Here is a 71,467-nt window from a genome sequence, read left to right as displayed (position 1 = left end):
CGTCCCTCAGTCTGGGTGTGAGTCAGTCATGCCACCTGCATCCACGCTGACCCCCAGGCCAACAGCTCTGCGTCTCACCACTGAGGCCTCAGAGGCCCAGGAAGGTCAGAGCCAGGGTCCCCGATGGAGGGGCAAGGACTTGGCCTCCTTTGCCAGCAGGGGCCCTTCCTCTCCCCAAGCTCCCTTGCAGAGCTCCTCTGGGGCATTTCCTCGAGGGGTTGCTGTTCTATGTCCATTGCTCTGGTGTCTTTACCTGATCTCAGCCAGATCAAAAGCCATGTGAGGCCGGGGACAGAACTTACATCTGTCTATACCCCCCGCCCAGGAGCTGGAGGTGGGGACGCTGGAAGTGCCTGGTGGGAAGTGGGGTTCAGTCCTTTCTTTTCTGAAGTCCTAAGAGCTCTCTCTTCTTTCAGTCTCTCTGTCTCTCTCTGTCTCTCCCTCTCGTGTCTCTCTCTCTCTCTTCCCACACCCACTGAGCTCCGAGGCCCTCCTCCAGCCTGTTCCTTCTCCAGGGCACTTCCCTCACTGCCCGAAGCTCTCTGAGGTCCGTGGAGGGACTCCGGCATCGCCCCAAGGGTTCTCAGGCCAGAGGCGGTGGGGAGAAGGAAGGACCTCCGTATGAGAACGCCCAGGGCATTAGCGGGCGGGAGATGCTGAGTCATGTGGCCACAGGGTCACTCGTCCTGGGTGTCAGGTATTGGGGAGGTGGAAAAGATCACTGCTTCGCCTCAGCGGGTGGCCCCAGGCCAGCTGTGGGGACTGCGAGGCCAGAGGCCACCGGGAGGATGGGCTGGCCAGTGACCCGGGCAAGGCAGGCCCATCCCGGCCTCGGTTTCCTGGTCAGGAAAGAAGGGGGTGGGCACAAAGTCTCCAGAGACCCTCCAGCTACACACTCTCCAGCCCATCCTGGGCTGGTTTCGGGCAGCCTGGGCGCTCCGAGCTTGGCCCTTCCTTTGCTCTGCTGGTCCCCATGCTCCAGAGCGGGGAGGATGCCGGGGGAAGTCTCAGATGCCAGGCTGAGTGGGTCTCTGACAGTGGTTGTTGGACAGCCCTGTGGCAGGTCAGGGTGCCCTAAGCTGTCCCCCACCGGGACCTGCTTCCCACCCCAGCTGGCTCACCCCTTGGTCTCAAGAGGAATTCATCTGGGGAGAGACTGAGCTGGGAGCAGCCTGAATCCAACCTCTGCTGGCAAAGCAGACCCCAGCCCATCCTCCCACTTCAGGACACTCTCAGAAGGTGGTGGCCGCGGAGCTGCAGGAGTGACCCACCCCTGGGTCACCTTCGCCAAAAATCCCCTGCAAAGAGATCCCTTCGGGGCGTCCTGATGCCAAACTTGGCTCAGAACAGCTCGGGAACTTCTCTTTTAAAATTGTTTAGGGATGCTAGAAAGTCATTCCGTGACTTTATTATCACCTGTTGTTATTGATGACAAGCTGTCAAGCCACCCAGGCTGATAGCCCACCTCTGAATGAGAGCTGGCAGCCCCCTTCGGATCTGTCCTCAGAGCAGCAGCCACCTCCAGAGGGTCCCCAATACTCTGTACACCCCGAGATAAGGCTGAGTCATTTCCCCAGAATCCTCCTTCCGGAAACAGAAACTAAACCTTATGCCGTGGTCCTTACCAAATCTCCCACATTGACGGCCTCTCGCTCAGTGATTTCTTTTATAATTAACGGACTTTAGTTTTGAGCAGTTTTAGGTTTAGAGGAAAATTGAGCGGGAGGTACAGAAAGTTCCCATGCATTCCCTCATCCTCCCCTCCCCCAGTTTCCCCTTTATTATCATCTCCCATTAGTGGGACACATTTATTAAAGCTGATGAGTCGGGCTTCCCTGGTGGCGCAGTGGCTGAGAGTCCGCCTGCCGATGCAGGGGACACGGGTTCGTGCCCCTGTCCGGGAAGATCCCACAGGCTGCGGAGGGGCTGGGCCCGTGAGCCATGGCCGCTGAGCCTGCGCGTCCAGAGTCTGTGCTCTGCAACGGGAGAGGCCACAACAGTGAGAGGCCTGCATACCGCAAAAAAAAATAATAATAAATAAAAATTAAAAAGATAAAAAAATAAAGCTGATGAGCCAATATTGAACCATTATTATTATTTTTTTTTTTTTTTTTTTTTTGCAGTACGTGGGCCTCTCACTGTTGTGGCCTCTCCCGTTGCGGAGCACAGGCTCCGGATGCGCAGGCTCAGCGGCCATGGCTCATGGGCCCAGCCGCTCCACGGCATGTGGGATCTTCCCGGACCGGGGCACGAACTCGTGTCCCCTGCATCGGCAGGCGAACTCTCAACCACTGCGCCACCAGGGAAGCCCTGAAGCATTATTATTAAGACAAGTCCATAGCTCACCTTAGGGTTCACTCTCAGTGTTATACATTCTATGTGTTTGGACAAACGTATAATGACACATATCCATCATTATAGTCTCATGCGGAGTAGTTTCACTGCCCTAAAAATCCTCGGTGCTCTGCCTGTTCACCCCTCCCTTTTCATTAACCTCTGGAAACTGCTGGTATTTTGATCATCTCCATAGTTTTTCCAGAATGTCGTAGACTTGGGATCTTCCAGTATGGAGCCTTTTCAGGTGGGTTCTTTCCCTTAGCGATACACATTTGTTTCCCCCACGTCTCTTTGTGGCTTGAGAGCTCATTTCTTTTTAACGCTGAATAAGAGTCCGTCGTCTGGATGAACCACGGTTTATTTATCCATCCAGGTTTTGGCCATTATGCATAAAGTTGCTATAAACGTTTCTGTGCAGGATTTTGTGTGCACATAAGTACTCCTCTGGGTAAATACCAAGATCACGACGACTGGATCATATGGTAACAGTATGTTTAGTTTTGCAAGAAACTGCCAAACTGTCTACCAAGTGGCTGTACCATTTCGCATCCCCACCAGCAATGAATGACAGTTCCTGTCATTATTTATTCCACATACTCCCCAGCACTTGGTGATGTCAGTGTCTTGGATTTTGGCTGTTCTCATTGGTGTGTAGTGATATCTCACTGAAGTTTTAATTTGCATGTTCCTGATGACATGTGATATGGAGCATCTTTTCATATGTTTACTTGCCATTTGTATACCTTCTTTGGTGAGAGTCAATTATTAATTTGATTTTTTTTTTTTTTTTTTTTTTAGCAAAGAAGCACTGTCTGAAGAAGATACTTGGACAAAGATATCAGTCATCTGCCAGGTTCTATTATTTCCTAATTCTTTAGTAAGAATGACTAAGAAGTGCTGGGTGAGATTCCAGGGATACTCTTTAAAGGCAACTGACTCAGCTGGGAGATGTGCTCTTCCTACCCTCCACCTTTCTTTTTTGTGCTGCCTAGAACTTGGATGTGATGGCTGAGCTCCAGCAGCTATATTAGACCATGAGGTATCTTTGAGGATGAAAACCGTACACTAGGACAGTAGAGCAGATGGACTGAAGAAGGATCAGAGTCCCTGGTGAAGCCCCATAGTAGCCGTGGACTGCTTACTGCTAGACTTCTTTTATGAGAAAGAGAAACAGATACCTGTGTTGTATAAGACATACTTACTTTGGATATTTTATTTTGTGCAATCGTACTCCTGACTGAAAGAGATACAGTAGCAGAGACACCCTCAACCTCTGGTGACTTCCATACCTATAAAAGATTCCATCACAGGAGGGCAAGGGCACATAACATGGATTTAGAAGTCTTCCTGGGACTGCGGCCTCATAGTATAGACCTACAAAAGGAATGAGAAAGCACCCGTCCTACCTGTATGTGACTGGCCCCTTGATGGGCCAACAGGTGCCACACTCTGGAAAACCTAAGGGGAGCTGTAAGAAAATTATGTCATAAGATGTGAGACTAAAAAACAAGCAATACTTCTACATAGAGACGTTTTCTAAAATAAGTAATTTTAAATATATGTATTGTGCTCTTGTGTGCATGCAACTAGATCAATGAATTAAATAAGTAGAGTTTTGCAATTCCATCTCTATCCCTAAAAGTCAGTCTAGTCAAGCGAATCAAAAGTAATTCTTTCTTAATCTTCTCTTCAGGGAAATAGGGGCCCACCACCATCTCTTTGGGATCATTAGGCGTATTCAGTAATGACTGTCTTGTGGGGTAGGAAAGGAAACTGCAGACTCGTTTTGTTGGATAGACTGATATACTTGTTTAAAAAAGGAATCATGTTATTTTATAGTTAGTAATATTTGATATATTCTAATTATGCAGACCCTAATGATATCCTAATGATATTCTAATGGTGTTTCTAATAATGTTTTCTAATCGTGTAGATGTCATGTTAAATCTGCCCAGAGTGTGAGATGCCCTATGGAAGTGTCATCGATTGCCCTTCCTGTCCCTGGATATTAACTTGGGTCACTCATGGGTCTTCAATAGAATGGCCACCACCAGAGCAGCCGTGAACCAGGCTTAGACAACTCAGACCCAACGCTCGGGCATCTTAAGCCACATCCTTCCCCAGGAATTATATTAACAACATGTGCTCTCAGCACTGACCCCGAACCCCAGTATGATGTCTGGACCTCTTGGGGATGGGGCATTGGGCCACCCTTAATCAAGAGAAGACCTGGCCCCATTGAGCTTCCTCTGGGTTTCTACTCCCGGACAGTGAAGGATGGGCTGCCCATTGTTCCTCTAAATCACTCTCTCCTGGACCGTGACCACTGAATGTTCATCCACATAGTCATGAGATCTCAGGGCTGCTGGAGACCCTACAAGACCATTTCTATCATCAAGCCCTCTCCAAAGGAAGGCGGTGGCTTCAGTAACAACCTACATGCCATCCACACAATAGCAACCAAACTTACTAGATGTGAAAAAGTAAGCAAATAAGCTCTTTGCTGTTGAGATGGAGTTGTGGGTTTTGTGTCCCCAAAAAGGTGTGGTGAAGTCCTAACCCCTGGTACCCGTGGATATGGCCTTACTTGGAGATAGGGTCTTTGCAGATGGAATTAGTTAAGATAAGGCCAGAGTGGAGTAAGGGGGGCCCCAATTCAAGAACTGGTGTCTTTATAAGAGGAGAAAACAGTGACACACAGGGAGAAGGCCGTGTGAAGACAGAGGCAGAGGTTGGAGGGGTGCGGTCACAAGCCAAGAACACCAAGGGTTGCCAGCAACCACCAGAAGCTGCAAGAGACAAAGAAGCCTCCTCCTCCGGGACCTTCAGAGAGAGCCGAGCCCTACTAACACCTTGATTTCAGACTTCTCATCTCCAGAAGTAGTGAGAGGATACTACATTTCTATTGGTTTAAGCCACCACGTTTGTGGTCGTTTGTTACAGCAGTCCTAGGAAACTAACGCAGATAGCTAAGGCATTTTGAACAACTTGAGTCTAAGTTTTGAGAATACAAATGACACAGGGATACAGTCAGATGTCCCTTTGTAATGTTTCATTGCTTTGCTTAATTACACATAACTCACCTCTTTTGTTTCTCTTTCCATTAAAAACAGACTTTAGTTTAGGCACACTTGAATCAAGTTGGTTTAACCATTTGGGGCTGCTGTGTTTCAGACAAGCACCTGGATGAAATAACGTCAAACTTTATTACAAAATGTTCCCTGTTTTCATTACTTTTTAAAGGGTTTTTTTTGGGGGGGGGTATAAGTAGAGAATTTAGGGCAAGTCTTAAAGATGACAACCTGTAAAATTTGTTGGGCATTGCAAAGATCATAGAATTAACTGTAGGTGCATTTAGATGCCGGAAAGAGACATATCTCCTTTTAAAAAGATAATGGACAATAACTGCCTTCATCCATGAGGCACCAAGTCAGCTGGCTGTAATCCCACTGTTTCCTGGTTGTTGCAAAGAAAAAGTGAAGTAGACAGATGCACAACCATGTTATCTGGTGAGGAGCTGGAGGGAAAACCAGATCCCCCCCGAAACAATTCCGTCCCCACCAGGAAAACAGACCAAAGCACTACTTCTCTGGGAGGCAACCGACCACACAATAAAGATTCCCACTACGCTAGAAAGATGCGAGGACAACCCTGAGCTGGCTTAAGCTGTGCCTGGTGATGAGTAAGGATGGATGCAAAAGGGGCCACATGTGTCTGGGGTATTTATTGCCCCAGACACATGTTTTCCAGAAATTGATGGCTCCACTGTTTAATGGTTGATATATTTAGGCAATTTTTTAAAAACAAAGTTTCTTCTTACAAAACCAACGTACATTCACTCTAGAACAACAAGAAAATATGAGAAGAATAATAACACCATTATCACCAACTCTTGTGTATAATTGCAGGTCTATTTCAGAACACGCATGTTTTTAAAAGGGGTCAGATCATATAGAGTGCTATATTAATTTAATGTCTGTATCGGGAACTGTGATGGGTTGTGATTAATTCTGATTAAGCTACACATACGGTTAAGCTATACGTTTTAGTTTTTTTAACTTAATAATTTAACTTAATTTTAGTTGAGCACCTACTACATCCCAGCCACTGTGCTGGGCCGGGAGAAGCCTCATGGCTTCCCTGCCTTTGTGAGGCTCACAGTCAGCAGGGGAGGCAGCCGTAACTGTTACACAAATAGATGCTCTAAACCGCCCTCGACATGAAAGCTACCACAGACTAGATTAGGAGAACAGATGGCGAAACTTGGAGCTGAGATGACAGGAAAAATAACTACACCCCTCTCTACCAAGGGCCAGACACAGTTTTAAGTGTCTTTACACTGTCAGTTAGGAAAGGTGGTCTCACTCCAAGATGCCCTAACATATTCACCGAACATTTTCCTGTACAGTTTTCCTGGTTTGGGTTTTTGTTCCTTTTGTTTTTTCACTCAGTGATTTTCAGTCATCTGGAATTTATTTTGGTGTAGGGTATGAGTATGGATCTAAGTTTATATTTTTTCCATCCACACTCTATTGATTTAAATACAAACTATATTCTACATCCTTTAGGCCTGTTACTGAATTTCCTGTTCCATTCCATCAATTTGTAAGTCTCTTCCTATACTGTATCATGTACCATTCCTACATCTGTACTGTGCTTTCATGGATATTTTCTTCACTTTTCCTGAACATTTATTCTTCTAGATGGCTTTTAAATTCTCTTTGTCAGCTCCTTCTAAATATCCTAGGGGCATATTATTTGAACTGTGTTAAATACGTAGATTATTTGCGGGGAGAATTGACATCTTTAAAGTGACAGGCGTTCTATCTATTAATAGAAAAGTGATCTGTTACTCAAATCTTCTTTTATGTCCCTCAGTAAAGTTCTATAGTTTTCTTTGTTTATAGTGTTCTTCCTCACATTTCTTGTTTAATTTATTACTAGAGCTTTCATAAATTGAGTTGCTATCGTGAATAAATTATTTACTTGGCTTTATATTTCCTACCTGGCTACTGCCCATATGTAAGACAGCTATTGATTTTTGTATAATTAGTTTCTAACCAGCCACCTTCCAAATTCTCCTGCATTCATTTATCACGAATATGTTAGGATTTGTAGGTAGACAATTGGATTATACAAAGTAGGTGTATTTTATCTTATGTTTTTTCTTATTCTTACCAAAACTACACTCCTGCAGGGACCTTTGGAAAAATATTGAAGAATAGCAGCAATAATGAGCATTCTGCTCTGTCCCGGATTTAAGTGGAAATGTGTCTAGTGCTTAGTCATTGAGTATAAAGGTGGGTGCTGGAAATTATCTGGATGATTATAGCGATTTTTCTTGCTTTTGACTCATTAATGTGGAGAACTATGTTAGCAGATTTTCAAATACTGACTGAGCTCTTCTTCCTTCTTTGAATAAACCTGCCTGACTAGGCTATATGCTTTTAGAAGTTCGATTGGACTAAATTTGCCATTATTTTTATTTGGAATCTTACTTTATGAATTTCTGAATCTTTGTTGAGAATTTAGGTTTGTTAGTAGTTTTGTTTTGTGTAAATAGGAAGACTTCTCATCCTTTTTTTAATTAGTAAGAATAGTCTAAATTGGATAGGGATGACCATTGAGGGTTTGAAGGAGCACAACCTTTTTAGAAGACAATTCCTTGATAACTTTTCAATTTCTCCTATGGGTGTTTGTCTTTTCAGGCTGTCAACCACTTCTTAATTCAATCATTGTGCCATTTGCACTTTTCTAGGCAGTAGCAGACACGTCATAATCTCCCAGGGAACAGGAGTGATTTATTAGCAGCGAGGCACACACAGCCCTCTCCGTAACTGTGTGGATGATCCCCATCTCTGTGGCTACAACCCATTCTCATTCTTATTTTTTCTCCTTTTTATACCTTACTGATGAAAGCATTTAATCTGTCTCTAAAAGCAACCTTGACCACATCCCATAAATGTCAGTATGGCTGTAATTTCAATTTTACCTTCTGCTTTGACCTAATTTAGAAGAGTCTTTTAAAAAATCATGTGGCTTGGTTATAAATTTCCAATTTTATTGCTTTGTAATCACAGCATATGATTTATGTAAACATAAGAGCCAGAAAATATTTTTTCTCTATTTGTATTTTATGTATACATATGTAGACTCAGACATATATAACTAAAAATGTTTATTATTTGTAATTATATTTTGTAATTAATTATAATTTGTAATTATATTTTGCCTCTATGTTTTGCTTATTTCATAGATTTCCTTACTATAGGTCCATAAACATTTATCCAAGTCCACTGGATTAGGCTAGGATTCAGAATTCAGAATTTTTTAGTTTTAAAAAGATAATACATGGTATTTTATCCAAAACCCTGAGAGATTGGCTCCAATAATATTCCTTCGGTGAAATACACAAATATTCACAGTGAGTAAGATAAAACTGTACATAACCTCAAGTGAGTTCAGGTCCAGTTTGGCTGCCCATATGGCCTCAGGTTTATGAAGAAGATTGGCCTTTTAGACTTTTGGGAGGATTGAAAATATGCAAAAAAGATGGTGGACCTTGGTGGATTTCTGTCCTTTTCTCCTTATATTTCTAACAATTTTTGCATTTTATATATATATATATATATATATATATATATATATTTTTTTTTTTTTTTTTGTGGTACACGGGCCTCTAACTGCTGTGACCTCTCCCGTTGCAGAGCACAGGCTCCGGACGTGCAGGCTCAGCGGCCACGGCCCACGGGCCCAGCCGCTCCGCGCCACATGGGATCCCCCCGGACCGGGGCACGAACCCGCATCCCCTGCATCGGCAGGCGGACTCTCAACCACTGAGCCGCCAGGGAAGCCCACATTATATATTTTAGAGAATAGTTATCTATCACCAAAAGGGTCAAGTCAGTATGTCTTTATTGTGAGTTATACCATTTATCAAAATAAAATTACCTTCTTTGATCTGCTTATGCTTTTGCTGTTGAATTTTACTTGAGCCAATTTTATTGTTGTGACCCCAGCTTTCTTTATTTATTTGCACTTATTTAGTATATATTCATCTGTACATTTTCCTTCTACCTTTTGAAAACTATTTTTAAGTGCATCACCCAGAAATAGCATATATTTGAATTATTTTATCCAATTTTAGTCTCTTCTTAATAAGAGAATCTATTACATTTACACTTATTATTATAGTCAAGATATTCAGTCCTATTTCTGTCACCATTTTCTATGATTGAGTGCACAAGTTGCTTGTCATTTATTTTGTTTCTGTCTCGGTATACACAATACATACTAAGTTGAACACTGTGTAATTGCCTATAATCAGATATGGGAATTTTATAGGGTTTTATAGTGTTCAATCTGATATACAACCATTTTCTTCTCTCTTACTGCTTTGCCAATGTTGATCTGTTTCTTGGCTTTTTTTTTTCTTCTGGATTCTGTAGCACGTCATTTTCAGGATACTTCATCCTCTGGATACTGTCCCATTTCTCCTGGTTTGTCCCATATAGGTGAGTTTGTTCTTTTTGGCTTGTTTGTTTGCTTGCTTTTTAAAACTCTGAACAAGGCAAGATTTGTTCAGGTGCTATGTTTGTAAATGTATGGGCAAATTAGTCATGCTGGTTGGATTCCCTTTCTGAGATCCCAACAGGAGAGCAAATGAAGTGCTCAATTCCCGATCTGACTCCCAGTTTCTTCAGCAGTTCTTTGCCCAGGACATCATTCTCTGCTCTGCAGGGTTGGATTTTTGTCTGTTCTTCTCCAGTTTTGACATGAGGCTTCCTCTCTCTGCTTTCTGTGGCATCACACATTTGCTTGTTTTCAGTGTCTTTCGAGGCATCTTACTAGAACTTAGAAGAGAATTATCTCTGGTTTCCATCTATCTGCACCAGCTAGCTAGCTCATCTCCCACCAACTCAGGCCATCATGTCCCATGTAAAGTTTGGTTCTTCTGAGTCATACATTGAGTGTCTTGAAATTTCAACATAAACTTATAAATATAAAATGATGATGTTGAATGAGGCAGGAACGAATCATTAACCAAAGCTTAAGACAGATAACTTTATCTAGACACATATAACATTTGCTCGCTCAGCCTCATAATGATGAAACTTCCCTTGCAGCAATCAGGGTGATGGACCCAGCAAATACTCTGATAATCATGACATCAGTTTTTTGTTTTTGGTTTTTTTTTTTTTTTTTTTTTTTTTTGCAGTACGCGGGCCTCTCACTGCTGTGGCCTCTCCCGTTGCGGAGCACAGGCTCCGGACGCGCAGGCTCAGCGGCCATGGCTCACGGGCCCAGCCGCTCCACGGCATGTGGGATCCTCCCGGACCGGGGCACGAACCCGTATCCCCTGCATCGGCAGGCGGACTCTCAACCACTGCGCCACCAGGGAGGCCCATGACATCAGTTTTTAGCCTTAAAAATAATGTTCCTATATCAAAAGTCCAATGTCCTGAGACAGATGAGATGCTCAATAGCATTCTTTGTTGAGGGAAGCTCGGCTACCCAGCTCTCTGACAGCTGACATTGGTCGTCACCATACACTAGGGCTGGTGCCAGCCCCCACATCTACACCATTGTGACAATGCTGCCACTAAGCCTTATTTGTTCAGCAGACGTGTACACCGTTGCACCAGTAACTCTCCCAGCCCAGACTTTTCCAAATGGGGTGCCAGGTGGTGGGTTACATGGAGGGCACTGAGGACCCCCCTTTTCTTCCTGGTGGCTGTCATCACGGGCTTTCTAACACATGAATCTAATCAAGCTTCTCCCCACTTAAGAAACTGCAATGTTTCCCACTGCTGGGCACCGAGGCCAGACTCTATAGGGTAGCCCTGGGAGACCCTTCGAGGCATAGCCCCCCAGCCTCTGCAGGCTCCCCACTGAGGCCAGCTTCATTATACCCACCAGCCTCCTCCCCATCCCTGGATATCATTTGTCCTTTCAATGGCTCTGCTCCATCCCTCAGGCTGGCCCATCCACCTGGAAGGCCCGCCCTCCTTCCACCCTCCTTCTCCTCTTTCTGGCAAAATCCAGATCATCCCTCAGGACCCATGGTCTTCCCTGACACTCCCCAACAGCCTTAGTCAGTGTCTCTGGGCCACATCAGGGTCTGTTCTCTGTCCTGGCAGGTGCCTTAAGCTGTCACCTCATGTTCTCACAGCATCACAGCCCTGAGACTTTGGAGGATGTGCCCATGGGCTGTCCTGGGGTGTGTGCGGCAGACAACACGGGTTTGGGCTCAGGCCTCCTGGACACACAGCCCTGGGAAGGTCACTCGCCCTCTTCACCCCACATTCCTTGTCCAAAGTGGAGTGACCATCCGCAACATCTGCCTTGTTCTTGGGACCAGAGGAGAGTGTTTGTCACGAGCCTCCCCACAGAGCCCATAACAGAAAATGAACGTCTGCTTTTTGTTGTCACAGTGATTGAACCATTATCCTCATCACCTTTGTCCTCTGGAGTCACAGACGTGCCCCACCCAGGGTCAATGTCCGGAGAACAAAGGAACACCTGTCCTCGGGAGCAGAACCACGCTGTCCCCGTATCGTGGTACCTGACACTTTCCTTTGACTCGTCATTACACTCCTTCCTGCCGGGACCAAAGTCTGAGGTAAAAGATGTAGCTTCCAAAGAGATGGGTCTGCAACGGCCATGGCCCGATGGTTTGCTTTGTCTGAAAAGCTGTTTTGCAGACCACACCAACCTGTTTATGGCCGATCCCACATCAGATGGTTCGCCATCCACCCCACCCCTGGTGGTTATCATCCAGGAGTTGGCACCCGTTATGATTCCTGGCCACACCCTGGGGAGAAAGCCAACAGGCAACAACATGAACATTCTTTTGCATCTTAATCATGTGTTTATGTTTTCCTCCAGAAAATCTACAGGGCGTCAGTAAACAGAGCTCAATAGAAAACCTGCTGAATTTTGACTTTCAAAACTTGTCAATGGCTCCTTCCCCTTCTTGGAATAATGAACCAGGGACAGACCCATGCTTCCTCTGACCTTATTCAGGAAATGAATTTTGATGACCAGGATTACGTGTGTCTGTGGTATGTTTCCGATCAAAGGGAGTTCTCTAGCAGCTGGTGTTTTTTTTTGTTTTTTTAGATTTTTTTTCCAGTCCTGTAGGAGCTTATTGGAACTGGACACAGAAGAGTTGAGTCAAGTTCCTCAAGTTAGTTCTGGATGTTCAATCAACAAGTTCAAGTTCTCTGCATGACCTGAGGCTGAATCACCCGCACTCTGGCCTCTGCCCAGGAGAGTTAATTTAGATGTTGTAGAGTCACTACACGGTTTTTATAACAAAGTCCATTCACCAGGAAGACTGATGGTTGACCTAGGATAACATAAGCCCTGGGAGAGTTAAAGATCCTTCATATATAAAGAGCTCTTAAAAATCAATGAGAAAAAGCAGGTAAGCTTATTGGGAAATGTAGAAAAGATATGAGCAAGCAATTCACAGAAAAAACCATCCAATTACCAGCACAAATATGAAAAATGTCAAACCTCACTATTAGTTAAAGCAGTGGAAATTGAAATAAGATAAGGGCTTTTGCTTTTGTTTTGTTTCTATCAAATTGGCAAAGATGAGCAACGTTGACAGCACCAGTATCACTCGTTGGTGGGAGCATAAATTGGCCCAGGTGGGGACTACGTGGACCTACTGATCAAACCTTGAACTCGATACTCTTTGATGGCAATTACACATCTAGGAATTAATCTAACCTTAAAACATATATAAGTGTACAAAGGTAGATATAAAAGGATATTCACTATGGCATTCTTCTTTAAAGCAAATTTTATAAACACCTCCTCTCCCCCCAAAAAAGGATCAAGCCCATATGCTTTCACAGGGAAACACTCCTGAACCTTTCCTGCCAATGCTGTTTAAAACTCTCTCAAGAAGAGAACAAGAGGAAAAACTTTCCAATTATTTTCACAAAGCGAGCATAGCATTGATTCCAAAACTTGATGAAAGCTTTAGATAAATATCTCTTATAAATACCATGGGGAAAATCCAAAATAAAATAGGAACAAACAGAATTTAGAAGTACATTTTAAAAATACTACATTAAGACCAAGCCTAGGACAATACTAGGAAATGTGTTAATATACTTACTTGATCATGTTAATTGACCTGGGAGAAAATTAAATAATTGTTTCCATAGTTGGAAAAGCATTTGACAAAATTCGCTAGTTGGAAAAGCATTTGACAAAACTCAATAAAATAAGAATAGATGGAAATGTCCCTAATATGACAAAATATATCCATTTCAGCCAGCCTCAGGCTTAACAGGGAAACTCAAAATGTATCCCCACTGAAGTAGGCAACAAGCATTACCTCCATTGCTATGTATTTGTTCCAGAATTACTGGCAAATACAATTAGAAAAGAAACTAGAAGTATAAAAATTGAAAAGGAGACAAAGTCTTACTATTTACAGATAATATGATTTTATTCCTGGAAAACCCCAAATGATTCATTAAAAAGCTATTACAAGCAATTTAAAAAAAAAGAGTAAGGGAACAGACCATTAAAAAATCAATAGCTTTCACACACACACACACACACACACACACACACACACACACAACCGAAGCTGTATTGGAAGAAAAAAATCTGATTCTCAGTTACTTTTTGTAAAAAGATAAAATACTAGAAATGAGCATGATAAAAATTTAAAGATCTATATGAAAAAGAAAAATTTGTAACTATTGAAGAATGCAAAAGAAGACAATTGGGAAGACAAGACAAGTTCTAGAGGCCAATGTCCCCTAAGCTAATTTATAAGGTTAACTTGATGCCAATGAAAATACAAACAGCTTCTGTTCCTTTGACTAGATAAGGTGATGCTACAATTCATGTGGAAAAATAAATAAGATAGCCAGGAAAACCCTGAAAAAGTAGAGGAACAAAGAGAGGGATTCTCCTTGGTGAATATTAAAACATATTATAAAGCATCGGTTATTAAAACAGTGTGGGACCAGAAATGAAATAGATTGGACTAAGCCACAGTGACAGAAGGTCCAGATAGACTCAGGGTACACGTGGGACTTCAGTACAGGAAAGAGGGCATCTCAAAACAGCCAGGAGAAGATGGCCAACCAATGGGCCACTCACTGCATGTGCCAGAATAAATTACAAATGGATCAAAAACTCAAATAAGAAAAGAAAAAAATCATCCAACATATATAAACAGCTCATACAACTCAACACCAAAAAAACGAACAACCCAATTAAAAACTGGGCAGAAGAACTGAATAGACATTGTTCCAAAGAAGACATACAGATGGCCAACAGGCACATGAAAAGATGCTCAACGTCACTAATCATCAGGGAAATGCAAATCAAAACCACCATGAGATATCACCTCACACCTGTCAGAATGGCCATCATCAAAAAGAACACAAATAACAGATGTTGGTGAGGATGTGGAGAAAAGGGAACCCTTGGGCACCATTGGTGAGAATGTTAACTGGTGCAGCCACTGTGGAAAACAGTCTGGAGGTTTCTCAAAAAACTAAAAATAGAACTACCATACGACCCAGCAATTCCACTCCTGGGTATATATCCGAAAAAACAAAAACACTAATTCAAAAAGGTACATGCACCCCAATGTTCATTGCAGCATTATTTACAATAGCCAAGATATGGAAGCAATGTAAGAGTCCATTGTTAGACGAATGGATAAAGAAGATGTGGTACATATATAGAGTGGAATATTGCTCAGCCATAAAAAAGAATAAAATAATGCCATTTGCAGCAACGTGGATGGACTTGGAGGGTGTTATGCTAAGTGAAATAAGTCAGACAGAGAAAGACAAATATTGTATGTTTTCACTTATATGTGGAATCTCAAAAATACAACAAATTAGTGAATAAAACAGAGAGGGGGCTTCCCTGGTGGTGCAGTGGTTGAGAGTCCGCCTGCTGATGTAGGGGACACGGGTTCGTGCCCCGGTCCAGGAAGATCCCACATGCCGCGGAGTGGCTATGCCTGTGAGCCATGGCCGCTGAGCCTGGGTGTCTGGAGCCTGTGCTCCGCAACGGGAGAGGCCACAACAGTGAGAGGCCCACGTACCGCAAAAAAAAAAAAAAAAAAAAAAAAAAAAAAAAAAAAGCCAGAAAAGAAGCAGACTCACAGATATAGAGAACAAACTAGTGGTTACCAGAGGGGAGAGGGTTGTGGGGAGGGCAAAGGCAGAGGTAGGGAAAAAAGGGTTATTATGGGATTATATGAAATCCTGTGTGTGAAAAAAAATCAGGAAAGTGCTAGAAAAAAACATGGAAGGATTCCTTGATAACTATACAATGGGGAAGGCCTTTTCATTATTTTGATTTATATCAAAAAAATCTTAAAAGGCTTAAAAAAATTCAACTGCGTTAAATGTACTACATGAATATAGACTTCTCACAAAATGATGAGTGGGAAGACGCTGCCAGCCTTGTTTTGTCATGTTGAGACAGAATTTCTTGCTCTGATACATGAAGACAGAGTTCACTCACAGTATCTCCCCCCCACCTCCTCACACAGTAAAATTAGAATTTCTTTTCCTCTGTGAGATACATTTTTTTAATGTGCATGTATGTTTGTATGTGTGGGGTTTTTTTAAAACTGAAGTACAGTTGATTTACAATGTTGTGTTAATTACTGCTGTACTACAAAACTGATTCAGTTATACATATACATACATTCTTTTTTATATTCTTTTCCATTTGGGTGTATCACAGGATATTGAATGTAGTTCTCTGTGCTATACAGTAGGACCGTTGTTTATCCATTCTATATATAATAGCTTACATCTGCTAACCCCAAACTCCCACTCCGACCCTCCCCCACCCCCTCCCCCTTGGCAACCACCCGTGTATTCTCTACGTCTGTGAGTCTGTTTCTGTTTCATAGATAGGTTCATTTGTGTCATAGTTTAGATTCCACATATAAGTGATATGATAACATGGTATTTGTCTTTCTCTTTCTGACTTAGTATGATAATCTCTAGTTGCATCCATGTTGCTGCAAATGGCATTATTTTGTACTTTTTTATGGCTGAGTAGTATTCCATTGTATATATGTATGACATCTTCTTTATCCATTCATCTGTTGATGGACATTTAGGTTGTTTCCATGTCTTGGCTATTGTGAATAGTGCTGCTGCTATGGACATAGGGGTGCATGCATGTATCTTTTTTAATTATAGTTTTGTCCACATATATGCCCAGGAGTGGGATTGTGACAGGCTCTGGAAATTTTAGAACTAGAAGCAACATTAAATTTCATCTGAGACAACCCCATCAAATTGCACTGACGGGAAGTATTATGGGCTGAATTGTGCACGCCACCCACCGACCAAATTTCGTATTTTGAGGTGCTGACCCCCAGTGCCTCAGAATGTAGCTGTATTTGGAGATGGGGTCTTTAAAGAGGTGATTAAGGTAAAATGAGGTCACCAGGATGGGCCCTAATCCACTAGAGAACGGTGCTTCTCGCAGGCACCATCTTGTTACCCCAGACATTAGGAAACAAAAAAGGACCCATTTTCCAGGTGCTTTAACTAGCTGCATTTTTCCCCCTGAAAAATTCCCCAAAAGCAGTCATGTTCGTTACAATGCGGCTTCTTCTTTGCACCATTTTAGATGCTCAAGTATTTTGAGAGAAATTTAATCCTTATGTGCCAGATTCATTTATACTGAAATCATCAAAATGCTTTGTGTCTGTCTAAGGGGATTGTGGTGTTCCTTTTATAGACCCATCTCAGCCACTTTTGCTTTGAATCACGTTTTGGCAGCTATAAATGAATTCAGACAATCTCCTGCCCCCTGCTTCCCATTCTGTTTCATTGTCAGGACACTCAAAATCGAGAAAAGTGCTACATTTGGCCAAATGATTTTTCCTCTCTTTGCATACTGAGATTGATTGCGCTGTGTACCAAAGGGGCTCCAGGGGGGCCTGCCTGTTTCTGGGGCCTAGGGGAGCTTAACTAGCCTGCTGTTGCTTCCTTGTGGTGCCTTGACCATGAGGTCCCCTCGTCTGGATTACAAACAAGGCAGGGACCTCAGCATCTCCCCAGGGCAGCAGGACCCTTCACTCAGGGGGCTCACCCTCCACACTCCTAGTTCGAGAAACCCTACCTGGTGTCTGGCCCAGTGCTTCTCAAACGTGGCTGCACCTCTGAACCACCTGGAAGCTTTAAACAAACCCAGATGGATTCAGCCAGCAGGCCAGTAGGTGGCCTGGCATCTTCTCTCAAAGCTGCCCCAGGTGCACCTACCTTGCAGCCAGATGAGAGGTGCCGGCATAGCCCAGTGCCATGCACACACGGAGTGCCGGATGGAGACTTGGGCAGGAGTGCTTCAATGCATGAGGCTCGGGCAGCCGTGGGAAAATGCCAAGGGCACCGGCCTCCAGGCCGCCCCTGCCCCACGCTCTCCCCAAGGTCCCCCCACCCCAGGGAGGCCATAGGACCAATAGGAGGGAAATGGGGAGCCTCCTCTTGCTCCGGGGGTACCTCCCTGGCTCTACACTCCTGCCCAGCCTACGAGGAGGCCACTGGGCACCCCTTTAAGTTTCTTCTTCCCAGCTGGACTTTTAACCCTTTGTCTCCCTAGCTGGATGTGAACTCCCAAAGGCAGGGACCATGTCTCCAAGCTGTTGGTCCTCCTGGGGCCCATCCAGGGGCCGCACCAGGGGACTGCATGGTCCCCAGAGCAGGAATGAGGACAGAGGGCTCTGCCAGTCCCAGAGACCTTGGAGAGTCATGAAAAGAAGGGTGACATCACTGCAGGGGACTGTCAAGGGGTGAGTGGGAGAATGTGGGCAAAACTTAGCCTGGGGCAGGCAAACCACCACGGTCACCTGCGATCATTAGACCGTCGCCGTGCAACCTGTCCTGGCCAATGACCCAACTACCGAGGAGATGGGTGATCGATTCACTATCATCAGAACCTAAAGGCTTTTCCCTTCACTGCACCGGGCCGGCACCTCCACCCCCGGGATGCGGTGACCAGCGGAGGAGCGGCCGGCACCTGCCGAGTCCCACCTGAGATTCTGGGACCCTGGGGTCATCCTCACGTCTCCCGCCAGCCCCGGGCCCAGCCAGGTTCACGCCACGGCGCAGTCTGGCCACCGCATGGGGCCCCTTGGGACCTCTGACTCAGTTCTTAACTGGTTTCATCGCCGATTTTCCCTTTCAACAACAGCAGGTGGACCCTAATACGGCCCAGACCCAGGTACCACCGGCTCCTGGGGAGGCAGATGGGGGATGGGGGCCCAGAGCCAGCCCTGCCCAGTGGCCCCCCGACTTGGGACCACCAGGGTGCGGGATGCTGTGAGGCAGCTGGGCCCTCTCCAGTGCTCTGTTTTGTTTTTTTTTTTTTTTTTTTTTTTTTTGTGGTACGCGGGCCTCTCACCGTTGTGGCCTCTCCCGCTGCGGAGCACAGGCTCCGGATGCGCAGGCTCAGCAGCCATGGCTCACGGGCCCAGCCGCTCCGCGGCATATGGGATCCTCCCAGACCGGGGCACGAACCCGTATCCCCTGCATCGGCAGGCGGACTCCCAACCACTGCGCCACCAGGGAGGCCCCAGTGCTCTGTTTTTAAACGCTGTGCCCAGAGGCCGGCCCTGGTTCAGCCCAGTGGTCCAGCTTCCATGTCCCCTCCTCTGGAGCCACGGCAGGAAGAGGCTGAGTGGCAGTGAGGACCTGTCAGGTTGTGCCTGAACTTGGCCCCCAGGTGATGATATGCCGGGGGAGGGGATGATACCTGTGAGGCTGCCCAGTCCCCCTGATTTCTGCTGCAGCCTCAGCTTCAGGCTGGGGCAGCCCAGCCCAGCCCCAGCCTCCAGCCTGTGACTCTGAGCCACCTCCAGGATTGGGTTTGGCTTCCATGGAAATCAAGGCACATAGAGAGCCTGCAGGGGAAGGAGACCACCCCACCTCCGAGCCCTGAAGCCCTGGAGATGGGGGAGGGGAGGGGAGGCCCAGGAGCATTGTGCCTTCTCTGCCGGCTCAGGCTGATCACTCCGTCCTCGGTCCCCAGGGGCAGCATCCTTCCAAAGGGCAGCTCTAGCCCGCAGCCTCCATGAGCAAGACAAAGACTGATTCACAGGACACATCAGTCTGCTTGGCTGCAGCAACAAAGTCCCACAGATAGGGCGGCCTTAACAACAGCATTTATTTCTCCCAGTCCTGGAGGCTGGAATCTGAGGTCCAGGTGTGGGCAGGGCCGGTCCCTCCTGAGGCCTCTCTCCTCGGCGTGTAGACGGCCGTCTTCTCCCTGTGTCCTAACGTGGTCATCCCTCTGTGTGTGTCTGTGTCCTGACCTCCTCTTCTTATAAGGAAACCAGTCCTATAGGATCAGGACCCACCCTAGTGACCTCATCTAACTTGATCATCTGCCAAGACTGAGTTTCCAATTAAGGTCACACCCACAGGTCCTGGGGTCTAAGACTGCAACATCTTTTGGGGGGACACAATTCGGTCCACAGCACAGGATAAAGGATACGGACTCTATGTGTCCCTCCCTCCAGGCCAAGCGATGCATCAGCCCCGCTCCCCACCAGGGAAACCAGGCAGGAAGCAAACCCTTCAGAGTATCCTCTCCCGGGATCTGAGCTCTCCTGGGCTCGTGCACTTGGGGGTGAGCGAACCACGTGGAATTCTTCCTCTCATCTTGTGGTCGCTCCTGGCAGACAGAACAGGGTGCCAAGTGTGTGGGGCTGACAACACTGTGCCAGCCTTTTAAATGACTGTTACTGTTGTTATCGTCATCGTGATGCAGCCACGGCTCTCTTTAGAAAAGGAACAGCCATGAGCCACTGCAACTTCCGAGGCCTGACATACATACGGGTGCCCCCCAGGTGAGAGGGCCTGGCGCCTGCCCCCTGATGCCATGTGCACATGCCCACTGAGTCCTGGTTTGATGGAGGACTTCCCCAGGAACGCAACCAGGGAGACGGGACCCCCTTCTACAGGTCACTCGAATTCCACAGTCCTGACACTCAGCTTGGATAACCCCCGCCCCCGGCAAGGAGCTGCAGAAAGGGGAACTGTGCCTCCAGCAGCTCAGCCCTCTTCGTTCCCGCGTTAGGCTGGGGAACCAGTGCGCTCCGGTCAGCGGCCCCAACAGCAAGCCTGGGAAGCTCTGGCCAGTGGTTAGTCATCCTCTGGCCCAAGGGCCAGTGGCCGGCCAGTGAGGTGTTCACAGGTGGGGTGTGTCCCTGTGGTTCAGCCCCTCCACATGGAGGGGAAGGAGCAGGTATTGGAAACCGTGAGAGAGGGGCTTAGAGAAGACACCTGCACCCACCTGGTCAAAGCCTGCAGGTGACACTCTGCACCCCTGGACTCTCCTAATCCAGAAAGGTAAAAGGGGAGCACATTGCCCCTCTGCCCACAGAGGCATCCGGGACTCCAGACCCAGGAGCCAGAGGCCTTCAGGACTGGCTGGTCGTGAAGTGGCCCCAGGGCATTCCTACCCCAGGTTTGGTTAGGCTGCTGTGTTCTCCCTTAGGAGGAAAAGGACCAAGGAGTTGGTCTCCTGCAGCCAGAGAAGAGGAAGCCCCTGGCATGGTGGAGAAGGCAGGGTGGAAGCCAGCCTCCAGATGGCCCAGTGGCCTCCTGGTCACTTGGTATTTGTGCCTTTGTGCAGGTCCCTCCCATGCTGAGAGGGACGTGGTGGAGATGCTGGGTCATAAAAGGCCATCCTCCCTCAGACCCTTGCCCTGGGGCATCCAGCCACCATGTTGTGAGGATGCTCAAGCAGCCTGTGGAGAGGTCCTCGTGGTGAGCACCTGAGGCTCTTAGAAGTGGATCCTCCAGCCCCAGTCAAGTCTTCAGATGAGGAATCTCCAGCCAACACCTCGACTACAACCTCACGAGAGACCTTAAGCCAGGGCCGCTCATCTTGAGCTACTCCCCAATCCCTAACCCTCAGAAACTTAGTGAGATAATGAATGTTTACTCTTGCCTTCAGACACTAAGTTTGAGGGGTCATTTGTTATGTGGCACTAGGTAACTGATACATGCAGCAAGGTTTATGACCTTGGGATCAGGGGTGAAGTCTGGAGGCTTGATCCTGCCAGGCTTGGCGGCTCTGGCAAATTCAAGTGTACAGCCCGGGGTGCTAGCCAGGAGGTGGGCACCAACAGCCAAGGTCCCCAACAGAAGCCAGAGGTTAGGAAGCAGGGTCCCAAGCAGGGCAAAATGGCCAGTGGGACAGAGAGAGCAGTGGCTGGACCATCTATGTTCCTCCTTCACTGCCTGCTGGTGTGGACAATTCCGGTGAGGCTGACCAGGCCAGGACCCAGGTCTCGGACCCCTGGCTTAGTGCTACTTCCCATACAAATTTTACAGCCAGCTGTCACCAAGTCGCTGGCTCACTCCAGCTGGGCATCTGAGAGCAAATCCCATTTTCCAGAGTTGAAAACTGAGAACAGAACAGTTAAATGAGTGCCTAGAAATCAGGGGCAGAGAACCCACAGGTATTCCTGGTGGTCTTGGCTCAGTGGGAAGTGTGGCAGGGTGCGAGGAACAGAACTTCTTTTACCCCAACCAGGCACATCATTCCCCGGTTATACAGGACTTTGGCACGCCTGCTTGGCCTCAGTTTCCCTCAAATGTAGGTCCCATGAGAGAACAACCTGGTCAGTCCCAGGTACCACATCCTCAGCATCTGGCTCCAGGCATCTACGCAAAGCAAAAAGGAACAGCTGACCAAACACTAAGAAACGGATTAAAGAAGCTGGAGATGCAAAGAGGGTTGGGTTCCAGCTCATTCTGCAGGTTTCTGAGCAGCCTTGCAGAGGTGGTCTCTGGCGGCTGCGATGCCCAGGCTATAAGTGGCAGTGGATGGATATCTCCCTCGGAGTTCCCAGCCCTCCACATACCTCTGCCTCGTGAAACTGGATCCCACAGGATGGCTAAGCCTTCAGATGCCTGTAATTCCTTGGCTAATGCTTGGCTTAATTAAGACATTGACTTTAATGGCATTCTCACCGATTACTTTACGAAATGGCAGGTCTGTAAGAGGATATTTCCTGGTGAGCGAGGATATCAGGACGAAATCTCCAAGTCATCGTTTCAACACAGGAAGTTATCGGCTACCTGGGGCAGCGCCGGCCCTACCGCACAATTGGCCCGCTGTTCCGAACGATATTTAAGAGGCCAAGGCATCCACGTCCCCCAGCAGTCAGTGAGGGGAAAAAAGGGATCAATTGAGTAGGTTAGCTCTGCCTACGGGCCTTCTCGATGTTTGGTTTGCTTTGATGCAAAGGAAAAGTAAGCTCTATACATGTGAACTTGTGGCTTTATCTTTTCCAGACTTCTGTAGTGCCTTCTAGTCGACTTAAAAAAAAAAAAATAGTCAGCTCGGATTCAATTAGCATTTCTCCCTTTCCTTCTTTGTCTGTCTTTATGCCCCTCAGTTTTTAAAAGTAAACAGCATACTTTCATAAAAGTTAGAGACCAGAATGTTGGCAGTTCAGTGGTCCCTCGGGGACAAGGCCACCAAGCACTTGCTCACCCAGGGCAATCAGGACGCTGCATTCCACTAACATCTACAGGCTCACCGGCCATCCACCTGGTAGTCAGGGTCGTGGGGTAAGGGGAAAGGAAAGCCTATTCTGTAAGGAATAGAATACATAGTTTCTCAGATGACTCTTTTTTTCTAACATGAGGGGGTCTACCCCTTTGTAAGATATCATCCTTTTTTTTTTTTTTTTTTTTTTGTTGGCCATGCCATGCAGCATGTGGGATCTTAGTTCCCGGATCAGGGGTCGAACCCACACCCCCTGCAGTGGAAGCACGGAGTCTTAACTACTGGACGGCTTGGGAAGTCCCTCATCCTTTCTTTTCACGTGTGGCTCTGTTTCCGAAAGGAACTGTCTGATGTACACGCTGCTATATTTAAAATGGACAACCAACACACAGGGAACGCTGCTCCATGTTTTGTGGCAGCCTGGATGGGAAGGGAGTTTGGGGGAGAATGGATACATGTATATGTATGGCTGAGTCCCTTTGCTGTGCACCTGAAACTATCACAACATTGTTAATTAGCTATACTCCAATATAAAATAAAAAGTTAACAAAACAAACAGAAAAGCAAAAGGAACTGTCTGATATGAGCAAGAAGTGAATCCGTCCCTAAGCTGACCTATGGGTGTGGTGTGTGAAAGGGGGCTTTTCTGCGCTCCTTCTCCATCATTGAAACAGAGTCAAATCAGGGGCACTACTGGAGCTGGGCTAGCAGCCCCGACTCGCTCTCCATCCCTGAAGCCCTGGATGGATTCCGTGGGATGATGCGTTGGTGGCTCGTTTCCTTTGTTACCCAGCCAGCCACTCGGGGTCCACGGCAGGAGGAAGCAATGGTGAGTGGGCTCGGGACCCTGCACGTGCATTTCACACGAAGCGTTGAGTGAGGTCAACCTTGGAGAGGATAGTTCCCAAGGCGGATCTCAGCACACGAACCTCTCCCCACCTGCGCTTGGTGCCACATTCGGACCTGGCAAGATTCCTGGGCGCTTGGGAAATTCGAACGCATTACCATCCTCCAACAGGCAGTGATGATGGTGAGGAAACCAGGAAGGCTTCCCTCAAACCAACAGTGGATGGAGCTGACCATGCAGGTGAGGACAGGGCCACCACTGACAAACTGGGGGAGGAAACAAACCCCACCGATATCTATCACCCCTCCTCGCTCTGAATACCACTGAGCTCTGTGCCCCACGGGGCCCTCCCCCGTCGTCCTGTTCCCTCCCCCAGGGCTGAGGCCGTCCGTCTTCTCCCTGCCTTGGCCACTGGGCAGCAGGCTCCTCTGCAGAGATGCATGGATCCGCTTATTTATCCAATCCACTCTGATTTATTCGTATGGTTGAAATCACCTCTTTTTAATAAGAGCCCAAAGAGTGGCAACAGAAGCAGCTCTCGGGATGCAGAAGCTGGTCCACGGCTGGTCCACACGTGGTTTCTCTTAACCCCTCTTTCAGGGTCCCTGCCACGTGGCCAGACCCCTAGGCAGGGGCGCAGGGCAGAGAGGCCATGGGCAACAGTGTGGCTTCATCCCTGGTTTTTCCCCCTTTTCAGCAGCTCTGCCCCCACTCCCCTCTGCCACTTTAGGCCCCTGTGGTCAACCCACCAATGCAGCCACTTTGTCCCCTCAAGCTCACTGTGCCTCTGGGAACTGTGGGCACCCGCTCGGGTCCCCCCCATGGGCTCGGCCACCAGGAGCACCCCTGGCCTCTGATATTGGCTGCTCAGGACTCCCAGGCACCTCCTGGTCCAGAGAGACCCCTCAACTTCATGGGAGCCCTGGCTTAGAACATCACAGCAAGGCCGCCCTGCCTGGGAGACCACAGCCAGTGCCAGACTAACCCAGGGGTGCAGAAGACCCCCATGGTAGCCTGAAGGTGGGACCTAGTCTGTACAACTGACACTCCAGAGCTCCCTGAGGGACCAAGCTGAGCCCGGTCTCCAGCTGAGACCACCACCTTGCTGAGCTTTGCCCCCTGCCCCATCCTGCCTCCTTTACTTCCTTTCTCTTGAGAGACCTTCCTCAATAAATCATGTAGACCCCAACCCTTGCCTCAGGCTCTGCATCCAGGGATCCTGACCCAAGACCATGCCCTTTTGTATCTCTGGCTTTGCTGCCTCTGTCTCCTCAGTGGAAAGACTGCCTCCCCCTTGTTATGGGCTGAATTGTTTTCCCCAAATAAAATAGCCATATGTTGAAGTTCTAACCCCCAGCACCTCAAGAGGTGACTGTGTCTGGAGCTGGGCCTTTTGAGAGGTGGTTAAGGTAAAATGAGGTCACGAGGGTGGGCCCTAATCCCATAGGACTGGTGTCCTTATAAGAAGAGGAGATCAGGACACAGACACACACAGAGGGACGACCCCGTGAGGACACAGGGAGGAGACGGCCGTCTACACACCTAGCAGAGAAGTCTCAGGAGGACCCAACTCTCCTGAAGCCTTGATCTCAGACTTCCTACTTCCAGGGCTGGAGACAATAAACACTTGAGCCCCTCAGGCTGTAGTACTTTAGCCTGAGCAAAATCATGGAGCCCTCCTCTCATTCATTTATCCATCAGAATCCAGCTGGAATATCATCCTGGGTTCACTGAGACAGAATGAATCATTTATCTGGAACATTCTTGTGCCTCTCTTTATATATATATATGTACATGGCTTCCTCACTTGCATTGCATTAGTCACGTACATTCCTGCCCCTCCCAGTGGAGATTTCGTTTTTTAATTTATTCATCCACACAGGCCCTAGTAAATTCTCCATCGACGTTTGTCGAACTAAAACGTGCTGGGATTGAATTCCTCGACTCCCCAGGCCAGCCACCTTCCTCCTCTCCAGCCGACCCAGTGCAGGGGCACCCCAGATGGTATCGCAGACTGGCACGGGGAGCAGGATGGGATCAAACACCAGCTCCATTCAGATGGCCCTGGGGACACAGACTGGGAACTTAAATTTCTTTCCATGCGGCCAAAGTCTTCCTGGGAAGTCGCTGACTGAACACACCTCACTGAAAAGATTACAGATGAAACCAAGCGCCCGAATCCATCTTGGTTCCCCCGGGGGCCCCTAATCTACGGGGCCGGCTTCCCCCACATCCCCTGCAGAAGCGACGCGGCTACGGGGCTCACCCAGAGGTCAGTGGTCCGATACGGCCGAGCCAAAGCTATCTGTTTAACAGACAACCTATCTGTGTGTCAGAATCAGCAACCATCATCCTCAAGGCTGGGTTTTTTTTTTCTTCCTCGTTGAAATGGATCTTTTGAGAGCCAGTCAAGGGGAAAGAATGTGGAAGGATGGAGTGCAGTGGGGTACCTCAGTGAAAGAGGCCCTTGATTATATGGGGAACATTAAAAACAGGGAATTTACCCTTTTACTGCACACTTCCTTCGGTTACCTATAAATTTCACTGTCAGAGAAACTACCCATCTGTTTTCCTGAAGAAGTGGGGAGAAAACATCCAGAGCGCGGCATATTTACAACAAATGTTCTCCTTTGTCAGGATCAGAGTTTTTGAAGTACGTGTACAAGCCTCTCTCCCTGCCCCCACCCTCCCTAAGAATACTAAGAACTGCTTTGCATAAGCTGCCCGTTGGGCAGAAGGGAAACGGAATGCAAATATCATAGGATGGATTATGATCGCCCGGCCCCTGCCTTATGGACAATAGATTTCTCGCCAGACCCGACATCAGCCACAGCCAGGTTGCATTTTTAAAAGGTCTTTTGTGCACTTTTTTTTCCTTCTTAGTACTTAGGAGTCCCTGAAAAGACATCAAAAGTGTTTAGTGCACATATTCAGAATAAATGAAACCCTTTTTTTTTTTTTTTTTTGCCCTGTGTGGTTGCCTTTGTAATAACAGTCTTCTTATGTGTTTGGATACTTATGTAACTCAAGATGAAAAGACATTTTATAGCCTCCTGGCAGAATGATGGGAAATTAGCGACGTACCTAGGCTCCTATATACCCGGGACAGAGTCCGTTTCAGGCCATGGGAAAAGGGCACATGTGTACCCCTCCTTGGGACCAATCTCCTGCCTTCCAGTATTTGCATACAACGGCTTTTCATAAAAGCATGTAAAAAAATACCTTGGTTAATTGGTTGTGATGAATGAACATGAGAGCAAGATGGTCACAGAGACCCATGGAGGGCTTGCCCAAGAATTCGTTAAGTAACTGGTTTCGGAGTAGATTTGTTTAAATTTTCACATCCCTCTCTGATTTGGTGACATTAAAATGAACCAGGCAAGCCGGGGTGGAAGACAGGAAAGTTGGGATCAAAGGCTCCAAGCAAGTCGGCTCATCTTAATGGGCCTCAGATGACCCAGCGAAGAAATGGGTCTAATTATACCAAGTGCATCAGATGGTTGTGAAGTTTAATGAATGCTTGAAAATGTTTTGAGATCCTCAGATGAAAATAGACCACAAACACAGAGTGTTAGTATAGAATCCAAAAGGATGCCTTCCTTTCTGCAATAAAATGCTGTGGGCATCATCTGAACTTTGTCCTTCCGGCCATGCCGACTCCTGCCATGTCCCTTTCTCCACCACACCTGTTCTTGAACCCCTTTAAAGCCCTTTGATTTCTATGGGTCACTTAACATGCCCCAAGACAATAGCCACTAGTTCTGAACACATTCCTTAGCAATAATTTCCAGGAAGGAAAAGGTATATCTTTGCTGTCTCCCATGGATTCTTGTTCATCTCTCAGTCATCAACAGCATCATCTGGGGATGATTGTGGTACCCACAACAACTGGCTTAAATTCTGCCAAATCACAATAGTCTTTCTTAATGAACAGCCAAGGAGAGGTCTTGGGTTCGTTATCTTTTATTTATTCTTTTGTGCCATAACAAAGTAGAAAGACTTGACTGATCTTAACTAAGTTTGGTCTCTAATAAAGAGACTCCAGATGCATGTATTTTTTGTTTCACCTTTTGATCTGCCATCTTTGAAACACAGTTTCCTGGCCCAGGTTGTGTTCAAAAAAAATGGATGGAGGACCCTGCGCGGTATGAAGCTCCCAGGCTCACCAGTACATGAAGCTGTCGTGTAATCCTACTAAGCCACTTTCTCAGGGGTATTACGTGAAGTTGAATATTTTTTCTTTCTAAACGCTGAATGGGCTGGAATGAAAATCACCCTCATGTCCCTGATGTGGCCTCCTGCTGTCCCCTCTACGCAGGATACTTTACCCCTGATGGTCACCTGGCTCCCTCCTTTGCCTCACTCAGGGCTCCGCACAAATGCCCCCTGGTCCCTCTAGCTGCTCCCTCTCTGTCTACCCGCCCCGACACTCGGGATCTCTTACGTGGCATGATTATTCCGTTACATGTCATCATCTGTCTCCCACTCATGGGGTGGGTGTGGGTCTGTCTGTCTAATTCATTGCCGTATCCCTAGCCCCAAAATACCACCACGCACATCGTGAGAACTCAAGAAACATTGTTGGAAGAATGGCCGGAGCCCTCAGTGGCCTGACGGACTCTCCATGTCTTTTAGCTCAGAGTCCCCAGAACGTGGTGCCTGAAACAAAGGCTCCAGTGCGAGTCCTTCCTGGAGGAGTGTGATCTGGGGGGTTGGGTGAGCGAGGCCGGAAAAAGCCAATACAAGGATGCTTATTGGGGCTGCTATTGTTATGGTCGCTGGTTGCTGGGACAATTCCCACGGTTGTTCCCAGAGGAGCCATGTGAAATGACTTCCAGGACCTTCATCTGGAGAAGGAAGCATTAATCCCACATTTATCTGTCAGCTCCCAGCCTCCACTGGACAGAGAATCAGTCCTCAAAATATTGACTTCCTAGCACTTCCAGATTGTGGCGGACGAGTGCCAAGCACGCGCCCACGGTGGTCCTTGGAGGGACCTGGAGGCAGGAAGCAAAAGGCATGGGCTGCGTGCATCTCTAGCAAGGTGCACGGGGGGGCGTGACGATGAGAGATGTCCCTCCTACTCCCAGCCTTTGCTCTAGAATACATGCGATTTGTCTTTGGAGGACACAGCACAATATATGGCCATTGGTCAGGTGCATTCACCACTGCATTCACCATTACACTGCATGGTGCATTCACCATTCAGAGGGCGAATGGAAGAAAGACAGGGTCTCCAGTGCCTCTGGCTGTTGCCCCCTTAGCTGAGTCTTTTACAGGACACTCCAGCATTCTTCCAGGCTATCTGCTTCTGGCTGAGGAGACTAGGTCATAAGACCAATAGACCTCACTGTCATGTGCCCAGGGTGGTATCTCCCCAGCTGTAAAATGAGTTCTTGGTCCAAGGTGAGTAGTCAGACCTTGGTGATGGATTCTGTAAGCCCTTTGATAGATGCTGGAGGATCCTTGTTAGCAGAGAAGGCAAACCCATATCTAGAGTAGTGTCAGTTTCAGAAAAGACAAATTGCTATGCTGTCCAGATTAGAAGGGGACCAATGGAATCCACCACTAAGGGGTTAGCTGGTGCCCTCAAGGAATGGGGCCGTGTTGAAGGTTCATCGTTTGTCTCTGCTGCTGAAAGTTTGGGCGTCCAGCGTGAGTATTGGTTTCTATGTGCCACTCAACATGTCCCAAGCCAATAGCCGTTAGTTTTGAACACGCTCTTAGCAACATAATTTCCAGGAAGGAGAAGATATCTTTGCTGTCTCCTGTGGAGTCTTGTTCATTTCTCCATCATCAACAGCATATTTGGGGATGATTGTGGTACCCACCACACCTGGCTTGGATTCTGACAAATCACAACGGTCTTTCTTAATGAGCAGCCAGAGAGAGGTCTTGGGTTCGTCATCTTTCATTTATTGTTTTGTGCCATAATAAAGTAGAAAGACTGGCAGTTATCCCCAGGACAAGTTGTCCCACCCACCTGGTCACTGAGTGCCTGAGCTACGGGAAAGGCCCTCCAGCGAGCACTAGACAATCCCACACCTTCACACCTTTTGCCCACTCCCGTAGGTCCATCTCCAGACTAACTTGTCCTTGATCTTCTAATTTTGTTCCTTCCAGGCTCCTGTCCCATCAGCCAAGCTGTTTGCCCCTGTCCAGGAGTCTGTGGATATTCTTGCTTCTGGGTAGTAGTCTCTCCATGGACAGTGGACAGCCAGTGTGCTGCCTGAGGAATGCCCCACCCGCCCTCTTTCAGGGCTATCCTTCAGTGGGGATGTAATGCAAAAGGAGTCAGTCTTCAGCCAGCTCATGAGGGACACTCCAGCTACACAGCCACCTGGCATCCCCTGGCCAGGCACTCCATCCCTACTGCAGCCTACTAGCAGCCCATGAGCTGGTCTTCAAATGGCAGGTAATTCCAATTGTAAAGAGCACATCTTTGCTCCAGAGCTCTACAGGTCCGTGCTGAGATGCTCCTGGAGAGGCTTTCTGTGCCCTCCATCCGTGGACGCTTTCATCACCATGTCTGATGGATCGCATGTCTCTAGGGATAGAGAAGCTTACACTGAAGCCTCCACCTGGTGCAGAGCCCTCTCCCGCTCTGGGTCTCACGTGAAATAGAAAGCCTTTCAAACCACTCAATAAACTGGTTAAAACAGAATTTCTAGAAGTGATGTATGTTGCCCCCCAAATCCAAACAGCATGAAGTGTTGTGCTTCTTTCTTAGTAGTAGGAGATGCAGGATGGGCGCCGAATGGTTCTTTTTTGCCTTAAAGGGGCCATCCCAGCATGCCCAGACACTGGATCTCTACACATTTTATTGTTATGCAGCCCCTTATATCATCATGAGTTTGTCTCCCCCTTTCTGGGTACTTTCCGCTCCCTGCTCACCATGTCCAATTAGCAAAGGTCATCAGTTTAGAAGACCAGCATGACCTCCAGAATATCGAGATGACTGTGGTCTCTGTGAGATATCTTGTTTGGAGAACAGAAGAGTTAACACCAATCTGGAGCGAGATAGTGCATGTGAACTGCTATCCTTCTTATATAATGACAAACTGCTTTTTATCCTCTTCACCGATGGGATTGGAGAAAAACATTCCTAGATCAATAGAGGCATATCATCCAACTTCCATTTCTGGCTCCAAGATGAACAAGTAACTACCAGAGGAAGCTTCCTGCCGTAAAGAACTATAAAATTGGGGTAAAATGTGAAGCCATTGTGTTGGGCAACAGAAAACAGGCATTAAAGACTGTGATTCCCTGAGAGAAGGGAAACTCATAAGGTAACCCCAGTAACTGCCCTGCCTGTCTGACTCGGGGAAAGTTCCTGACCGTGGTGCACGAGGTGGAGCAGAGCAGGGCACATCGATGTCATTGAGCTGGAGAAGGTGGCCAGAGTGACTTGAATCTGTGGTCAGGGCGCTGTGCCAAGTGGGAGCATCTCAGGCATTTGTGTGGAGATGACTTGCAAGCCCTTGTCTAAGGGCGGGGCTGCGTGTATGCAGGGAAAGGCTATGTAAGAATTACCTGAGTGCAGGTGTTACGGAGTTGAGAGGCCAAATGTTGCTGAGACGTGCTGAAGTTCCTGGCAAGCCAGAAAGGAGAGATTTTACTTCTCTTCTAGACTTCAGAGACATCAGAAAAGTCATGCCTTAGGAGTAAAGACCATTACCTACAGTAAGGTCTAGTCTATACTCTATCAGAGCCTTAAATCAAGTCTCAACAAGGCTTAAAGACAGACTTCAGAGGGCGAGTCAAATCAACTTAGAGGGGCTCAGGGAACACCAGATCCAAGTCGATGCACGTTCAAGTTATCAGCCAGGAATCCAACCACCTACGAGAATAAAAACCAACACTACTCAGGGGCAAATATCAGAATTCCAAATCTCTACAATGTGTCATATGCAGCTCCAAATAATAGAAAAATAGAAAAAATTCTAGACATGCAAAGCACCAAGAAAATATGACTCATACTCCATAAAATAGCAGTCAATTGAAACTGACCCTGAAATAGCCCAGATGTTGGACTTAGCAGATATAGACTTTAAAGCTATTGTTATAAATTTGTTCAAGGACTTAAAGGAAAATGTGGCCCTAATGAATGGATGAATAAGGAATCTCAGCAGAGAAATTAGAACTTGAAAAGAGTACTAAATGGAAATTCTAGAACTCAAAAGCACAATAACAAGTGAAAAAGTAAGTGGGTTAAAAGAAGATTAGAATTGACAATAGAAATTATCTGAAGACAGATCAATAAAAAACTGTCCAATCTAAAAAAAAAAGAGAGAGAGGGACTTCCCTGGTGCCACAGTTAAAAATTAAGATTAAGAATTGGCCTGCCAATGCAGGGGACATGGGTTTAATCCCTGGTCCGGGAAGATCTCACATGCCACAGAGCAGCCAGGCCCATGTGCCACAACTACTGAGCCTGCACTCTAGAGCCCATGCACCACAACTACTGAAGCCCAAGTGCCTAGAGCCTTGTGCTCCGCAACAAGAGAAGCCACCATGATGAGAAGCCCTTACACTGCAGCAAAGACCCAACACAGCCAAAAAAATAAAAAAGAGAGAGAGAGAGAAATCTGAAGAAAATTAACAAATGTTCAAAGACCTTTGGAACAAAATCAAATGGCCTGGAATATGTATAATTGTAGTCCCAAAAATAAAAGAGAGTGAAAATGAGGCAGGAAAAAAAATTGAATAAATAAAGCAAAATCTTCCCAACTTTGATGATTTTCATATAATAGGGAAAAAACTACTTACAGATCCAAGAAGCTCAATAAACCCCAAACAGGATAATTACAAAACAAAGCCAAAAAAAAGCCTCGAAAGCACACCTACACACATCATAGTACTACTGAAAACCAAAGATAAAGAGAAAACCTTGAAAGCAGCCAGAGTAAAAAAGCATATTACCTACAGGGGAACAACCCAGCAATGATGGCTGATATCTCATCAGAAACAATAGAGATCAGAAGACAGTGGGGAAAGATATTTAAAGTGTTGAAAGGAAAGACGCATCAACTCAGAATGTTATATCCAGTGACAACGTCCTTCAAAAACAAGAGAATTGAAATAAAGGCATTTTTAGATCAATAACACCTGCGACAATTTATTGCCAGAAGATCAATGCTACCAGGATGTTCTTCTGGCTGAAGTTTTACCAGCTGAAAACAAGAGTTTACAGGAAGAATGAAAAGTGCCTAAACAGGTAAATACGTGGTACATAACCACACACCAGTGTCAGAGGTTGTGTCAATCTCCTCCAGTAAATACACCACATCTGGTGCAGTTTACAATAACATCATGTACGTGACCCACCTGGCACTTCCGGGGCCAGACAGGTAAGTTGAATGGGGATGTGATGAGGCATCACCCCTGTACCCTTGAGTGTTTTCTGGTGCACTAAGTCTCTGCAATTCCTCCTGGGGTGGTATTGCTTCTGACTTACCATCTCAGCCAGCAGGGGACAGTTTCAGGGGATTGCCACCGAATGGCTCCTTTTCCACGGGTCACAGAATCAAAGCCAGGGTCCTGCCAACTCTGAAGTACAGCTACCCCAGTTACACAATAAGGGATCAAGAAAATGATCACAGGGTGAGTCCTTGGATCCACTGAGAGATGGACTTGGATCCACTGAGAGATGGACTTGGGACTCCATTTATCACCTGGCTTCCACGAGCTCCCACTGTCACCAGGGGACAGCAACAGAGTTTCACGTCTCCTGGTATCAGATCCTGCATCCAGCAATCCTTGAAAAGCTGAGTACCCCTCTTTTCTCAGGACATAGGTACCCTGGTAATAGCCACATGTCACTTTGGGGAAGGAGCAGGGAAATGATTACCGCATAAGCTGGCAGTGACATTTACAGGATCCTTCTTCAAGGGGACTCGACTTCCCTACTAATCAATCAATCAATCGAGTCTGGGTCTGCGAACTGAGCCAGATCTACTGCCATGTATATTTTCCCAGTTCCCATTGGCACACATTCACCAGCTCCTGCTCTTTCACTGCCTGATGTATTTCTCCTCTGCGGCCACACTGAGGGCTGACCCTAGTTATCAGCCTTATGAGCCTTAATGTATTGAGGGGTCGTGGGCATCCATTAGGGAAGGACAAGTGTCAAATCCTTGAGTGAGGCTTTGGGGAATCTCTAGGCAAAGTGGGGGGGGGGGGTCTCCCCTATGTCAAGGGTAAGGAGATTACTTCTGTTGATGTGGAGGGTTCGGGGGAATCCGGAGGTGCAGTCTTTCTTCTCTACCTAAGTGTCCCCACCCTGCATCTCAGCGTCTCACACTTTTCCCCTCAGGACCGGGGCTTGGAGCAAGCCTATCTGTCCATCTCCTTGGCAACTCTGTCACTCGTACCATCAGATCCTGGGTCTGATTTTCAAGACAGTCTGCCCTGCAGGAGGTGGACATCTCTACATGCTGTCTGAGGTCCTCTTTCTCTTTCAAGGCTCCCAGGGCCATTTAACAAAAGGCAGCCAATTTCTGTGTTGTTCAAGTATCAACGTCTGCACAGCCCAATGCCTCCCTTCATTGGCACACCTGAGCCCAAGCAACCACAGGTGAGAGCCTTGGTAACTGTGTTCCGGGATGGTCACCACCTGGTTTACCTCCAGGAATGGGGTCCTCATTGCTGTCTGACTGGTGAGTAATCTAACGCCAAAATCCGATCCTGGGGCTCTGCTTTCAGAGGGTTCTCTGTACCAACCACCTTACTCAGATGCACTTAGCAAAACCTGAAACAAGGGTTTTGTCTTTCCTTCTCCTTCTTCTTCCTCTTTTCTTCTTCTTTTCCTTCTCCATCTTCTTCTCCTACCTGCACGTACTTTACTGGGAAGTGAGAAACAGCGAGCGAGGGTGATGGACAGGGAACACAGCCGGGGAGGGGGAAAGCCCATCCAAGCCCTGTCAAACCAACAAGCATGTGCTGGCTAAATGGATAAACCATGACGGTGGTCACATCTTAACTGTGAAGCAATAAACAAAGGCACTTGCCTGGATTTTAAAATCAGGGACTAAAGTTTAGGCAGATAATAAGGTGAAAGAGTCTGGGGTCAGAATCATTCTCATCTTTGCCTCAGTTCCCTGACTTCGAGGGCAAGATCAAGAAGTCGGAGCCCGTGTGTAAGCGTGACATTTGATTTCATGACACGATTCCATTCCCAGCCCGGCCTCCACAGCACTGTGAACTTGGGAATTAACACTGTCAGACAATATGCTGCCCATGTTATAAACGGAAACCCTGAGATCTAAAGACATACTGAAATCCACTGGGAGTTCTGAAATTCACACCGGAGTCTACCTTGTTCCAAACCTCTTGTTCTGTCTACTAGACCACGCCCCCAAATTTTGTTCTGAGGATTCGGGGCCACCAGCCCAAACGGGCCCCCAATTACCTGAAGAATGCTTCGAGTAGGATAAAGTGAGGTTCAAGGTCATTTAAGGAAGATGCCCAACAAGTCAGTGGATTCATCACAGGGTCGTGAGTCCTGCACTCTGGTCTCCACGGCTAGGACGTTTGCTCTTTCCCTGTGGTTGTTTCCTAGAGTGTAAACAGCTTTTTCTTCTCCTTCCTCCTCTTTTCTTCTTCTTCTCCTTCTCCCCCTCCCCGTCCTCCTTCTGCATTCTGTAGGATTTTCCTCTTTGTACAATTTGCTGAAAATGAACATTTTGATAAGAAAAATATTTGGACATCTGGGGCAGGAGGGACGTTGTGAATTCTCTGCCCACTGTCTCAGAAGGGGGTGGAAGGAGAGAGGGGCCAGCCACGTATCCCTGCCCCGGGGGGCAAGGTGACTCCTCTTGGCTTCATCATATCATCTAAGGAGGCCAGTGTCCTTGGTCCTTTCCTGGAGGCTGGCTCCTGGTGTCCACAGGCCACCAGCCTGGCTGGAGCCCTCATGGTGAGGGGAAGGAAAAAGAACAACTCAGCCTTCCTGAGTCTAGTCTCCCCAGCCCGCAGGGTCACCGGCCTTAGTCCACGTCCCCTGGGGCGTGGGGGGTGGGGGGCAGCGAGTCTCGGAGACATGGAGCTCAGAAGGGACAGGGTTCCAGTTCAAAGCCAGTTCTTCGGACCCCAGACACCTTGCCTCATTTCTGCTCCACCCTGGCCCCGAGGGAACGCTGACCACCAAGGACATGGCTGAAGACAGAGAGAAGCCCTGTTTGGTCACAGAACTCCTTGGCTGAAGGGTTCAAGGATGGAAAGGAGCCCTCAGCCAGGCCACTCCCTACAGCCTGTCCAGGTGTGGGATCTGGGTCCTCGGGGAGTCTAAAGACCTCGGGGAGTCTGGAGGGGCCTTGGGGGTCTTGGGGGACTTCAGGGGGTCTGGGAGGACCTCGGGAATCTGGGGGCCCTCAGGGGAGCTGGGGCCTCAGTGGTTTGGGGGGCCTTCATGGTCTTGGGGGACCTCAGGGAGTCTGGGGGTGCCTCGGGGCGTCTGAGGGGCTGTAGGGATCTGGGGGACCACTGGTTTACTGAGAGAAATCAGTAGGGTTGGGGGACAACAGGAGGTCCGGGGTGCACAGAGCTTATTCCCTGGATCCGGTTCACAGTGGAACATGTGTGCATGCTGGGAGACACGTGGCACTTCAGACTCAGATAGAAATCCCAGCGTGACCGGCTCCAGGATGGGGAGCAAGGTGGGGGACCAGGCGGCATCCCCAAAGAAGGGAGGTGGCGATGGTGCAGCCTGGAGCGCCAGGCACCTTTCCCCTTTCAGCGTCAGCAGAGCGGCGACTCTCAACCACCCCAGATTCTCCAAAGTCAGGAAGCAAAGGAGAGCAGTGAGGGGTGCTTCAGGGCTCTGCATGCCCTGACCATGGCGGTCATTGTCTGAATGCGTCACCGACGTGTTCATGCTCCCTGCCAGCAGACGGCTGGGCACCGAGACCCCGAGCAGGGCTACCTCCTCCGGGGTTCCCTCAGGGAGGCCACCCGGCTTCAAAGGAACCAGAAAAGAAGTCAGAAACAGAAAGTCTCTGTTTAAGAGCTCAGGGCCCTTGGCGTCACTTCACCATGAGAGCGTGGACCTAGGTAGGGAGGGTGGGGTAGCGCAGTGGACAAGGAACAGAGCGAGAAGCCTGGGGGAGCCTGTCCAGTTCATCATGAACAGAGGGCCCGGGGCACCTTCTTGGATGCATGGACCATCCACGACTTTTCTGAGAGGTTTTTCAGTTTTGTTTCATTCCCGAGACCACGTCCTCCACAAATCACACCCACAGGGAATCATCTGGAACGCCCTGATTTCAGGGCACAGGTTTGCATTTCTCATTCCTCGGGGGTGAAAAGATCACGAGGGCAGGGGCTCCCTGTAGGGAGTGGCCTGGCTGAGGTCTCCTTTCCATCATTGAACCCTTCAGCCAAGGAGTTTTCTGACCAAACAGGGCTTCTCTCTGCCTTCAGCCATGTCCTTGGTGGTCAGCGTTCCCTCGGGGCCAGGGTGGAGCAGAAATGAGGCAAGGTGTCTGGGGTCCGAAGAACTGGCTTTGAACTGGAACCCTGTCCCTTCTGAGCTCCATGTCTTTGAGACTCGCTGTCGCCCCCCCACCCCCCAGGGGACGTGGGCTAAGGCCGGTGACCTTGCAGGCTGGGAGACTTGTTAGCAGACTATAAAATTCAGTGGACCCCTTCTCAGAGTAATACTTATAAATGCAAAAGATAAAATGATAGGATGACAAAGGAAACTGCTCCAAAATCAGTTCATCAAATACTTTTTAAAAATTAATCTGTGATATAGAAACTGCCCTGCTTTACTGACACATGAAATAAACCCAGCAGTAAGTCTAGAAATTTCCGTGATTTTGAAGGGTGGATCAAGGCAAACATTTCTATATACATGCAAAAACCGTGATGTGATTTGAAACATCCATGTTCCACTGGTGGCAAACCACTCGCTCTGTGGCTACCACTGTCTTCGGAATGTCCAACTGCAGCTGGAGGTTGGTGAAAATAAATGTGTAACTGGGACTTCCCCGGCGGTCCAGTGGTTAGGACTCTGTGTTTCCACTGCAGGGAGCATGGTTTAATCCCTGATCAGAGAACTAAGATCCCACAACCCAAGTGGCGCAGACAAAAAAAAAAAAAAAAAAAAAATTAACATGTAACTTTTTCCATCCAAGCTCACGGACCCCGGGTTAAGGACCTCTGACCCACAGGGACTGAGTTGCTCTTCACAGGATGGGAAACAGATGTCTTGCTGTCATCGTATTAGCCGGTCATGTTGCCAAAATGATCATCGTTTCACACGCCCTGGCGCTCAGGTTAAGCTTCTTTACCAGCAGGAAAGACACACTGGCACAGAAGGTGTGTCCACAAGACTCAGCTTTGATTTTGTTTAGCATCATGAGAATGGTGCCGCGTGAGGAATGTGGGGGTCTCTTTAATTGACAGCAACTAGCAGAGGCCAGCCTGACACTTAGAGGACATTAGCTCCTAGGCAAGGACACAAAATGAATGAATGAATGAGACGCCAGCCTCCTCAAGAAAGTTCTGGGGTTGGGGGGAGACTTCCCTGGCGGTCCAGTGGTTAGGACTCCGCACTTCCACTGCAGGGGGCACAAGTTCAGTCCCTGGTTGGGGAACTAAGATCCCGCATGCTGTATGGCAAAAAAAAGAAGGTTCTTGGTTTACTGTTGAAGGGGTTCGATCCTCCCAGCTGGACTAGAGAACTAGAGAAGAGGCAGCCCACCCGGGCTGGGAGGCTGGCCTTGTATCGCAGAGTCAGAATCCTACCCCCACCCGCAGGACTTCCTGCCTTCAGTCCTGTCCATCCCCTAAGAACTTTGCTCTACGCGAGCACCTGGGACATCCCCTCAGCATCCCTGAAATAAATCCCAAACTCCCTGGCCTGACTCCTTGCCTTCTCTACTCTGGCCCCACCCACCCCTGAAGTCACCCTTCTTGCTTCCGGCACCCCTACCCTCCCCACCTTTCCCCCGGGAACTCCACCTTCCTGTAAGTTCCAACCGCTCTCACTCGCAGGGACATCCACGTACCCCGAAACCTGACTGCCCTCTCTTCTGTGTGCCCCCTCTGACTCTTGATTGTTGCCCATTGTTTTGTGATGGGTTTGTATAGGAGTCAAGTGCCCACCTGGTTGGATGCTCCAGGCGGGGCAAAGGAGGTGGTACCCAGCCCAACACAGGACAGGATACAGGAAGATGCAGGAAGATGCTCAGCAGTTCTCAGGTGAGTGACTGACCCAGGTTGCTGGGGGACCATGGCAGAAGGCACAGAAGAGACTGGAGAGGAGCAGGGGCATCAGAGGTGCTCCCTGAACAAGGCGAGAGAGGGCAGCAAACACGCACCCACCCATCTGAGGTCTCAGGCCAGGGGGTAAGGGGTCCCTGAGTGTGCACCTGCCGTTCTTGGGTAAGCCCTCCTTACCTTGAAACCTGCAAAGCTGTAAAAGCCATAAGATACACAAAAAAGCATCCTGTATCTGTGCTCTGCTTCCCCACCACACACAGCCTCAGCCAATTAAAAAAAAAAAAAAAATCTTTGAACTTTTGACTGCACCTTTTCCAGAGGGCAGGATGAGGGCCAGCAGCAGGCCTGGCCTGCCTGCAAATGGAAACTTTGCCGAGGAGAGGATGCTGTGGTCTGTTGACCCAAACAAGCCCATTTGCAAATTGGCAGGTGGAATTGACCCCGTGGAGATAAAAGGCTTGATTTGGGAACATTTGAAAAAGTTATTGAGATGTTTTTATTGAGTGCAAAAACAAGAGAGGGGGGAAAAAATCGTTCATAAAAATCTTACTGAATTAAGTTAGGCACAATGGTAGTATTTTAAAGCGACAACTTCCAGTGAGGTTTTTAAAACAGATTTTTACAAGCTGTTTTTTCTTCCCTTTTTTTTTTTCTTTCTTGTTTTAAACTGTGCTCAGTGAAAAAGCCTTCTAAATTACTGTTAACCAAATTATTTTCAATTCTTGAACCGCGATTTTTCCCTGTGCCTGGGGAGGCTCCATCTCCGAATTTACAGATGGGCAGGCCAGTTTCCCAAAGGGCAGCTGCTGCAATACAACTCTGAGATTCCTTAATGTGAGTCTGCAGAAGCCATTTAACAATAACCACGTTCCCAAGGGCCCCAGAAGGCCTTTGATGGGAGGCCTGACGCTATGAGCCCTTGTGATTACTCAGAGGCCGGTCTCCACGTCTCTCCCCCACGCTGAAGGCAAAAATGAGAAGATGGAGCGAGGAAAGACCCTTTTGTAGCAATAAACCACTTGAGACTAAGAGGCGGGCTATGGACTGAACGTTTATGTCCCCCTGAAATTCATATGTTGCAGTCCTAGGGAGATGTAACTTAGCTTCATCTGCGTCACACAATTGAGAGTTTGGGAAGTTTACACAGTTCTGCAATGAGAGAGAGGCCACTGGTCCTTGGGCCATCTGGTTCACCGACAAGCTGCCCTCACTGGCCCTTTGAAGATGGAGCTGCACCCTGCCGAGACAGGTGTGGGCACCGGGATCCTTTGCCCCGAGTACACCCCCAAACTCCCCCTCCTCCGTCCCCCACCCTGGCACCCAGGTGCCACCCTGCCAGGTGGTGAGCTGCCACTTTTCTGAAAGCTGTGGGGAACAGGGCAAGGGTCTTCCCCACTCTTGGAAAGCACCCCCCCCCTTTAAGTACAGCCCCATCGTGCCTACCAGGTCCAGCTGCCTGCAGTTCTGGCTGCTGTTTCCAGCCCCTGATGCAAACCCTGGCCTCCCCTGCCCTTGAACCAATTCTACACGGTTCTAAAACCAGAGCAAATCAACCCTCCCCTGTGGGTGGAGAGGCCCTCATCTCCCTATCTCAAGGATTTGCTTGCCCTCCGGAAGGAGAGGTAGGGAAGGGAAGGAAAGCTTTCGTTCCTTTGGATTCTTCTAGAACAGCAGGAACACAGATTATTATCACAATACACTAACCTCCTATATACGTTTGTCCACCTGCCTGAATCATGGAAAATTCATATCCTTCAAGGAATAAATAGTTCTTCCATTCAATAGGCTATTATAAATATATATATGGGGTGGGGAATAAATTAGGAGTTTAGGATTAGCAGATACAGATTACTGTGTACAAAACAGGTAAACAAGGTCCTACTGCATAGCACAGGGAGCTATATTCAATATCTTGAAATAAACCATAATGGAAAAGAATATGAAAAACTATATATATATAAACCTGAATCACTTTGCTGTACACCAGAAACTAATACAACATTGTAAATCAACTATGCTTCAATAAAAAATAAAAAAATATATATATATATGGGGTACACTATATAAGTATAATGCAAATAGAGTTTTGACTCAAACGGAAAAGAACAGGGAAAATGTATAGGTTAGCCTCAATCATAAACATAGACCCAGAAATCCAAACACTAAGGAAACCCAGCAAAACCCAATGAAGCCTGGAGTTTAGTTAGCAGCAATGTCCCAATGTCGGTTTCTGGGCTTTGATGCACCAGCCGTAGTTATGTAAGATGTTAATAACAGGGACATTTCATGAGGGATATATGGGAACTCCCTTGCTATCTAAATTATTCCTAAATACAAAGTGTTTTTTTAAAGTCCCAAATACGAGCAGAGACTCTCAGCACTTAAAAGAAGAAAGTGTCTACAGCAACCAAGTAGGGTTTATCCCATGAATAAGTTGGTGGCGATAAAGTAGGAAAATGATTTATCATATTAGCACAAGAAACAGTAAAATGTGATTAATTATCTCAATAGACGTCAAGGAGCCATTTGAAAAAAATCACTATCTAAAAATTCATATAACTAAACAAATATTGTATTCTACACATGATGAAAATTGTGGATTTAAAACCAAAAACCAATATTACTTAAGTAATAAGTCATGAGCATTAAAAATCGTAATCATTCTGTGATGCATCCCATCCAGTCATCAATCCTATTTTAAAATAAAACTAGAAATATTGGCGAAAGCTATTTGATAAGGAAAAGAAATAATATACAAATGCAGGAAGAGAAGACGTACAAGCATCAGCTGTGTTGTGGTCATGAGTATAAACCTAGGAAAGCAACCAGAAGTGTTAGTAAATTAACTCTGGAAGTTATGGTACATAAGAAAACAATGTTTACCAACTGTGTCTTATATGAGTATCAGGCAACCAGAAAATGCATGTAAGATAAAAGAGATTTCAAAAGCAATTTTAAAAATCAAATAATTGAGTATCCATTTACCTGGGACTACAAGACACATGATAAGACCCTAATAGTAGAAAAAAAAAAAAAGGAAGGCAAAAAAGTGGAACTTTATTCTGCTCTTGAGGAAGAAGCAGAATTAAGATGACGGACTAGTGGGCTAGAGCCAAATGTTAAATATTCAGGAAATTCACAAGCCATTTGACAAATCTCAGAGAGCTTGAAATCAGCCAGGTCAACCACACTGAGAGTATTTACACCACGGGAATCAGCAAGAGCCATGAATCAGGGCTTTCCTTCCTGCAGAGCCGGTTTCCTGCACACCATCAAATTTGGTAAAGGTCAAAGGTTTTTTACTGGTACTCTTAGCAACGCGATAAATTGTGAAATTCCAGAATTTCAGTGGAAGAGTGTATGTGTGCACATGTATGCGTATATGTACATGCATGGGCAAGGGTATGTACACTTGAAAAAATTAAAGTTAAAATATTTTTGGGCTTCCCTGGTGGCGCAGTGGTTGAGAGTCTGCCTGCCGATGCAGGGGACACAGGTTCGTGCCCCGGTCCGGGAGGATCCCACGTGCCGCGGAGCAGCTGGGCCCGTGAGCCATGGCCACTGAGCCTGCGCGTCCGGAGCCTGTGCTCTGCAACGGGAGAGGCCACAGCGCTGAGAGGCCTGCGTACCGAAAAAAAAAAAAAAAATATATATATATATATATATATATATATATATATATATATATATATATATATACAAGATGGATATTCAGTTTCAACTCAATAAGTGATCAGAAAAAAAAAAAAATTAAATTTATATGCCGGAAAATTTAGGTAACACATTGTCACATGGGAAAATGCAAAGCTTCTTCACTAGCAAGTAAAGAAATAAAACTCTAAACAATACGAAAGTATTATTATACCCCTGTGAATCCAGCCGAAAGAACCAGAATGATAAGACTGTGTTGGAGGAGTTGAGGGAAAAGAGTATCTTTCTACTGCCTGCCATAATCTGGTTGTGTCTGGCGAGTATTCTGACAGCGCTTTTTGTCTTATTAAGAAAAAGAGACCAACTATTTATATTCTTTTATATCACGTTGGAAAACATGTTCTGAGGCAGTGTTTCTGAAGAAAATTTCTGGAACCCTGTCAAACAAGCCTGTTTCTACACTGCAGGACTTTTCAGTGCCTTTACGCACAAGTGTGCACCACAAATCTCCAAGAGTATGTAGCATTTACCCAATCAATTGGTCCCCAGAATCTTTCTTGTGGTAATTTTACTAACATCCCACAGAGCACTAGGGTACTGGAAATCAGACTGAAAATAAGAGAAGTATTTTGTATAAAGATTTTATTTATAAAAGTGAACACTTTGAAAGAAACTGAATTTACTCCAGCATAGGAAATGTTGTCCAATTCAGCTGTATTTAGTAATAAATGATTTGAGTGGAAGTTGCCTATTGTCTGCCACGCAGACAAGCAGTCTTTTTCAACTTCTAACTGAACTCATTGAGAAAGAGTTGAACAGGACTAGAGCCCTGTGGCTTGTCACTAAAGCCCCATTTCCTCAGCTGCCATTGCTCAGGGGTCCCTGTTTCGTTGGGAAAACCAACTGGACTCCATTATCATCTTGTCCAGAGATGTTATCAAAAATCACATGTCCTGCTGCAGGCAAACCGGAAGGTATACTTAGCGCTAGATGTGTATGTATCTTGGTTAACCTTCAGAAAGGGGAAGAAACAGAAGCCTGCTTCCCCATCGATGGTGTCAGCTCAGCCAACTGACCCCTGATTAGATCTTTGTTTGAGTTAGGATCGGAAATAAGCACTGTATAAACTCATTCACGTCTTATTCAGTCTCATATTCTGCTGATTTGTTTGCCTGCAGTTTCCTAGGAAGCATTCCTGTTTGAAAATATGCACATGGAGGGAAAGAGGGAATTCACCCTACTTTGGTCACTGGCAGGGGTGGGGGGTTGAACCAAAGAAATGTAAGTGTAGAACCAGAGCATGGAAGACTCACCCACATATCACATATGTTCACAAGGCAATGGTGGTGAATGCAGCCCAGGGGACCCTGCAGGGACCGAGAGGGTGGAGACCCATGGCTGTGGATAGTGATTCCTCCACTCCACCCCCAACCTTCACTCCATCTCCCCATCCCATCCATCCATCCCTCACCCCATCCAACCACTTCATCCAAACCCATCCATCCCATGCCTCCCAATTTTCCCACAACATTTAACACACACAAACACACACTTAAAATGTATCTGTCTTCTCAGTAGCCTGAACTCGGGCATTCAGGAAGCAAGAGAAAGTTACCAAAGTGGTCATTAGCCAAAAAGGACCCATGTGTTCTGGCGACATTCAAATGACCTTGGCCATCAGGAAGACCTCTTGGGGCAAACCCCAACCTGAAATGACCCGAAGGCCATCACTGTCAAGCCAAAGACACATCTTTTCGCCTTTAGCCCATTCATTCCTCATTCCTTGGTCCAACACATCAGTGCAAAGCCCCTCAGCGTGCATGACCTCAGGACAGGGTACGTTTTATGCTTCCCCTCCTGCCTTCAAAAGTTCACGGTCTAGGACATGGAGAACCTCAAAGACCCACATCCAGCAAAAATCAAGCCCGCCATCAGCGTGCATTTAGAGCAACATGGCAAACAAGACCAATGACTTTTATTTCCAGATTTCCAAAGGCAGCCACGAAAGGACCAGTTTCCATGGCCTGTGGAGGCTCAGCCTTCCCGGCCTGTCCCAGCCACAGGAGCCGAGTGCGTGTGTCACCAGCTTTGATGGCTGCCCGTGGGGGCCATACTCCACGTCTGGTCACCAGCAGAGGTTTGCGAGTTTATCACATTAACTGTGTCTGACCCCTCGAATCCAAATTACAGGCCAAAGCCACAAAATTTTCTCCAATCAGATGCCTCTTGCTCAAGGCCCTCACAAGCACCAATTCCCCTTAATCAGTACCCAGGGGATGGGTCAGGCACTCTGCAACCAGGAGCACGCTCATTTTTCCAACTTTGCAAAGCTCCTCGGCAGTCTCCCTCTAATTTTCCCGTTCGTGTTCTTTTGAGGAGGTTTTGTGCATGGCAAGCCAGAATCGGTCGGCAAACAGAACAAGAACAGCAAGAGCAAAATGCCAAGCTGAGAGCCCTGGAGGGCCGCCAGCCTAGGCTCCATCCCAACAGGTCCCCTGCGAGCTCCGCGTTCACGAGTCCCTCGCTGCCTCAGTCTGCGCATCCGATCACGAGGCACTTGAATCTATGAGCTCTGGGTGTTTGTGTGACTTCCAAAGAGTTACCTTTGCGGGCAGACCCCCTCCCTCCCTGCATCCCACCCCTGCATCAAAACTCAAAGTGAGTTTTCCAAACTCTAAAGACTTTCAAAGTGATGGCTTCCCTGGGAGGCTAACCTGGGGTCCTTTTTTCCCCTGAGCTCCTGGGAAGTCCGGGATGGTGGTGGGATGCGTCGGATGGTTATAGACTCTAAAGGAAATAACACTTTAGCCCAGCAACGTGGGCGGCCCCCTCTGCGTGAGAAGTGCCCACGGTCAGAGGTAGCCATGCGGTTGACCACACAGCAGGCTTTGTGGAGGGGTTGCACAGCATTTGGGTCTTGCGTGAAGGCCAAGCTGTAATGCACTTGGGGCGGGGGGACATCACTGCAAAGGAGGCTGAATGCCAAGGGCAGAAATAGGGGAGTGGTGCACGTGTGAAGGTTTTATAGGAGGAATGAGAGGTAAGGGAGGAGAAGTTGACTTGGGCAAAGGTGGTCTTGGAATACCAGGCTAGTGATTTGAGAATGTCTTCAGGGGGCCTTGGGGAGCCACTGAGAGTACCTGAGCTTGGAGTGGCATCGTGAGATAGAGTCCTCAGGTGCGGCCCACAGAGTGAGTGGGAAAAGGGAGCAGTTACATCCGGAGCAGTGTAACAGTCCTAACTTCAAGCCAGGTGATGATTACGGTATCCACAAGCATCTTATTCACAATGGTGGGCCCACTCAATGATGCAGCTTTACAGTAAGCCTTGAAGTCAGGTAGTGTCAGTCCTCAAACTTTGTTCTCCTTTAATATTGGGTTGGCTTTTGCCTCTCCATATAAAATTTAGAATCAGTTTGTCAAAATCTACAAAATAACTTGCTGTGATTTTGATCAGATAGCACTCTATAGACCAAGTTGGGAAGAACTGACATCTTGACAAGACTGAGTCTTCTTATCTGTGAACATGGAATTTATTTATTTTGCTCTTTGATTTTGTTCATCAGAGTTTTGTAGTTCTCCTCAGACAGATCTTGTACAAATTTTGTTAGATTTATACCTAAGTATTTTATTTGGGGGGAAAGGGGAGTGCTAATGTAAACAATATTGTTTTTCTAATTTCAAATTCTGTTCATTGCTGGTACATAGGTAGGCACGACTGACTCTTGTATATTAACCTTGTATCCTGCAACCTTGCTATATACATTTACCTTTTAATGTCCCAACCTGGAAGTTTCACTCATCACTCTTAACTCACAGCCTATTGGCTAGGACTAGTCACATGGCCATACAGCAGCAAGGGAGGCTGGGAAATGTAGTCTTTAGGTGAATAGTAGGTGCCTAGTTAAAAATTCCATTTCTGTAGGAAGTGGATCTCAGAGGACACAGTGATACGTGCCCCACAGCCTCCTCCCCCAGCAGTCTCTCCTTGAGTGATTCTGTCTATACAATGTCTATTTGTATACAATCCAGGGGTGGGACACTCTAGGTCTAGCCCCCTTCAAGGTGCCTTTATGTGTCCTAGTAGAGAGCAGGCAACTGCTGGATCAGCACACACATGTGCCTCCCAAGGACCACAGAATTCTCAGAGATAACGTGGTCCAAGTCCACATCAAGGAGAAGACAGCTGCCCCGATTGCTTCTCATTCACGCTCTCAGCACCAGCCTTGCTGGTCACAGAGGAGAGATCATTTTGCACGTTAGGCTCTATCTGTCGGTTCCTCTTTACATTTCCTCCTGCTTTCAGCCGATGCCCTGCATCTTAGGAGGCAAAGTCTGGGCCTCGTCCATTCCGAAATGGTCACTACCCAGTGATGATCACACTGGCTATGTGTTTACGAGCGTTGTTTACCCTGTGGGACCCAATAAACTCTGCCTTAAAACACCAGCCACCCACCCCTTTGTCTGCTGGAGTCATGTGAGAATTTAGCCTCCTTCTGAACTTGTACCTGGGATGCTCCTCCATGACGGGGAGGACCTCATGTGGCTACTGCCTGATGAACCACAGGGGGTCTGGCTCAGGTGTCCCAAGGACAGCAGGGGACCTGGGGGCCTGGAAAATGCCCTTGTATCTTTTGGAATTGTCTCTGGTTGGATTCTTTTTTCTGGTTTTAAGATAATATTTCTTCATAAGAGGATACAGTATATGGAAAGCACATGATAGAATATAGAAGGAAGGGAAAAAATCATCCCTGTCACCTCCCCAAGGCTCAGCTCCTTCCATGTTGTCATACGTCCTTCAAATCAACTACGTAAGTCCTACACTTGAGCTAATGCAGTACTGTACATTTGTATCTTGCTTTGTTTCATTCTCTGAATATACCGTCCCTTATTATTGGGATGTTAATAATCCATTAATTAGTCCTTAATAATCCCTTAATCATCTACCGTCCCTTTTTATTGGACATGAGCTTGTTTCTAGGGTGACTCTTGTAAGTTTCATATTTGGCAGTGATGTCATAGATCTTCGTGCAAGCTTCAAATGTCCTCAGTCAAGGTGCCCTCCTCATCCTAGTTTTTGGTCTAACGCAACCGAAACCAATGCTGATGGATTTAAGCAGAAAAGGAAAACCAGATGGAGAAAACAGGCAGGAACAAGGGAGATAAGGCAGCGTGAATCCCAACCAGACCATGCTCCGACCCTGTCTCAGGAGGGGCCCATACCATCCCCAACACCAGACCTGCAGCACGACTGCCATAGCCCAGACCCTGTCACCAGACCCTGTGACCTCAGCCATTGCTACCCCTGAGCCTGGATGCCCTGCCAGTCCCACAGAAGGGATTTTCTACCTCCTCTGATTCTGACCATCACCAGTCCCCAATTCAGCTCATTATCGCCTCTGTGGCAGAGAAGACAAAGCAAAGGGCCACTGCGTGGACACACTCCAACTCCCTCACCACGCGGGGTCCGGTGATCTGCCTTCTGTTCCATGGTAGTCAGCTGCCCTGGGGGCTCTGCAGGCCCAGACCTACCAGTCAAAAGAGAGAATAATCTTGGACATGCTTCCAGACTTTTCCCCTTCCTCCCTCTCAAGTCTGGAAGCTTATTTAGGATTATTCTCTCTTTTGACAGGTTGAACCCCCTGGGTTACTCCTGGGATGTTAAAGGTACAGGCTTATTGGGTAAAAGTCAGAGCTGACACACCCTGGATGCCTTTCCGGGGTCTCGAGGAACGCCCCACCCTCACCCTGATCTTCACTGTGCATGCCTAATTAGGACACGTATGTATCCATGCTATTGAGTTTCTTAATGTCATGCAAAAAAAGCATTTCTGGTGCATATTTGCTTATGGTTCCATGCTTTAGGACCTCCCTGTGGACGCGGTAGAAGAAAAGGTGAAAGAGAGAGGGCAAGAGAAAGAAGGTTTGAAACCACTGAGAAACCCTCTTTAGACACATCCAGGTCTTTTCCTGGGTCCCAGAGAGCAAAAACCCCCAAGAGTGACCCTCCACCTGATTGCATAGTAAAGATGATCCCTGCCACACAGAGAAATGAAAACATAAATGTTCCGAACAGCATTATTCTCACAGTCTAAACACAGAAGCAACCCAGATGGATACATCAAATGTGGTACATCCATACAGCGAACTATCACTCAGCCACAAAAAGGACTGAAGTACTGATGTGTGCTACAAAACATAGACGAACCTTGGAAACACCATGCTAAATGAAAGAAGACACAGAAGAACCCATATCGGAGGATTCCATCTACAGGAAACATCCCAAATGGCAAATCCATAGACACAGAGAACAGATGACTGGTTTCCTGGGGGTGAGGGGTAGAAGACAAGGGAGTGTCTGTTAATGGGTTTGGGGTTTCTTTGAGGGTGATGAAAACGTTCTAAAATTAAACAGTGATGATGGTTGCACAACTCTGCAAATATACTGAAAATCACTGACTTACACACTTTAAGTGGGTGAACTTCATGATGTGTAAATTATATCTCAATAAAGCTGTTTTAAAAATAGGTGAATGTGGGCTTCCCTGGTGGCGCAGTGGTTGAGAGTCCGCCTGCTGATGCAGGGGACACGGGTTCGTGCCCCCGTCCGGGAGGATCCCACATGCCGCGGAGCAGCTGGGCCCGTGAGCCATGGCCGCTGAGCCTGCGCGTCCGGAGCCTGTGCTCCGCAACGGGAGAGGCCACAACAGTGAGAGGCCCGCGTACCGCAAAAAAAAAAAAAAAAAAAAAGGTGAATGCTGCAATTTCTGGGGGCTTCATAATTCGCCTTTTCCCTTGGGTTTTAGAGTCAGAGCCGGAAGGATCCCAGTTCTGCCAGAGCTCATGACGCTGTGGGCCTCGATTTCCTCATCTGTAAAATGGGGATGAAGTGACGGTCCTCAGAGGTTGCTGTGAAAATGACCTAGTTGCTCTCTGTAAAGATGCTGTGCTGCTGTACAGGAAGAGGCCTGCGGGGTGCGTTCCTAACTTTCCTTTCTGCTCCCACCTTCCAGATTGCTTGACTCCCCCCTCCTCCCCCACTCCCCTGCATCGCAATCACACCTTCCTTGCCACCATCCCTATCTTTCATCTCCTCTTTCCAAACAGCCTCTTTCTATGACCTTGACACTTACGTGGGAATGTGCTGGTGCAGTGGATTCTGAGCTTGGCCTCATCAGCCAGTAAGGGAAAGGCAGAGGAAGGGGTGGGTGAGGCCAGATTCCTCTTCCCAGAGAGCTCCTCTGACCTCACCCTCTTGGCCCCCCGACCCTGCTCTCTGCCCTCTGTGACCCTCAGTGGCTCCCTTCCTGCTGTTGTAATCCCAGTCTGGGAAGCGACAAAGGATCCCGAGACCTATTGTTTTCAATACCTCTAAAAGCACAGAGGAAACCATACATTCACCCAGGACAAAGCAATAAAAAGAAATTCTCAGATATTTTCCTCTGTGTCTGGAAGGATATCAACTCGGCATAACAACTTTGCTAATCTCACGTTGATTGAACTTATTGGCAGTTACAGAAGCTTTTGATTGAAAAACATGGGGAGATGAGTTGGTTGTGACTTAATGAAGGGGCTCCTTTTCATGCCTACAGTTTCCAGACTTATTGTGAGCCTTGGCTAATAATGGCCTCACTCCCTGTGTGCCTGGATTTACCCAAACTAACTCATTTAGTCTCCGTGAAAACTCTGTGAGGTCAACACTACCCTTACAGGGAATTAATTCCCTGGCGGTCCAGTGGTTAGGACTCCGTGCTTTCACTGCCGAGGACGCGGGTTCAATCCCTGGTCAGAGAACTAAGATCCCGCAAGCCGAAAAACAAAACAAAAACAAACAGACAAACAAAAACACTATCCTTACAGCCAGCCCTCGTATCCATGGGTTCCCCATCATGGATTCAATCAACCATGGGTCAAAAAATAGTCCAAAAAAGTTAAAATTCCAGAAAGTTCCAAAAAAGCAAAGCTTGAATTTGCCTCCAGACGGCAACTATTACATAGCACTGACAGTGTCGTTGGTATTATACGTAATCTAGAGATGATTTAAAGTATACGGGAGGATGTGTGTAGGTTATAGGCAGACACTACACTTTTATAAATAAGGGACTTGAGCACCTTGGGATGGTGGCATCTGAGGGGGTTCTGGAACCAGTCCCTCATGGATACTGAGGTTGACTGTATCTCTATTTTCCCCCAATCTGCTCTAAAGCCTTCAGAGATTCTTTGCTTTTCAGCCAAGTGCATACCCTGTGCTTTCTCCTTTCAGGGTTTCGCTTATGCTGTTCAAACATCTAGAACATTCTCTCTTCCCTCTTTGCCTTCCTCATTCTCGGGTGAAGCCTTTCTCTTTACCCCTCCTTAAAATTCTAATTGCAATCGTGCTGCTCGTGATTTTTCCCTTTCTACCTCTGGAAAGGAGTGAACAGGACAGGGATAGTGGTTGCCTGCAGAAGGCACCTGCCGACTTGGCCATGAACTTGCATTAAAAAAGAAAAAAATTTCCAGGCATTATTTCTCAGGTCCCCAGTGGAAAGCCCTGGAAGACAGAGACCATAACTCAGTCATTTTGGGGCCCTGTCCCCCTGCCCCTAAATATCTAACAAGGCCTGACACAAAGCAAGACCTTATTTGATTGCCTAGTTTAAGCTTTAAGACCTGTACCATCTTTCTCCCTCTTCCTACCTGTAGTGGGCTGAGTGGTGGCCCCCAAGAGACATGGTCACCTCCTGACTGCCAGAGCCTGTGAATTCGACCTTATTTGGAAATAAGGTCTTTGCAGATGTAATCAAGTTAAGGATCTTCTTGGATTATCCAGGTGCGCCCTAAATCGGATGAAGGGTGTCATAAGAGACAGAAGAGGACAAGACACACAGAGAAGAGACGGTCCTGTGAAGACGGGGGCAGACACTGGAGTGATATGGCCACAAGTCAAGGGACATGGGAGCCCCAGAAGCTGGAAGAGGCGGGAAGAGTCCTCCCCAGGATCCTGCAGAGGGACCAGAGCCCTGCCAACATCTTGATCTTGGACTCTGGCCTCCAGAACTGTGGGAGAATCCATTTCTGTTGTCTTAAGCCCCCCAGTTTGTGGTCCTCTGTTACAGCAGCCTTGGGAAACTCATACACCGCCTGACTCGCCAAAGGCCAAAGAAGGGTTGAGGCTTACGTTGGAGGGAGGAGCTCACCCATCTCACTCCACAGGAGCTCATGGAACATTTTTTTGCCTGTTGGCTGAGCTGCCGGCACTATGGTTGCGTTTTGCCCGGAAGCCTCCCAGCTGATGCATCCAGCTTCCTCTTTGGGTTAGAAAGGCGATTAGACAACTTGGTCCAAAGGATCAAAGGACAGTGGATGACCAGAGTCCTGGGGGCACCGGGATGCCCTCCAGACTGGTGGTCCAGGAGCCCTCTCTCCGCAGCAACCTCCAGCTGTAGCTAAACGTTTAAACCAGCCTCCCCCTGCCCTTCCCGCCTTGCAGGGACCCCAAGGGCCGACTGTGCCCTGGCCATGGACTACCACCGTCAGCGGTTTTGGGCTCCATGGCTTCTTGACACTTCTGCCTCTTTGCTTCTGCCAGTGTCACTGAGCCGCACGTTTGGTCAGTGTCACTTGTGATCGCCTCCCCCTTTTGTGAACAGGGCGACAGGCCCTGGGCCCCCCACCATCCAGAGACCTGGGCAGGGCCTCAGGCTGTCCCCTTCCCTTGACACCCCAGAAATCCTTCCTTTTGTTTCTGACCCTCATCCTTGCCTTGACACTTGTGCCCTTAATTCATGCTCTTCCTTTTTTAATCAACCTTTTTACTCCCTTTGCATGTTGAGAAGGAAGAAGGGAAGATTAACGTGGTTAAACTTTTTTTTTTTAACGCGTGTTCTAGGATTTAAACCTCATGTCCACAGACAGCTCAGGAGAAGTCACCAAATAAAAGTGAATTTATAGACTATAAAGCCATTTTTAAATCCTCTTTCTGAATATAAACTGAAATGTTTAATTAATTCCACATACAGCATGCATCACACGGCCTTCATTCCGCACAAGAACAAATACATGAATAACGCCTCACACACATTACCGTAATTACTCGTCTCCACAGCCTTAGGAGACACACAGTCATGCCCGCTTTTCCAGATGGGAGAGAGATTTGTCCAAGGTTGTATGGCTACTGGCAGATGTAGGTCTGTGTGTGATACTCTTGTGCAGCCTCACAAATATGCTTGCAAACTTCCTGGCACCTTGAAAAGTGGTTTGGTTTTGCATGAATCCTTGAAAAGTAGATTATTATCCTGATCCTCAGAAAAAGACACCTCAGGATTTTAAAAAATAGTATAGGCAGCTTTATGGACGTTTCCTATGCGCTAAGGACGTCATGGATTCTGTTTCCCAGTCTCACAGGGTATTGCACTGAGCCACCTACTGATTTGGAATAATCAGAAAAAGGAGAAGAAAGCCATCAGCCGGCTGCAGCTCCTCCTTTTCGCTGTCACTGCTGGGAAGGCAGAATGGTCATCGGTCCGGTTCGGTCACGTTCCTGACATGGACAGTCGCCCTATTGAGATACCAGCGGGGCCTGAGCACCCTTCCTGCCTGTCTTTACAAATAAGTGTGTCATTACTCCAGCAGTACTTCTACTTATTACGTAAAAGAGCAACCTCTGTCTGTGCACCAGGAGTGGGCAGGTCGGGCGCACCCTGGGAGGTCCGCACGCGCTCCGAAGCTGGGGAGTGCTCGTCTCCTCTGAGCTTTACGGTAAGCGCGGCGCGCAGAGCGACCACGTGGCGGCTGAACCCAGGCCGGGCGGGAATGCGCGGAATGCGCGGCGCGGCTCCGGAGCCGAGGCTCAGGTTCCCGTGGCGCGCGCGCTCTCGCCTCCCCTCTCTCCCCAGCGGGGCCGCACCCCAGTCCCCAGCCCCGTGACCTCGGACTCCCAGGGCAGGCGATCCTACCTCGAGCACCCCGGCGGGGCGTGGGGACAGAGCGCGGCCTATCGGGCCCCTAGCACCCCGCACGCCCAGAACTCCCCAGCGGGTACAAACCCGTGTCCCGCCACCAGCCCCGACAGCGCGAGGCCGAGGGACCCAAGGGAAGGCGTGCAGGGCGTTAAGTACGCAACCCCTCTCCCCGCACCTGGAACCTTACCCCGACCCCCACGGCAAGAGTCGAGAACCCTGGAACTCATAGACTGCCCGCAACTAAGACCCCGGCCGTCCCCGCACTCATCCCCAAGGCCAATTCGAAGGATGGAAACGTTTTCGGGCATTTCAAAGGCGCAAAGAAGCGGGCTGGAACGCACGAGGACTCGGGGTCCTCCCCGCAGGCACTCTCCGGAAAAGGGCGAGGATGGGGGCGGGGGGGCGGGCAGTGACAAGTCCTGGAGGCGACGGAACGGGTGCAGCGGGACCCAACGAAGGTCTTAGCGAGGGTCCTCCTCGCGGAAGGTTTCCGAGGCCCCGCGGGCCTCCGCAGCGGCGCCCCGCTCCCGGGGCAGAGGCGGGGGCGGGGGGGTCTGCTCAGCCACGGGTAGGCTTGGCCACGGGAGACGCGGGAGGGGTATGGCCTCCTAGGTCATTATCCCCACCTCCCGCCCGATTCCTTCGCCTTGGTTGGAGGTGGTTATCTATCTAATGAGCCTGGGCGCCCACTCCGCGACCCTTAGTTAGAGACCGCGCAGGGGCCTGAGCCAAGAGGCCAGGCAATTCCTAGTGGACTTTCATATTGCTCAGGGCATCAGGCGATGCGTTTTGAGGGAAGGAGATCAAGGAGTTAGAATCTTCTTTCATCCCCAAGAGTGCACCTTCTCCCTTGGGATCCCAGCGGCGTTGCGGGAGCCAGCACCCTCCCCCCCATCCCCGCACACACACCTGTTGGGGTTTGCTTTCATCTCCCGCGCCCACCTAGCCCACGGCCTTAAGAGCTGGGGGATGGGTGTCCCACCCTCGCAACCTGCCCGACCCAAGACTGGTGCGCAGGGGTCTGTGTGTGGCTGAAATTAATTGATCAGAGGCGGAAACGCACGTCCGGGGCTTGGGGCGGTGGGAGATGCGGCTGCCCCTGTTCCCAGCGTGTGAGTGTCCCGGGTGGGCCCGGGGCCAGAGTTTGCTCGGGCTCGTTCCGCAGCTTTGGGGGGCCGGGGATCCGCGCCGGGTAGCCGGGGCGGAGCTACCTCAGTACGTGGACCGCCACACGCCCCCCGAAAGCGAGCAGTGTGGGGGAAGTGGAGCCCGAGCGCCCCCGGAACCCCGCGGTCCGCATTCGGAAGCGTTTTCCAGAACGACTTAAGGGCTTAACAATGGAAAACTCGCGGAGCTGGAGCCAAGTCCTTTCAAGTCGCCGCCAGGTATGCGGCTGCAGGTGACCCCACCTGCATGCGCGCGTCCGCCCGCCGCCCAGTCCTCTCGGGGGAGGGCGGATGCCGGAGGTCGAAGCCGGTGGAAGGTCTCCACTGGGCCCCGCACCCCCTCCCCAAAGCCCCCGGCCGGGCGGCGCGCAGCCGCGGTGCGTACGGAGGTCGGCGCCGCGGCGCGCGGGTTCCTGAATGAACGCGCTCCCTTCCCCCGCCTTGAATGAAGGTTCCCACAGCCAGGGACGGTGGCAAACGCGCCTGCCGCGGAATTCGCCCTCTCGGGGCCGGCGATCCTCCCCGGCCGCGGTCACCTCGGCGGGGGACCAGAGGGCGAGGAAAGTGGGAAGGTGATATAAGTTACTTTTGGACTTTCTTTCCAACCAGCGTGGTCTCCTTTCCAATTGGGCCACTGGCCCTTTGTTCCACAGGGTCCCCAAGAAATAGCGCAGAGCACTTTAAATGAGCCCAGAACGTGCAGTTCCTGCTTTGCGGTGGCTATTTTAAAGGCCGTGCAAAATTAAAACTTAAACAGTAAAGTTTTTTAAAGTTGCTGTTCTCTCTGAAAAAAATAATTAAAATCAAAACTCTTTCCCCGCTCTCCTGGAAGCAGCCGCTCTCAAGGGCCCCGAGACTGTTGGCCCGCTTTGAGTCTCCGGGGAACGCAGATCTGGGCTCCCTGGGGTGGGGGCTGGGCGGCTAGCGCTCCCCGCCAGGCCCCAAATTCCAGCGCCTCCCCCGCGGGTTCCTGGACGGCTCTTCACGCTCGCCGGCCGGGCTTGCACTTTTGCGCCCGTCCCTGAGCGGGGAGATCAACGGAGTTCCTCGTCGAGATCTGCCCGGTCCGCCTAGTAACAGCGCCGCGCCCCCATTGGCTCATGCTAATTCCAGTTTCCTCTGTCTTTCTCCAGGGTTAGGGGGAAGCTCCCTCCTGGACCCAGAACCCGTTCTGCCGGAGTGGGCGATCCTCTTTATGACCCGATGCCCCTCGCCGTCGCCAGCCTGCCTCGGGCTGGGCCCGGGCGCACGCGGGGCTCGGGTCCCCTAGCCCCCCGGGACAGAAGCAGCCCGGTGGTAGCACGCAGCCCCATAAATCATCCGGGCGGCCGCCCGGTCGGGATTTTATGAATGAAAAAGCAGCCCGGCTGCCCTCGTGCGCGGGCTGATGCTCCGAGGCTCCGGCGTGCCGGGGGCCAACGCGAGCGTGGGTGCCCAGGGAGGGAGACACGGCGGTGGGTGCTCCCTGGTCGGGCCACCCACTGCTCCCGAGGCGTGAGCCGGGGGTAATTACCCTCCTGGACCCGGAATATTAGTAACCCTAAATCTCGGCGGGGGAGGGGGCGCGGGAAGAATCAGCCCTGAAAAGGAGGGGGGGGGGGGGAGGTCCTTGTCCTGTGGCGTGCGCCCTTGCGAAGGGAAGGGGGCTTTTTAATCCGTTTTCTTTGAGCCTTTAACATTAGGGTATATGGTGGTTTGATGACACTAAACTATATTCAGAAGGAAGTTAATGAACAGTTTTCTTAATTTGGGGCAGGTAGAGTAAAAACTGTAAAAAAAAGTATGTTAAGACTGAGCAAAATGTCCTTTTATTTTAAAAATAAGCACCAAAGAGACTGAATCTTTAATTCGAAAAGAAGCTTTATATATTCTTTTATATGTCGTACAAGTTTGCGATAATATTGGGGACTCTCTTATAGCCACGAACATATATAGGTTTTGTTTAAAACCATCAGATCAATACACCCATTTCTTTAACTTGTAATTGCTCTGATTGTTGCCAGCCCCCGCTATCCCCCTCAGGCTCACGAATGCAGCCCCAGGGCAAGTTCTAAAGGTGAAGAGACGTCCACACCCCCAGCAAAACCAATTAGGAAGCTTCCGGTGGTCTTGTCCCAGGCGGAGAGGCGACTAATATTTCCAGCGATTTAACTTAATTTTTAATTTAAAAAAATGAGACAGGACAGAGACCACTATTTTGCAGCCTTCCTTTCAGGGTGTTTTTCTAGCTGCCGGGACAGGGTGGGGGTGGGGGGGATTGGGGACCCCCGCAAAAATGGACTGGCTAAGGTAGGAAGACAGACCGCAGATTCCCCCAGGCGAGGAGGACAGGATGAAGGAAATGCTGGCCACCATCTTGGGCTGCTGCTGGAATTTTCGGGCATTTATTTTATTTTATTTTATTTTTTGAGCGAGCGCATGCTAGGCTGAAAGCCCTTTAACATTTAGGGTTACCCCCTCGGGCATTTGCAACGACCCCCCCGTGTGCGGGAATGAAGCCTCCACCAGTGTTGCCGACTCTGCCCTGAGTCCCTGAATGTTAAATGGTTCCTGAAATTTACACGTGTTAATGAAAATGAAAGAAGATGTAGACGCTAAGATTCCTAGGCTGCCTCTCCGCCCGTGGGTGCCCTCGTGGCGTTCTCGGAAATGCGCCCATTCTCCCGGCTCAGATATAGGGTGTCACCGAACTCCAGAGTCCCCCCTCCATGCGGTCTCCCCAGGCTGCGTGTGGCCTGCCCGCCCTCCTAGCTGTCCCCCTCTGCAGAGCCACCTTCACCCAACCCCCAAATCCTGAGGGACCCACTCGGGTACGACAGGCCCCCCCTGCACCCCTCTTCCCCGGCGGGGAGAAAGGCAGCCTCGGGACGATTTGCATTTCTATGAAAACCGGGCTTCGGGGGCAACTCCGCGCGGTGCCGGCGCGGCGCCTCCGGGATGGCTTTTGGGCTCTGCCCCTCGCCGCTCCCCGGCGCTCGGCGCCCGCGCCCCCTCCCCCTGCGCCCGCCCCCCCCTTCCCGCTCCCATTCTCTGCCCGGCTTTGATCTCTGCTTCACAACAGTAACGTCACACGGACTACAGGGGAGTTTTGTTGGAAGTTGCAAAGTCCTAGAGCCTCCAGAGGGCTGTCGGCGCAGTAGCAGCTAGCAGCAGCGTCCGCGCGCTCCGGCGAGGGGCAGCAGGAGCTAGAGCCGAGCGCGGACCCAGCCCCGGACCCACCGCCGCCCCAGGCCGCCTAGCAGAGCCCCAGCCATGGCACACCAGCTCCTGTGCTGCGAGATGGAGACCATCCGCCGGGCGTACCCCGATGCCAACCTCCTCAACGACCGGGTGCTGCGGGCCATGCTCAAGGCGGAGGAGACCTGCGCGCCCTCGGTGTCCTACTTCAAGTGTGTGCAGAAGGAGATCCTGCCGTCCATGCGGAAGATCGTAGCCACCTGGATGCTGGAGGTGCGGGGCTCCGGGCGGCTCTCTTAGCACTTTCCTGCGACTTGTTGCGCAAACCCACTTTTCTTTGCCACTCATCGCCCTCCCTTCCCTCCCACCCCAACTTTTGAAGTTTGCCAGAGTGTTGCTAGGAATCGTAGTTCCGAAATATATAGATATTCTGGGGATTTTTTGAACAAGGAGGGGGTGGGGTGGGGTCATTGGATATTCCCTTGGGGGGCAGCGGTCGAGGAGGGGTACCTTGGGGGAAAGCCACGACCGGGGCACCCCAGTTGGCTTCAGGGTTGGGGCCCGCAGGCTGGGCGCCCTTTGCGGCCCCCGCCTGGACCGCCACTGCTCAGCCCCCGCCTGCACCAGAGCCCCGCTGCGCCTCTCCTCCCGGCCGCGCGGCCGCTGAGCCGCCAGCTCCAGGGGGAGGGGGCATAGATTTGATTTTTAAATTAATATCCATGGACACGTATGCAAGGGCCGCTCGTGCCAGTATTATGCGCCATCTTTGTTCTTTTATTGCAAAGCAAAAGTGTTTATTAATAATTGGGGGCAGGGTGGGGGTGGGGAGCGGCCGGCGAGGCGCTTGGGGCCGCCGCGAGGGGCCGTGCGGCCACCGGGAACCGGCGGGAGGGGCGAGGGGCCAGAGCTCGGGCAGCTGTGAGGGGACCCCGCTCGGGAGAGGGGGCCCCTTTGTTCAAGCAGTGAGTCCCGGGGCGCCCCGCACGGCCAGCTTGGGCCGGAGAGCACGCCGGGCTGCAAGGTCGCGTGGCCCCCGAGACGCTGGGGATTGACCCTCATATGCAGGGGTCTCAGCTTGGGGGACCTGTCCGGAGCGAGCCGGGGTCCAGGGGCACGTTTTCAGGCCTTCAGTGGGCTCCTGAGTGCACCGCAAGTATTTTAAAATAATTTTTAAAAGTGCGGCGTGGTGCCCTTGCGAGAGGGAAACAGCGCCCGCGCCCAGGGGGAAGGGGGGCCCCCGAGTTTGAATTCCTGGGGCTCTCCCTTGAGCCTGCAACGAGCTCCCGACCCCCGGCCTGGGTAAAGGATCGCCTGATGGTCATTTTCAGGGGTTTTTTATGTACCCAGTTAATTTTTTAATATTTTTAAATATTTTTTGAAAAGATGACGTCTGGGGAAATGCGGCGCGGCGGCCTGGGACGCCACCTTTGTGTCTCGCAGGCGCTGCGAGCGCGGCGCCCATCCCCGCGGCCCGCCCCGCGGCCCTGCACCCCATTTGGTGCCGACCCCAGGCCTGGAGGGTCCCGAAGCACCCACGCGGGCCGGGGTCCGCCGCCCGCGCGCGGCACACGCCGCCCAGCCGTGCCAGCTCCCGCCCCCACTGTGCCAGCCTTGCCGGGACTTTCCCTTTCAGTTTCGGGTGGGTGGGTTTGGGGGACTCTCGGGGAAGGGGGCGCGGCGGCGGCAGCTTCTGCCGCCCCCTGCCCTGACCCTCCTCGCTCTCGGCGCCCCGCAGCCCTGGCGCGAGCCGGGTGGGGGGCGCGAGGTCTCCGCAGAGGGGGCCGGGCGCTCCCGGTGGCGGCGGTCACGGCCCCCGGTGCCCCGGCAGGTCTGCGAGGAGCAGAAGTGCGAGGAGGAGGTCTTCCCGCTGGCCATGAACTACCTGGACCGCTTCCTGTCGCTGGAGCCCGTGAAAAAGAGCCGCCTGCAGCTGCTGGGGGCCACCTGCATGTTCGTCGCCTCGAAGATGAAGGAGACCATCCCCTTGACGGCCGAGAAGCTGTGCATCTACACTGACAACTCCATCCGGCCCGACGAGCTGCTGGTAACCCTGGGACCCCCACTGCCCCCGGATGCCCCGTTAGCCGTGGGACCCCGGGGGTGGGGGAGGTGCGGAGAGCCAGGGGCCCCTGCGGGCCGCTGAGAGACCCTCTGCCCCCAGGGAGGGCGGCCACACCGGTGGGGCCCCTCTCGAGGAGCGGACGGGTCCCCCGCCGCCCCACCTCATACTTTCTCTCCCTCCGACTCCCACCGCCTCGGCGCCCCTAGCGCCGCGAAAAGTGGGCGGCGCGCGCCCTCTAGCGGCGGCGGCGGCGAAGGGCCCGCGCGAACGACCAGACCTCGCGTTCCAGGTGTCGCGGGCTTCTCGTCTCCACCCGCGGAGGGTGGGCTTAATCAAGAACGGGAGCCTTTACGAGCGGCACCTTCTCTGTTTGGATGTGGGGTTGCGCGTTGTCCCCCCCAACTTCCCGGACCCTCCAACACGCCCCATTCCTTCTCCTCGCCCCCTGTTGCATTGGGGTCCGCGCCTGCGCCTCTCTTTACGCACGTGTTCCTCCATTTCCGCAGCAAATGGAGCTGGTCTTGGTGAATAAACTCAAGTGGAACCTGGCTGCCACGACCCCGCACGACTTCATTGAACACTTCCTCTCCAAAATGCCGGTGGTCGAGGAGAACAAACAGATCATCCGCAAACATGCGCAGACCTTCGTTGCCCTCTGTGCCACAGGTAGGGTGCTGGCCGGGCCTCTGGGTGCCCCTGGAGGAGCTTCTTGCTCTCTGCCTCGGTTTCCCCATCCAAGGACATGGTTCCCAGGCTCCTCCACTCTCAGAAGCTTTCCTCTTTCCCTGTTCCGGGGAACAGAGGGCTGGGCTTCTTGTTGGGGCTCCAGGGAGGGGGCGTGGGCTCCTGGGCCCGGGCAGCTGAGGCTGGGCGGCAGCCTGCCTGCGTCCAGCTGATGTGGCTTCTGCTCCCCACGCCAGGCGGGGGTCACTACATGCTGAAAGGGGTTGACTTTGGCAGTCCAGCCTGCCTCCTCCCCCCCCCAGTCCTTCCCGTGTCCTCAAGGAGCCGGAGCTGCGGGGGCCCCCTCCTGGCCTCTCCCTGGCTGGGCCACCTGCCAGGGGCGCCTCCAGGGGTGGGGAGCGCCGGCCGGCAGTGCCTGGACCACGTGCTCTGGGCGGCCAGCAGCGGCCCTCGTGCGGGGGCGGCCAACAGAGGCGCTTGGCCGCCTGAGGCCCCGCCAGGGGCGCCGGAGGGCGGCTCAGCTCACTGCCCTGGGAGTGACTTCCTAGCGGCCTGGGCTTGGGCTGCTGTGGTTGGCGGCAGCAGCAGGCCCTCCGTCCCTTCCCCCGGCACCGCTCTGGACCGTCCCTGGGGGCCCCTCCCCGGCACAGCCCTCTCCCCAGCCCCCAGGCGGCCAGTCACTCAGAACCCAGTGAGACACACGGTGCCGCCTCCTGCTGGTCCCAGCCGTGCCCCTGAGCCCCTGCGACCTCTTCCTCCCCTCCGATCCCATGAGCTGGGCCCAGGACCCCTGGAGACCCTGATCGGAGGACCCTTGGCCCCATCCCGTCCAGCTCTGCCGTGGGCCACCTCTAACCCTGGCCAGGCCTCAGCCGTCAAATCTGCTTGGGGCTCACTCGGCGCGACCTGAGGGTGACAGGGCACCAAAGGGGGGACTTGGCATCCTTCACCCCCTCCCCGGAAGGGGTGGAGCCCCTCCCCCAGCCTGCCACCTCGTGTCACTGTCCTGATGTCTGGGCGCTCTGGTGGCCGGGAGTTCTGGGTTAGGAGAGCTGGGAAGATTCTGCTGGCCTTCCCACCCTCCTTTGCCTGCTCAAGGCGTGAACCCCTCTTTCTGAGTCCTTCCAAGCGAGCCATGGGGTGGGGGCAGACGAGAGGCCCGGATGAATCTGAGGGGTCAGGGCGCCCCCTCGCCAGGCATTCCTGCCCCGCAGCACCCACCCTTGGGCGGGGATGGGGAGGCTCTCACCCGCGTCCCCTCAGCCTCCAGGGGCCAGCCCAGCAAGCAGGCAGGGAGGCATTCTCTGGCTGGGACGCCTCTGAGAAGAGAAGCCTCCAGGGACTTCCCGGCAGCCTTTTATGGAGCTGAAAGTGGTTCAGAGAAACGGCAAAGTCTCCCACAGATAATGCAAAGAACACTTCCTGCGTGCCCTCCCCCCAGGATGGCTGGGGCAGCCTGGACCTCTCCCTCTCCCAGGACCCCAGGAAGCGCGGTGTGTAGCCCGCGTGGGGTGCTGGCAGCGCAGAAGCCGGGCGCAGAGGCTGTGAATGTGCTTGGTGCTGGCTGTCCAGCTACTGAGACTGTCCAGCACCCTGGCCTGGGCACACCTCGGGTGAAGGTGGAGGGATGGCCGGGGGTGACCCAGGTTTTCACATGCATTAGCTTCGGTGGGCCCCGGTTGGGGACAGGCAGGCCAGCGGAGGGAGGGGAGCGGCACCCCACCACGACCGGGTCCTGGTCCGTTGGAACCTGACACACAGCAGTGTCCTTAGTCACAAGGGGGCCTCTCAAGATGAGAGCGACCTATTACAGCCTAAAAACAAACAGATTTTGTGAAGTGGAGTCCTGAGTAAAAGTCCTGGGAGATATTTTGCCCTCCGTGTAGCAAGGGTCCTTTTGAAAGGTGCAGGGGGCCGGCGGGGGAGGGGTGGCCTCTGCTCTCCCGGGTCCGTGCGCCCTGCAGACCTGGGTTCCCGGGTGTGCATGGGGGCGGGAGGGGGCACGCCACCCATGCACAGAGTTGGGTTTTGCTCTGCTTTTAACCTGTGTACGTATATGTGCATGCAGTAGAGCGTTTCTTGTGCTGCGGCCCGTGAGTTACCTCTGAGGTTGGCACGTAACTGAGCTGAATGAATGGGCCTGAGCAGGGTCACTGGAGCGGTGCAGCTCCGATGCCCACTCTGGCCGTGACCCGCTGGGCTCTTTGCAGCCGGGCAGTGAATAGGAACAGCTATTACAGCTTCCAAGCTGAAATATGCGGGCTTCTCAACTAAGCCCATAAACACGCCAAGGCGTGCGCACACGTGCGTGTGCACGCGCACACACAGCCTGTGTTTAGTTATTCCTTCCCTGTTGGACCGGGGTCTCGAGCTGCGGCCAGTCAGAACCTGTGCTCTGGCCACAGCGATTTCTGTGCAGTCCTAATTGGCCTCCATGAAAACCTCTCATCCCGGGCTTCTGGCTCTCAGACTGGGTGGAACTGCTCCCGTTTAAAGGGGAGAGAGGGCGCGCCTTGTGAGGGGCTTTCTTTTTTAAGTGGTCGGAGCGCCCAGCAGCAGCTTTGTCGCCCCGCCAGTGTGGCCGCCTGGCTGCCTTTCTTCCTTCCCACCCCTCCACTGGCTCCCGCTCCGCTGAATGAGAGGCCCTGGCTGTTTATTCTCAGGGATGAAGTCTCAGGCCAGTGGGAGGGGCAGGGGGTGCCCCAGCCCCCGGGAGCCGCACTCCCTTTGTGCCCAGTCCCCTCCCACTCAGCTCACCGTCCAGTTCCTGGGCACAGGATGAGGTGATAGGGGCTGACCTTCTAGGGCCTGGCTCCACACTTAGAGGCCCCCTGGTTCAGATGCTGAAATCGGTGGCCTCCCCTGCCAGGAGTTTCTCGTTGGGAGTGACAGAAAGGCGGCCCACAGGTGCTGGGTCACCTCTTCAGTGTCCTTACGTCCGTGACGAGTGTGCCATCAGGAGGGAAACCAGAAGTTTCCATGTCAGTGAGCTGCCAGGAGGTAACCCTGGAGCCCACCTGCCCAGAGGTGCAGCGTTTCCCAGCAGGTTGCAGAGAGCTGCCGAGGACGGGCAGATGAAGTAATGCTATAGCCCTGCCATGTCCCTGGAGGCAGATGAAGTGGGGATAAGCATCTGAGGGCAGTGGGGGGCTTCCCTGGGCCCATCTTCCCATGTGCAAGACGGCCACTCCCACTGGGACCTGGCAGCGCAGGCACTTGGGGTTAGTGTTGTAGGGGACGTGTCTGCTTCCTTGCGGGTTTTCCCCACCTTTCCTTTCGTCGGGCTTTTGTGAGTAAGTGACACATTCACAGGCTCACGTGCTAAGAGAAGGGAGTGAGCGATGACCCCTCTGCAGAGGCCACTGTGCCTCCTCCTCGTCCCCCCGTTGTCTCTTCCAGCAGCTGTTCTCTTGGTTAGCATTTCTGCTGTTTGCGGCGGGGGGCGGGGAAGGTGATGGGGAGGTTTTTTGTTTTTTTACCATTATTTATTTGGTTGCACCAGGTCTTAGTTGCAGCACTTGGGCTCCTTAGTTGTGGCATTCAAACTCTTAGTTGCAGCATACCTGTGGGATCTAGTTCCCTGACCAGGGATGCAACCCGGGCCCCCTGCACTGGGAGCGCGGAGGCTTAACCACTGCGCAACCGGGGAAGTCCCTCTGCTGTTTTTAAATGAGCATCACAAGCTTGTGATCAGAGAGTCCGGCGCGGCTTCTGCTGTCGCTGGCGCCCACTTCCTGACCACCCCCTCAGGATCAGCCATCTGCGGGACAGGGCCTCAGGGGGGTCCAGGTCACAGGGGTCCTGCTGCGTCCCTGCTCACAACCCCTTTGCCTCCCTCCCTCTCTGCAGATGTGAAGTTCATTTCCAACCCGCCCTCCATGGTGGCTGCCGGGAGCGTGGTGGCCGCAGTGCAAGGTCTGCATCTGGGAAGCGCCAACAGCTTCCTGTCCTATCACCGCCTGACGCGGTTCCTCTCCAAAGTGATCAGGTGTGACCCGGTAAGTGACCGCTCCGGCGCTGGCTGGGGGGCCTGTCTGGCACCGGGTACTAGAAGCATCCAGGGCCTGGGGGTCCCGAGCTGCAGTCGTCTGGTGGGAAGTGGCAGGGGCTGGGGCCACGTGGGGGACAGGCAGCCACCTGCGTCCAGAGGCACAGGACCTGGCCGTGGCCCTGGCACACGCTGCCTGGGGGCCACTCCACCCTGTCTCCCGGGGGGCTCCTTTGGGAGGAGAAACACCTCCCAGAACTTGCGATGGGAGGGAGGGTCCTCCCAGGCTTCTGGTGGCCCCAGGGGCACCCAGGAGCCTAAACCCCTCCTGGGGTTGTGGCGGGGAGCCGTCAGGAAGAGGGGCCACACGGCAGGCGGGGTCGATGATCCGTGCCCTAATGGTATGTGGGGTGAGGCCCGGTCGAGCTTTGTCTGGGCGACAGCGTGGATGCCCGATAAATGGCCGCTTTACAAGGGCCCCTGTGAGGTCTCCCGTCCACAATGGGCCTGGTACAGACAACTTGTTTTTATGACCCCCTTTGAGAGGCTGCTGCTTTGGAAGCCGCAGTCCATTGTATCTTTTTACTTAAAAATGCCACTGTCTTATTCCCCATTCTTTTCTCTTTTTTTCTCAAAGAATTAAAATAACAATTACAAGGGTTTGGGGCTTCACCAGATTAGACCAGCGAGGTTGGTGGCGGGGGTCACTGCCAGGCCCACTAGTGTCCCGAGTAGGAGCCAGTGACCGCCTTGACCCCGATCCCCGGTCCAGGTCCAGCTCTGGCTCCGGCCGCTTCTGGTGGTCCACCCTCGAGCGCCCAGGAGGCTCGGGGAGGAAAGCTGGGTGTGAGATGGATGCCTGCCTGTCCTCTCCCAGCGGTGCTTGGCCGCCAGCCTGCATGACCCCCAGAGGAGGATGCCTTCTTGTTTGTAGGCGCGGGCAGCTCGGTGGCCCCCTGGGAGGGGGAGGCATCCTCGCCTGGCTGCCAGGGCCAGCGCCATCCCTCAGCTAGAAACTTCACAAACAGCGCTGTCTACAGACAGTGGTAGGAAATCGCTGTGTGATCCCTTATCTGAATAGAGATTATTTTAATTAGATCTGAAGCAAAATGCCTTACGGCTGAGGAATGGTGGGAGGAATCAGTTGAGGCTGAAATTTGTTAGCCTGGTGACCGGGTGACAAACGTCGCTGAGCTCAGACGCAGCAAATTCTGGGCTGTGGAGGCCCCGGGGCGTGGCTGAGTCTGCCCTCTCCTAGAGCTGGCCCCCGTGGTCACAGTCTGCTCTTCACGGGGTGAGGCTGCAGTGCCAAGCAGGCTGCCGGGAGGAGGAAGCGTGGGCCGTGGAGCTGGAGGATGCGCCGGGGCCTACAGAGAGGGGAGGACCCTCCTATATGCCTCTGCTCTCCGCTCCACAGCACGGCCCCCCAAGTTACAGGGGCCGGGGAGCCATCCCCGGGGGGCTGCCTTCAGTGGGTGGGTGGAGGCTCTCGGGCCTCAGTAGACCGTGGTGGGTGTTTGGATCAGAGCCTGAGGAGGCTGTCAGGAGTCTTGGGCCTCAGTTTCCTCCTCTGTAAAATGGGGCCTTTTGCACCTTCCCTGCCTCCTCCTTTGCCGTGATGAATACTGAAAGGGTGGGTAGGAAAGCCCCCCCGCCCCATAAGCCCTGTCCCCTTGGGAGATCTCCAGGGATTCATTCAGAAGCCTTCTTGGCCTGGCTTCACTTCTTTGGGGCGGGGTACACCGTTTCCAGCCCCATCTAGGAGGAAGTTAGCAGCGCTTTCTCCGTGCTGAATCTCGTTCCTGTGGGAAAGGCATGGGTCTGTTTCCCAGGCTGCCCTGGAGCCTTTCCCTGGTTCTAGAACAGAAGCCCTGTGTGGCATCCCAGGAGTTGGGACAGCCTCTCTGTTCAGATCCGGGAGCCGCGGCTGCCCGGCTGCGGGCAGCGCCTTCGAGCTGCTGGGAGATTTGCCCGCGGTGGGACCAGGAGAGGCCCCCGGCCTCCGGGGTTCCTCCTCTCCATTGAACACGCGGGGTGGTCGCTGCCGGGAGCTGTGCGCGGCCGGAGCGTCTCCCAGGACGCAGGCCCGAACTGGAGAGGACAGGGATAAAGGCCCCAGGGCCGCCCAGCATTCATCCTCGGTCAAGCACGGCCTAACGCTTTTGACGGCCATTCATCACGGAATGCTGGGTTCACTGCGAGGGCTGACACGGCAGAGGTTAAGGCCGAAAAGCGGGGCTCAGAGGGCCTCCCCATCCCGGATCAGATGGCGCTGAATTCGCTGAGGGCAGCGGTGGGGCTGGTGGGAACCTGGGCCCAGAGATGAGAGCCCTGGCGAGGAGTTCCAGCGAGCGGCCGGGCAGGCAGAAGCCTCGGGGAAGGTGGGCAGGAGCGTCTGTGTCCACCGGAGCCCTTGGGTGCTGAGTGGGCTCACCCGTGGGCTTTTCAGGCCGGGAGGGCAGCTGGTGGGCAAACAGGGTCCCCACTGTCGATCCTGGGGTCTGGGCGGCGGTTTCCCGGGTTTGGGGGAGGCGGCGTTTTCGGTGAGCGTTGGGAAGGGGCCCCTCGGTGCGGACCGCCTCCTGAGGACCCGTCTCGCGCAGGACTGCCTCCGCGCCTGCCAGGAGCAGATCGAAGCCCTCCTGGAATCCAGCCTGCGCCAGGCCCAGCAGCAGAACTTGGACCCCAAGGCCGCGGAGGAGGGGGAGGAGGAGGAGGAGGCGGACCTGGCCTGCACGCCCACCGACGTGCGTGACGTGGACATTTGAGGGCGCCGCGGCGGGGGAGGGGCCGGCCCGGGCTCCGCGGACGGAGCCGCCATCGGAAGGCAGCCCGCCCTTCAGTGTCTTGGTGTTTTCCTTTGCTCTTTCTCCCTTTTGTCTCTGAGTTAAGCAAAAGAAAAGAAACGTCCCCGAAAACCTATCTTTAAGGGAAAAAAAAAATAAATAAATAAGGAGAGGAAAAAATAGAATTTGCATAACCCTTAGCAGGAGGGGGGAGGAGGGTTGTGCTACAAAAATAGAGGATTTTATACCCCATAATCAACTAGTTTTTATATTCATGTGTTTGTGTCTCTGTGTTATAAGGTAGGCGTTAACACAAGAAGCGAGTCTGCAGGGGAGGATTAGATTTGATTCTTTATGTGTTTCAAACAAACAAACAGAAAGCATAAAAACGTTTAAAAAAAATAGGAAAAAGTCCACAACCCATTTTTAAAGTAGAAGAGGGTTTTAGATAGAACTCTACCCGTGTGCTTTTCCTAAGGGCACAGCTTTAAAGCGGTTCTAGGCATCCTGTATCTCGCTTATGCATGTAGTCACTTTATAAGTCATTTGTTTATTTTATTTCGTAGGTAGGCATGTAACCTCCACCTTGTCAATGGCTGATGTAACCTCTCGGCTAGGGTAGCGTAGAGTTCGGCATTTTCAAGGCCTGATCCTCTTTCTGCCTGTGGACCAACCACCTGAGGGGTTTGTCGGGCGCCAGCCTGCGCCTCGGTGACGGAAGGCCACCTCCGACTCCTAGCGTCCGCTACTAGAAAGAGAAACCGCAATAGTGACCTAATATATTCTATTTTTATAATCTTCATATTTTTGTAGTTACCTGTTTATGAGGTGCTGGTTTTTCACCCAACAGATCTGCAGCCTGCTCACATCCAGGTGAAATCTACAGCTGTTTTTTTGTTTTTTTGTTTTTGTTTTTTGTTCCTTCTCAATATTCCAAAACCATTCCATTTCAAAGCACTTTCAGTCTCTAGGTGACATCTCTGTGTATGTTGTGTGTGGAGGGGGCGGGGAACGGTTTCTTAATGGAATGGTTTGGGAATATTCCAGTACTTGGGTGCAGACAGGATGGCGAGGCAGGTGCTTGTCAATATGGTGTTAGCGAAAGGGAGGTGATGTTTTGGAGGGGGCTAGGTTCCGGTCAAGGAGAAGAAAATGTGCATTCATTCTCACACTGCCAGGATGATGTGTTCCTTTCCTTTTCTGTAGAGAAGTTGAAGTTTAGGAATCCTTCAGTGCCAACTGGTGTTTGAAAGTAGGGGCCTTAAAGGTTTACCTAGAGAACCAGCAGTTTCAGAGTTATCTTTAGATGTTTTGCAACGGAAGGTTTTTAAACACTAAAATATATAATTTATAGTTAAGGCTAAAAAGAATATTTATTGCAGAGGATGTTCGTAAGGCCAGTATGATTTATAAAGTAATGCAATCTCCCCTTGATTTACACACACACACACACACACACACACTTTTCTGCCTTAGATGTTGCAGGTATAGGACAGTTTGTTAAAGTTAGGTCCTTTTATAAGAGAGGGAGAAAAATCCCGAGAAAAAAACACAAAGACATGGATTTGGCTAATTTGGCCTGATTGGCTTTTTGCAGAGTGATCCAACTGGAGAGGTGTCAGAGTTATAAGCACAATTAGGATGCTGGAAACAAGTTCAGTTCCCAGTTCAGTTCCAATACGATCTCATCCCCGAACCCTCCTTTCAAAAAAGAAATTTAGCAACCGCTAGATAATTTGCACATCTTGGCTATGTACCTTTTTGTAATTATTCTGTAGGGAGTGTTGAAGGGAGCGAGGAGGTGAGGGAGGAAGTGTGCGGAGGGGAGGTGGGCGGGGACCACGCGAGGGACAGGCTGCGGCTCCATTTTTCTTTATTCGCTGCTACCGATGACTTCCCAGTACAGTTTGGAAACAGATGCATATCGCTTCTCTTATCTTTCACATTGTTTTGCTGCTATTGGAGAATCAGTTTTTTTTTGTTTTACAGTGTCATATACTGCCATGTTCTAGTTTGAATTTTCTCATAGAAAAAATGTATTACGGATGCCTTTTTTTTTTTGGTAGTGTTGTTGTTGTTGTTTTTTTTTTTTCTTTTTTTTATGTGCTCAATTTTGACTTAATGTGATTACTGCTCTATTCCAAAAAGGTTCCTGTTTCACAATACCTCAAGCTTCACTTAGCCATTTGCAGACCAGGTGGTCAGGCTCTGTCTGCTGCTTCGGCAGACAGACACGCGGACGAGATCCCAAAAAGGACCTGGTGGGGATCCCCACCCCGCCGGGCCGCGTTCACGAGGACCCCCGGGCGTCTCTGGAGACAGGCCATGTCCGTTTCCTTTGCCCTGCGCCTGTTATGCTGGACTCTCCATCTGACCTGGGATTTACCATCATCGTAGTTTTTACAGCCCGTATCGTTCTTTGCGTATAGCTATGAAAGTTGCATTATTATTATTATTATTATTATTGTAACAAGTATGTCTTAATGTGCCACTGTGGTGCTGTGCTGTAGGACTCGGTCATTTGGCATGATTGGAATCGCTTCTGGCCCGTGTCACAGTTTGGGGTGTGTTGTATCTGTTATTAGTGTTCTGTTTGTTGTTCTGGTCATTATAGCAAAAATGCTCCTTTAAAGAGACTTCAGATCTCCATGAAGCCACAGCCAACAGTGCTGTGTGCCCAAGAGCCACCTAACACGCTGCCGAACCAAAAGGATTTGCACCGTCCGCTGCGGCCCCAGGCGGGGCAGCCCGTGCGCTTCAAGGCCATTGGCAGGTGCAAACCCGCCCCACCCCACCCCTGCAGGAACACTGCTTCCGCTTACCTCAACCATTCTGGCTGCGGCGTCTCTGTCTGAACCAAACGGGGTCCGTGAGGGACGGTCTGTCCGTGGTTGGGGGTGAGATGTGTGTGCTCGGAGGCCAAAGGCCAGTGGCAGGTCCGGGAGCACAGGAAGTCTGTCCCGTGACCAGCAAGTCTGAGGGTCCGGGCAGGCAGGCACTTGAGGGTCTGTGTGTGTTTTTGGTTGCACACCACGGTGTTTCCCAGCACAGACATGTAACCGGCACGTTTCCAGCAGGAAACAAGACAAACGTGAAAAGTCTAGAAATAAAATTGGTAAAACCCCAGTGCAGTGCCCGCTTGTCTGTTTCCTGGGGTGGGCAGGGAGCCAGGGCCATGCACCCCAAGTTCCTTGGATGGGGGTGGCAGGCGGGTAGGGGGCCTGCCTCGGCCCTGGGGACACCGGGGCCAGGCCATCCTCTGTCATGGGGGGCTGCCCTGGGCACCGTGGGCTGTTGGGCTGCATCCCCGGCCTCCACCCGCTAGATGACAGGACCGACCCCAGTCGTGACAACAAAAATGCCTCCAGACGTGGCCAGCGGTCCCCTGGTGATGCAGATGGAGGGTGTGATGCCCTCCCAGCCGGGAGGAAAGCCGGACCAGAGGTCTGTAGTGGGAGAGGGCCACGTGGACCCCCCCACCGAGTTTGAGGACGGGCTTGCAGGCTGCCCCGACCACCTTAGACTACGGCTCTGGCCCCGGTGACATGACCCCCGTTGATCAGCCGCCTCCCAGCCCACGTCTGGCCAGTTCGCCCTCCCAGGTTATTTGCAGATAGGAAAGTAAATAAATGCGTTAACCCTCTTCTGGCGCAAACTGCTGTTTGCTCTGGGTGAATCATGGCCCCAAGGTGCCCTGAGCTCGGGGCAGGGGGGAACAACACCAGTGTCTGGGCAGCGGTCCAGTGGCCTTTCACACGGACCCGGCGACCTGGGAGGCCTGGTGGACACCTGTGACGTCCACCTTTGGGCTCCAGATGCCTGCGAACTGGCCGCATTCCCAAAGCCGGTGGAGGTGGGAAGTGAATCTTGGTCCCAGCTCTGCGGGGCCGGGGCCTCTTCCCAGAGCCTGGGGGTCCCCAAGGTGCCCTCATCCCCCAGCTGAGCATTCAGCGAGCGCTCCAGAGCCAGGAGGAGGCCTGGGTCACACGCCAAGAATGGCACTACTTGCCAGGTCAGTTCACCGCAGCCCTAATGAAGCGCCTGCCATGTGCCAGCCT

General features: G+C 50.6%; 1 protein-coding gene across 1 annotated transcript; it reads left to right on the top strand.

Moving 5' to 3' along the window:
• Positions 1-57,964: 57,964 nt before the first annotated feature.
• Positions 57,965-67,975, top strand: CCND1 (cyclin D1; the record flags this gene model as incomplete). The annotated part of the gene is made up of 5 exons (XM_079709265.1): positions 57,965-58,162; positions 59,718-59,933; positions 60,458-60,617; positions 64,485-64,633; positions 67,227-67,975. The coding sequence occupies 5 exons, from the start codon at positions 57,965-57,967 to the stop codon at positions 67,389-67,391; spliced, it is 888 nt and encodes a 295-aa protein (XP_079565391.1). The 3' UTR covers positions 67,392-67,975.
• Between the last annotated feature and the right edge of the window lie 3,492 nt (positions 67,976-71,467).

Source organism: Hyperoodon ampullatus, assembly GCF_949752795.1.
Source record: "Hyperoodon ampullatus genome assembly, chromosome: 7".
Lineage (NCBI taxonomy): Eukaryota > Metazoa > Chordata > Mammalia > Artiodactyla > Ziphiidae > Hyperoodon > Hyperoodon ampullatus.
Note: the sequence above shows the minus strand (reverse complement) of the source record. Positions and strands in the feature narration are given on the sequence as shown.